The sequence below is a fragment of the Acipenser ruthenus genome, chromosome 22 (genome assembly GCF_902713425.1).
Source record: "Acipenser ruthenus chromosome 22, fAciRut3.2 maternal haplotype, whole genome shotgun sequence".
NCBI lineage: Eukaryota > Metazoa > Chordata > Actinopteri > Acipenseriformes > Acipenseridae > Acipenser > Acipenser ruthenus.
In genome coordinates this window covers 15,600,526-15,672,614 of record NC_081210.1, presented here as the reverse complement: position 1 = coordinate 15,672,614, position 72,089 = coordinate 15,600,526, and the positions used below count along the sequence as shown (strand labels likewise).

The following is a 72,089-nucleotide window of genomic DNA, read 5'->3' as shown; positions in this document are numbered from 1 at the left end:
ATACAGAATCAGTTGTTTATTAGCCTATTTCATGTTATTTCTATTAAGTATTTAGTGTAAGAGGTTTTTAATAACATAGGCTACTTTATTAATAGGTCACAGCTGCTGAGTTGGCTAATGTATACCACACAGTGAAGCACAACTTGAGCCACAACAGTACAGACTGTGCTTTGAAACCTGCCTCATTTTCATGTGACTTCCTGTCAGCAGAAATTTCATCGGGAACCACGGCAGGTTGCATGTCCACTGCTTAATTTGAAATGTGCAATAGCTTGTGGTATTTATTTTAAAGAGGACATTTATTTTAAAGGGAACTTGTAATTCCACATAGTTCTAGGTTTTTCATTGATATTTGTTTGTATTGAATGTGTGTGAAATCCTGACATTTGTTTGAATTGACAAGAATCTACAAAACTGCCCTGGAACTAACGTTATATATAATAAATGTTTTTGGCCAATAGAAAACATAAAAAGCCTATGATGCTTTCATTTGTCTACTGTATCTGTATTCATTTGTCTACTGTATCTGTCAGAGTAAAAAAAAAAAAAAAAAAAAATGTGTGGGAGGGTGGGGCGGGGGGGGGGGGGGGTACGGGTGTTGCGTGGCGTTGCGTTGCGTTAGGGTCTGTTCCTTATTTTTGAGGTCATGAGGTGGCAACCCTAGTATGAACACTCTTTATTACACCGTGTAACAATTTTTTTTTTTTTTTTGGTTCCTGGGTAGTAAGTGTTATTTCCTAATTGCTTATGCCTCAAAAGTATAGAAAATGGCTATTATTCCCCACAAACTTTGCTTTTGTGACCAGGACAGTGATATTTTGAAATTTACCTATTTTCCAGAACATTCCAGATAGATTCAGTGCTGAGTAAACTTGGAGTAACTTCTAGAACTTTCCAGTAATATAAATAGTGGTATAAATACAGGGGCCTTAAGCCCACCAGTTCAGTTTAGTTCCAGCTGCCTAAGTGGATACATATCTGCATTTTTCTGAGATGGCATCAAGGTCATAGGAGACTTCAAAATGGTGGCATTCCTGATGGGTCTCCAAGGCGCTTTTACCAAGTTTCCCTGCTATCTTTGCCTTTGGGACAGCAGGGACACCAAGGCGCACTACCACAGGCGGGACTGGCCACAGCGGACCGAGTTCTCTGTGGGGAGGAACAACGTCAAGTGGGAGCCACTGGTGGACCCCCGGAAGGTGCTGATGCCACCACTGCACATCAAATTGGGCCTTATGAAACAATTTGTCAGAGCTCTAGATAAGGAGTCGGCAGCCTTCAAGTACCTTCAAGACTTCTTCCCTAAGCTGTCTGAGGCAAAGGTCAAAGCCGGTGTCTTCGTCGGACCACAGATAAAGAAGATCCTGGAGTGCAATGAATTCCCCAAGAAGCTCACTAGTAAGGAGAAAGCGGCTTGGAACAGCTTTGTCACAGTGGTTCAGGGCTTCCTGGGCAATCATAAGGCCGAAAACTATGTGGAGCTGGTTGAGACTCTGGTGAAGAACTATGGCACAATGGGCTGTAGGATGTCCCTCAAAGTCCATATCCTTTGATGCTCATCTTGATAAATTCAAGGAGAACATGGGAGCGTACTCGGAGGAACAAGGCGAGCGCTTCCACCAGGATATACTGGACTTTGAACGCCGCTACCAAGGACAGTATAACGAGAACATGATAGGAGACTACATTTGGGGGCTGATTCGTGAAAGTGATTTACAGTATAATCGTAAATCTCGAAAAACTACTCACTTCTAAATCTTTTGTAGTCATTTTTGTATTACTTTAGTATAAATACATGTTAATTTGGATTCATATGTTGTTTTTTTCTGACTTTATGTGAACGAAAAGACACCAATTTGCCCATTTTCTCATTGGAAATAGGTAAATTTCAAAATATCACTGTCCTGGTCACAAAAGCAAAGTTTGTGGGGAATAATAGCCATTTTCTATACTTTTGAGGCATAAGCAATTAGGAAATAACACTTACTACCCAGGAACAAAAATTGTGTTACATAGTGTTATTAAGCACTAAGGGGAACATTGTTATCACTGGTATGCACGTTCCACAGTAAGACATACAACAAATGTAACGTGTACACACGTGCAACTTTTCTACATTTCTTTTGTCTAGAACAATAAATCATGAATCATTAAGTGATTGGGAATACAATTAAATAAATTTGTTATACAATAAGCATTGCTGTTTTCTCAAGTCGACAGTAAATTTGTCTTAACTCTTAATATCCAGGAATATAACTAGCAAACCGCTGATTATTAACAAAGCGCTTCACTTGCCACACATACTTTTACAGCTTGTTTTCTGTGAACATAACTTAATAATAAGTTAATAACAGTACCTGTTTATTTTGAGCGAATACAAGACTGATCACGTAACATGAATCCAGCATGAAACTGACCGCAAGGTGGAAGCCTGAACTGAAGGCAAATATAGTGCTATTTGATTCGCTGGCTGCTCTGAAAAAGCAAGCTAAATGTAATGCTGAATTTCATTAGCTGGCTGTAATGTAATGCTTTGTTGTTGACCACTGAGGTGTAAGACCGTGGGAAGAGCGCTTTCTTAAAATTATTGTGTGTTTGAAAACAATAGGAAGAGGGAGAGAGAACAGGCTGAAACGGAACAAAAAAAACTTTATTAACCGACAAACACAATCTTGAATATCGTTTCTGTTCCAGAACGTAATAAATTAATTTTGTTTAGTTTTTTTGTTTCTGTTCCATGAAAATGTGTTTTTTTTCCCCCCGTTTATCGTTCCGGTTCTGGTTCCGTTTGGAATCCCTAGTTGGAACTCTGCCCCCGCTGCATGGAAGAAATACCACATATGCTCCAGATGTCAAATATAAAACATAGAACACATGTGGTAATCCTTACATCCACTGGGGATGAGTGTTGCAGGGGGACAGGGTAATGGTCACACTGTGGTGCATATCCGATGTATATAAGAGTTAAGGGCAGGAGCAACGGCTGCGTGGAGGAAGAACCTCAGCAGTTGAAATAAGAGATAAGTGTGTGTGACTTTAGCAGAAGGACAGGGTTTCCCCTTGGCTCGCGAGAGCCGCCCTCGCGGAGGTGAGACCAAACCGATCAGCCTTCAAGGCTGGGAAGCAACCGTTACTTCCCCCAAAGGAAAGTGAAACGTAGCACAGCGAACAAATCGAAAAGATGAAGAGAAGTCTGAAGGTCTCCCCAGCTTACAAGGGTCGCCTGTGAGGGAGGCTGGCACAACCAAACTTCTGAGGCTGAGAAGTGAGCTTCACTTCCTTCACAGGGAGACTGGAGAGCTGGAAAAGAGAAAAAAGAAAAGAGAAAAAAACATTCAAAGAGGGCCAAGGTTGAACTGGGTTCTCAATGTTAAACCCCTAACTTTGCACTTTATAACTTTGGCAGGGTTTCTCAGAATTGCCCACAGATTTGCATGCTTCCATTTACTTGCAGTGCTGTGAAAGTGTGGAGGGTTTCATGAAGCCACCATGTGCAAACATTTTTTTTTTTTGTAAAAGTTCTCACATTTTGCCCTATACTTAACATGTTTTTTTGTGTTTTTTTGCTCTCATGTACAGGCTACATGTGGTCTGTGCTGAGGTTGGGCCTTTCGGAGGTTTGGTGAAAAAATATGAAACAATTCATGATTTATAATTAAAAAAAAAAAAAAAAGAGCATCCGGGACTTTATTAAATCCTCTTAGCAAGGAATATCCCGCCCTGCATATCAGGCCACTCTGGGATATGTAGTTCTGGGGTGCCGGTAAACAATGCAATTACGTAGACACACTCTCTAGTTTTAACTACAGCTCCCAGAATGCATATCAAACGGCTTGATAAGTGTTGGAAATACTTTCATAAGCACAGCAGAGCATCCAATTTTACTCATCAGTAAAAAATAATAATAAAAAACATGTCAGTCAGTAAGGTGAATTAATATTTAAATATATACTGTACACAGAGGCGGCGGAGCATGACAATGTGAGGGCAGACTTAGTGAACCGTTTACATAACGACAAGTATTTAAACCACAAATGAAACCCATTCCCAGGTGCCAGATTTTGAAAATAATGTTTTCAAACCTGTAATTGCTATAAAATGTTAACATAATTATGAATAAAACACAAATAAATGACCTAAACTGTGTTTTTCATTAACCCTTTATGCTCCTGTGTACTACATACCCATGTTCAATATAGAGATATAAACAAGGTTCCCTTTCAAGTTGAAAATAACCATCAAGGTATGGGACATTGCCGTCAGGCAGTAGGGATTGGCTGAGCTTTATGTCAAAGCTGCCGATAGGCCTCCGCACAAGCTGCCATGTAAGCCCGCCTCCTGGGAGCTTACTATACGCAACGCGCGGAGAGTCACTTCCTCTTTTGCCTTCAGCCTCAGTAGCGGTAGGACTTAGAGCTGTACACTGATTGTACTCCATAAGCTTAGGCTTGAGAAGCTGGTTTATCCCCTTCTCTGAGTTTATTTCAGTGATTATTGTTATTATTATTATTGTTAGGGTATATATTGTTTGGTAATTCCCCAGCACCATCAGGTAGGTATTGCACGGCATCAGACACTGTACCAGCACTTAGCGTCTCCGCTTGGCGGGTCAGCTGACGCATAGGCGTCTGTGCTAGCATTCCACGCTCAGTACTCACGCTTCGGCGCTCGCGCTCTGGCGCTTTTGGTGTCAGCGCTTGTGCGCTTGGTGCAGCGCTTCGGCGCTTTGTGCAGCGCTTCGGCGCGTGGTGCTTAGTGCTTCTGCACTTGGGGCTCAGTGCTCGACGCTCGACGCTTCGGCGCTCGGTGCTCGACGCTCGGTGCACGTTCCATCAGTGCTCGACGCTCGGTGCTCGACGCTTCAGCACTCAACGCTCGACGCTTCGGCGCTCGACACACGCACCCTCGACGCTCGACGCACGCACCTCGGTGCTCGACACTTCGGCGCTCGACGCACACACCCTCGACGCTCGACGCACGCACCCTCGACGCTCGACGCACGCACCTCGGCGCTTGATGCGGCGGCGCTCGACGCACGCACTTCAGGTGCTCGACGCTTGGTGCTCGACGCTTGGTGCCCGACGCTTCGGCGTTCGATGCACGCACCTCGGCGTTTGACGCGGCGGTGCTTGACGCACGCACTTCGGTGCTCGACGTCAGTGCTAGATGCTTCGGCGTTCTGGGGAGCTCAGCTGAATGCGCGAGCACAGGGCAGGAGCATTGCTTCTCTTGTGGTGGCGAGAAGGCAGCTCTGGCTGGCCAGGGTACAGGAGATTGATAAGGCCCCATTGCTAGATGCTCCTATATCCCCGGGGCACACGTTTGGCCCAGCGGTTGAGGAGATGCTGCAACACTCTGTCAAGGCGCGTGAGGAGTCGCAGCAGTTGGCAAACCCTTCCAGCCAAGGCGGCCACAGGAGCACCAGTGGCACAGGGCACCGCCGCAGCAGCAAGCGCACCCACAGGGCAGTAAAACCGGCCCTTTTGGGGTTTCAGCATGCAGCCAACCCGCGTTTGCAAGACCGCAGCGCGGAGGGTGACGCCCTAGAGGAGGTGGCAGAACGCGTCCTCGTGGCTCTGGCCAGGCCCCTTGTGAGCGAGCGCAGCCTAAGCAGCCCTGAGAAACCCCGGCAGCCGTTAACCCACCCCTACACTGTTCCACAGCTCCTGTTCTAGCAACAATGCACCAACGACATCTGGGTGCGCAAAACTATACTCACCGGGTACACCCTTCAGTTCCGGTTAAACCCCCCACCCCCCTTCAGGGGAGTGATGGTAACTGCAGTGAAGGACTCGGTTCAGTCCTCAGCTCTAAATGCGGAAATACAGGCATTGCTCAAGAAGTACTTCCTAGTGCCAAAAAAGGGCGGCGGGCTCCGCCCTATTTTAGATCTGCGACTACTGAACAAATACCTACGGGTGTTGTCGCTCAAGATGCTTACGCACAGGCACATTGTCCAGTCTGTCCGGCAGGGCGACAGGTTTACCACCGTAGACCTCACAGATGCATACTTTCACGTTCCCATCTGTCCGGGTCACAGGAAGTACCTATGATTCGCATTTCAGAGCAGGGTCTACGAGTTTTGTGTCCTGCCATTCGGCCTGTCTCTAGCTCCTCGAACCTTTTCAAAGTGTATGGATGCCATTTTAGCTCCCTTGCGGGCTCAAGGCATCTGATTGCTGAATTATCTGGACGTGCAGTCGAAGGAGCAGGCAGCACAGCACACAGTGATGGTTACAGACCATCTTCATCGGCTAGGTCTGAAGGTCAATTCAGAAAAGAGCTGCCTCGTGCCAAGCCAACAGACCGAATTCTTGGGTCTGCATCTGGACTCAGTGTCCATGGAAGCGACCCTGTCGACACAAAGAGTTGCCTCGCTGGAGCGGTGTCTCTCCCTATTCAGGTTGAGAGAAACAGTCAGCATGGAGCTGTGTCAGCGCATGCTGGGATTGATGGCTGCCGCCTCGCAAGCCCTTCCTTTGGGCTTACTACACCAGAGACCTCTGCAGGCCTGGTTCAATGCCGTCGCGTTGCATCTGCGGAGAGACAAATACCGCAGGTTGAGGGTATCCCGAACCTGCTGGGAAGCACTGCGCTGGTGGAAAGTTCCGTCGAACATCCACCAGGGCGTACGCTTGGGTCCCATCTTCCGAAGGGAGGTTATTATGACCGACGCTTCCAACCAGGGTTGGGGAGCAGTCTGGAATGGGTCGGGGACTCGCGGAGTGTGGTCAGGACCCTGGAGGTCGGCCCACATCAATGCTCTGGAACTCAGAGCGGTGGACCTCGCCCTTCGGCACTTCTTGCCAGTGCTTCTAGGCAAGCACGTGTTAGTGCGGTCAGACAACACCACGGTAGTGGCGTATATCAACCGCCAGGGCGGCTTGCGGTCCCCCGGTCTTCACCGGATGGTAACACGGATGTTGCTTTGGGCACAACCGCGTTTAGCCTCTCTGCGTGCGGTTCACCTACCGGGCAGAGTCAATTACGCAGCGGATCTCCTGTCCAGAGGAGGTCCTCTTGCAGGCGAATGGCGTCTTCACCCTCGGGTGGAAGAGCGCATTTGGGACTGGTTCGGCACAGCGAAATTCGATCTCTTCGCTTCGCGAGAGACCACGCACTGTCCCCTATGGTTCTCAGTGAAGGACCTCGACAGCCCCCTAGGAGTCGATGCACTGGCTTACGTATGGCTGCCAGGACTCCTGTATGCATTTCCACCGATTCCGATGCTCCCCGCCTTCTTGGAGAAGGTCAGGGTAGAGCAAGCGACAGTGATTCTGATCGCTCCTCGGTGGCCTCGGAGGATATGGTTCCCGAGTCTGGTGCAGTTGTTGCACGGTCGCCCGAGGGAGCTCCCTCTGTGAGCGGACCTGTTGTCCCAAGCCCAAGGAGGGCTATGGCACCCAAACCCCAAACTCATGCAGTTATGGGCTTGGCCCCTGAACGGGAGCGCCTGTCAGCCTTAGGGCTTTCGACGGCGGTTATATCGACCATTCAGAGTGCGAGAGCGCCCTCTACTCGTTCGCAGTATGTGTATAAGTGGCAGTTGTTTCAGAGTTGGTGTCTGGCTGAGGGCCATGACCCGGTCTCCTGCCCTATGGCAGTGATATTACAGTTTCTGCAGAAGCTGCTAGATGAGGGGAAATCTCCCTCTACACTTAAAGTGTATTTAGCTGCTATTTCGGCTTGCCATGTACGCATTGACGGGTTATCACCTGGTTGCCATTTTCTGGCATCTCAGTTCCTGAAGGGCGCAAGACGCTTGCGGCCTCCAAGGTCGACCAGTTTACCGTCATGGTGCTAGAAGCCCTTACCAAGGCACCGTTTGAGCCTCTCCACAGTGTGGATATGAAGTTCATGTCTATAAAGACTGCGTTTTTGCTATCAGTGGTATCAGCAAAACGCGTGGGCGAGTTACATGCACTTTCGGTGCATTCATCATGTACTCATTTCGCAGGAGACTGTTCTAAGGTCTCCATGCGTCCAAATCCGGCCTTTTTACCCAAGGTCATATCCCCGTTTCACATGAACCAACCAGTCGAGTTGATGGCGTTCCATCCTCCTCCTTTTTCTTCCCCAGAGGAAGAGCGGTTACACATGCTCTGCCCTGTGCGGGCATTGAGGTGTTATATTGACCGCACAAGGACTGTGAGGCAAACAGAACAGCTGTTCATATGCCATGGTTCTAAGACTTTGGGTCAGCCGTTGTCTAAGCAACACCTTTCTCATTGGATAGTGGATGCTATTCAGTTAGCATATGATTCTATGGGCTTTCCGCCACCAGGGCAGTTGAAGGCACATTCCACTAGGGGTATGGCAACACCCTGGACCCTCTTTAGAGGGGTGCCGATGTCTGACATTTGCGCTGCAGCCAGTTGGGTTACACCGCATACATTTACGAGGTTCTACCGGTTAAATGTACTGGAATCCTCTGCTCCGTCATTTGGAGCATCTGTGTTACACTCTATGACGCCTCAGGTTGCGGACGTGTAGAGTGGTTGACCATATGGTGTGACTATTCCACCTTAGGACAGGTGTCATTGCGAGCATAGACGCTGAGGCGCAGCTCATATGCGTAGATGTACTGCCTACACAGTTGCGTTATGACGTAAGTCTGTCCTACTGCCGAGAATCCTCCCTCGCGACGGCTTGGGTACACTGTTCCCATACCTCAACCATCAAGCCGCGAGGTCGCTCTGGAAACCTTCACGGCCTGAAGGGCAAAAGAGGAAGTGACTCTCCGCGCGTTGCGTATAGTAAGCTCCCAGGGGGGCGGGCTTACACGGCAGCTTGCACGGAGGCCTATCGGCAGCTTTGACATAAAGCTCAGCCAATCCCTACTGCCTGATGGCAATGTCCCATACCTTGATGGTTATTTTCTCTTTCAGGGAACCGGGGTTGCATCCGCAACCTATTGTTTTTTTATTTTACTTTTGTTTGAACAATGAAAACAAAAACGCTGCTAATAACGCTAACAACAATAGCAATCAGTAAACAGTAATTATCAAATAAAAATCAAAAATCATCAAAATGTGTGCCATTATCGACTTGATCTGTGCCATTTATTGAAATGTTCAATACAACAGAACCCGGGGTTGCCTTCGCAACCACTGCACATTTTCTTGTGTCATTCCTTTTGTTTTCATTTTCGTAGCAGACCCTGCACCTTTTTTACAGTCTCTGCTTCCCTTGTGTTGGAGTGATAGTCACAAATGCGTATACACAGCTACACACTGTGATGGATCTGGCCATGCCCCCTATTTATACCCTCGCCCATGACCCCGAGGTTAACGAGCGCATCCGCTCCTCCAGTCCTCGGATGCCACGCCGCTTACCGTCTGGGTCACTGAGCTCGGGTGCCATGGCTCCGCCCCCTTCCGAACTGACCGACTTCCATCTACCCTACGGAATAAATTGTCGTGCCATTTCATTAAGGGTACTCTGTTCCTCGTATACCGTGCTCTCACAGGTCGAGAGGGAGATCTAACACTAAGACTCATTCGATCTTTGTCACATATCCCACCGCTCAGAATGGAGCCGAAGGAACACTCGGCTAAACCTACCTTTCCCATTACTCCCCCCTCCCGGGAAAAATAATCCGCATTTTGGTGGTCTTTCCCTGCACGGTGTACCATATGGTACATGAAGGGCTGCAATGCCAGATACCACAGAGTTATCCGGGCATTGCTGTCCTTCATTGTGCTTAACCACTTGAGTGGGGCGTGGTCAGTGACAAGATCAAATGAGTGTCCCAGCAGGTAGTATCTTAAAGAGTGAGTAGCCCATTTAATGGCCAAACACTCTTTTTCGACAACGGAGTAGTTGCGCTCCCGAGGGAGCATTTTTTTACTTATATACAGAACAGGGTGTTCTACTCCGCCTACCATTTGAGACAGGACTGCACCCAAACGACATCCGAAGCATCGGTGTGGAGGATGAATCTCTTAGTGAAGTCTGGAGTGATGAGAGCAGGGGCCTGGCAAAGTCTCTGCTTAACAGTATTAAACGCCCCCTGACATTCTTCTGACCATTTAATTAAATTTGGTGCGCTCTTTTTGGTGAGGTCAACTAAGGGATTAACCACTGTGGCATACTCGGGGATAAAGCGGCGGTAATAACCGGCTAACCCCAGTAGCGACCGCACTTGAGCCTTGGTTTTGGGGATTGCCGCGTCTACCAAGGCCTGGACCTTGGAGACAACGGGTTTCACCCTGCCATTCCCCATTACAAATCCCAAATATTGTGTTTCTCTTTTGGCAAACGCACATTTTCGCAAGTTAGCTGTCAGCCGGGCTGCCCTTAGAGACTGAAGGACGGCTGTGATCCTAGCCAAATGCTCTCGCCAGGTGGAGCTGTAAATGACCACATCATCAATATACGCTGCCGCATATTCACGATGTGGGTGTAAAACCTGGTCCATCAGTCTCTGGAAGGCAGCAGGCGCACCATGTAACTCAAACGGCATGGTTGTAAAATGAAACAGCCTCTCTGGTGTTGAAAATGCGGTTTTCTCTCTAGAACTACGAGTTAACGGGATCTGCCAATATCCCTTCGTCAGATCCAGAGTGGAGATGAACCTCGCCGTCCCCAGTCTATCTAGGAGTTCGTCGACCCGAGGCATGGGATACGCATCAAACTTGGCAATAGCGTTTACCTTGCAGAAATCAACGCAGAAGCGGTTGGTGCCGTCCTTTTTGGCCACTATCACAATTGGACTGCACCACTCGCTCCTGGAAGGCTCAATCACCCCAAGTTCGAGCATGTCCCATACCTCTTTGCGAACGCCACTCCGTCGACTTTCCGGGATCCAGTAAGGTCTCTCTCACACTGTGACACCTGGGGGAGAGATAATGTCATATTCAGCAAGGTTAGTTCTACCGGGCATGTTAGAAAAAACATCGCTAAATTCCTCAATTAACCTACGTAGTTCACGTTGCTGATCAGGAAGTAACTGTTCCCCCATCTAAATGTTCTTTGTGCTAGAGGGTTCTAGCTCAGGCCCTAAATCATCCTCTATATTGCCTGGGGCTATAAATAACACCTCTCTTGCCTGCCAGGGCTTTAATAAATTTATGTGATAAATTTATTTTTTGTTACGGCAATCGGGCTGTTTAATTTCGTAATTCACCTTTCCTATAGCCCGAATCACCTCATATGGCCCTTGCCATTTAGCACATAGTTTGGATTCCGCTGAGGGAAGTAGCAGCATTACCTTGTCTCCAGGTCGAAAAGTTCGGATTAATGCATTTTGATTGTAATGCTGCTGTTGTCGATGCTGAGCCGATCTGAGATTGTCTTGGGCCAAACGACCGACCAAATCTAGGCGATCTCTCAGTAGGAGCACATGCTGCACTACATTTTTGGACGAGCCTTTGTGCTCCTCCCACCCCTCTCTCAACAGATCGAGAATGCCGCGAGGCTGTCGGCCGTACAAGAGCTCGAAGGGGGAGAACCCTGTCGAACTCTGCGGCACCTCTCTCACTGCAAAAAGAAGCGATGCCCAGTGTTTTTGCTCCTGATTCACAAATCGTCTCAGCATCGCCTTTAGAGTCTGATTAAAACGTTCCACCAAACCGTCCGTCTGTGGATGGTAAACCGACATTCTGATGGGATGTATTTTTAGTAATTTATATACCTGCTGTAGCGTATTTGACAAGAAATTAGTTCCATGATCAGTCAATATCTCGTTGGGGATCCCTACTCTTGCCATAATCTGCACTAGTTCTTTGGCTATCGCAGCAGCACTAGTGGACCTCAATGGAACTGCCTCTGGGTATCGCGTTGCGTAATCTACCACCACTAATATATGCGTATACCCGGAGTCAGAAGGTAGCAAAGGGCCGACTATGTCCACTGCGATGCGTTCAAAGGGGGTGGAAATAATCGGCAGTGGGACCAAAGGGGCGGGGCGCACTCGACCCGGCGCTACTCTCTGGCAGTCTGGGCATGTGGCTACATATTTCGACACTTCTTTATAAACACCTGGCCAAAAGAATCGAGCCAATATCCGTTCCCTTGTCTTGTCAACTCCGAGGTGCCCCGCAAAAGGGATATCATGCGCCAGCCTCATGACCTCCAGCCGACAAGACGGGGGGACCAATAATTGTGTTACAGGATGTCCTGTGCCCGCGGCCAGGTTTACCCTATATAGTAATTGCCCCTTGATAATGAAGTGTGGAAATACTAGTGCCCCAGCGCCTTCAACATCCTTACCTTCAATGGACCGGACCTGTCCCCGAATGTGCACCAGTGATGGGTCATTGTCCTGCTCCCACACTAGGTTCACATTCGAGTGCCACATGTCCGGTATATTGAGCGGGGCGGGAGTAACATCTGCCCTTGATGGCCCAGTAACCTCGCCCTCTCGGTCACACTGCGTTCCGACCCCCTTCGACTGACGTTTTTCACCGTTATAACAGGCTCCCACCAGCCCCCAGCCTTGTCTCATTAACGCTCCCTCCCATTTCCGCAGCCTTCTCTCTTTGTTTGTTTTTTTCGGCCGGAACAGGGAAGAGAACATTTCCGCTTGAAAGGGAAAAACATTACCAATTATTTCCCCTTCTACTTTTTCTGCCACATTTGCGTGTATGGCCGGGACTGCCCTTAATTTCAATAAATCTTTATAGTTGGGCCAGTCCCGACCCAGAATAATGGGATGTGGTAACCTTTCCGCTACCCCAACTACCAGGGAACGTTTCATCGGACCGACCGATAAATATGCTTTTACTGTGGGGTATGTTGCCGTGTCTCCATGGATACAGGAGATCGCCACCTGACCTTGTGGCTGCCACACCATACCGCCCAAGAGAGATGCTCTAATTAAGGTCTGACCACACGCTGTGTCCACTAATGCATGGGTCTTCACATTTCCAAAAATCACCTTAACAATACAAGGCCCCTCCCGACCATTTTTCCCTTGCTTACCCGCTTCAGATGCCAGATTACAGACGGCCACGTCACACTCCATCGCAGATGGGCATGACCTAGCTTGATGTCCCGGCTGGCGGCACCTAAAACAGGTAGGGGGAAAGGAGGGCACAGTATTAAATGGTCTGTCCCGCTGCTGGTATGGCAACGGGGCAGGGGCAGCACCTCTACCCCAGCTGGGGGCCAACCTTGGTCTCCATGAAGAGGAGGCAAGGTCGCCCATTGGGGTTGGTGCTCTCGGAGGTCGTTGACCCGGTCCTGGTGGTGGCGCTGATGGAGCAGAGAGAGGAGGTGGGGCTTGGCTGCTCCGTTGAGGTAGCGGGGTGAGTAGCCCGGTTTGGGCGGATACCAGGGAGTCCTCGAAGTCCTCAGCGAGCTTGACTGCCTGTTCCAGGGTGTCGGGGTTGTGGCGCCGTATCCATCCTTGGGTCTCGGCGCCGACCACATGACAAAACTGCTCAATAACGATGGCCTCCCCCATCTGGGCAGTTGTTTTTAGCGCCGGGGTGAGCCAGTGTATCATGTGGTCACAGAGCTTCTGCGCGACCACCCTGGGGCGTACGTTCGGGGACCTCCTGTACTCCCTGAACCTCACTCTGTGCGTTTCCTCCGTAATATTCAGACGGCGGAGAATAGCCAGCTTTACCAGGTCATATTGAGCGGCGTCGTCATCCCCCATTGCCTGGTATGCTGCCTGCGCTTCCCCAATCAGGCAGGGTCCCAGCTGGCTTACCCAGAACTGTCGGGGCCATGACGCGGTGGTAGCCAGCCGCTCAAATGCCACCAGGTATGCCTCTGGATCATCATCCGCCGTCATTTTATGCGTCCTGGCTTTGGGCGCTATGAAGCTGCGTTCTGCTGATGCTGTGGGAGATATTGCCAGCCCGACCCTCTCGATCAGCGCGGTGTACCTCTCCTCTCTCCGTCTTTCCTCCCCCTCCCGTCTGCTGTCCAGCTGCTCCAGCAGCGCCGACAGTGTTGCGTAGTCCATCTCCTACTTCTGACGACCACGTGTGGCAAAGTGGTAATGACGTGCAGGTGCGTGCAGTGCAGAATAATTACACAGACAGACGTTGGTACAGGTGCAAGGGTGTTTATTTATTTTAGTAAATGTCCAGAGCCTCAAGGCAAAACCTGTAAATAATAATAGTGATGGAAGTGATACAGCGGCGTGTATCACTTCTAATTTATAATCCCGCGGGTTTGACCCGCAACCCCAAAGTCCCGTTCCGACACCCACACTAAACACGAACACAAAGACAGTGCGTGATTCAAGTGCTAAAAGGTGCAAACACAAAGACAGTTGGTAGTGAAAGGTGAGTGGTGAAGTCCGGGTTTTTCGCTGGCCTGCGGCTGCAGCTCCGGATCGTGCTCAGTAATCTTCTGTGACAAATAACACACAAGACACACAGTGTTAATACACAGACACAGAACACTCACGGTCTCCTTCTTGGTTAGTTAACTTAACCATATGCAAAGGAACAGATCACTCAAGCCATACCCCCTATTTATACCCTCGCCCATGACCCCGAGGTTAACGAGCGCATCCGCTCCTCCAGTCCTCGGATGCCACGCCGCTTACCGTCTGGGTCACTGAGCTCGGGTGCCATGGCTCCGCCCCCTTCCGAACTGACCGACTTCCATCTACCCTACGGAATAAATTGTCGTGCCATTTCATTAAGGGTACTCTGTTCCTCATATACCGTGCTCTCACAGGTCGAGAGGGAGATCTAACACTAAGACTCATTCGATCTTTGTCACAATCATACATAACATTTTCAGAGTAGAAACACCATATTTACATTTTCAGAAAGAGCACATATACATAAACATGAAAAACTGTAATAAAATAAACTTTACGCAATAAATTTCTGTGTAAACAGGTGTAGAAAGCTCTATGCACATATAAAATTATAAAACATAAATAACTAGTTATAAAAAATAGCATAAAACTAAAATATAACATAACTTATGCAATGTGAAAGCGCTTTGAGTGAAACAGAGTTCAAAGGCTCTGTCTGTCTGTTCAGAGTTCTATTACAGCTTTCTAAGTACAATCTACGCAGAAAACACGCTTTTCAACTGTACCAGTGCATTTGCCAAACATTGCCTTTTCACAACGGGTGCAGACATAAAAGTTCTGTTTTTATTGCATTTAGAAACCTGGCATTGTCTTTTATTCCATGTGCCAGTGGGCACAGCTTGGCTGAAGGTTGAAGGGCATTTGCCAGCCGGCTTTCATGTCTCTTATCAAAATGTTTCTGCTGTAGCTCCAGGGCTAGCTGCAAAATGAAGTCCCTCCGAGTGATTGTGTTGCTGGTGCACTCCTTGTACAAAACCAAAGCATTGATGGCTGCCAGGTCCAAAACATTATAAAAAACAGTCACAGGTCACCTGCTAGTACCACCTTTGACAGAATACAGCTGTGCCATTTGATCCAGTATATCCACACTATACTTCGTTGCGTTGTAAAATGCAACAGTCTCTGGCTTTCGTTTAGCATCAGTCCCGATGATCACTGATCTGTGCAGAGAGTTTAGAATAAGCTTTTTTTTTTTTTTTTACACCTGTAAGTAGTGTACTTATATCACACTCTATTGTGATTCAATGTGTATATTTTGTGACAACTGCTTATAATAATAATAATAATAATAATAATAATAATAATAATAATAATAATAATAATATATGATGTGTAGAATGACTTTCATTAGTGTTTCAGCACTCAACAGGAGTATATAATACGTTCTTTCACAATGACATTGATTTTATTACAAAGCCCTTACTAAATTGTCGGCTATATTGTATTGATTTCAATATGCCGCATAAACTGCGGGTCTGGCGGTTGAAGAAGCAAGTGCTTCTAACTTATTCATTTTTACGATTCTGCAGCTGAAGCACCGTATGGGTATTTAATTCAAGTATTTAGTAACACTTAAGAACGGACATGCAGTCTGTCTAGTACCACAGTGTGCATAGCGCCCTCAGTGCTCAGCACACTCGGCACGGTGCTCAGTGCACACGGTGAATACGGTGCCTGGTGCTGACGGTGTTCAGTGCTGCAAGGTACTCGGTGCACACAGTATCTAGTACCTCTGTGTGCATAGCGCCCTCAGTGCTCAGCACACTCTGCACGGTGCTCGGTGCACACAGTACTCGGGGCACACAGTGCACACAATACTCAGTGCACACAATTCTCAGTAAGCACAGTGTCTAGTAACCCGGTGCGCTGCCCTGGTTGTGTGACTGCACGTAGTCCTGGCTAGACATCCTTGTCCAGTTGTTGATATCGAGCCTGTGTGAAACAGCTCTCTCTCGAGTTTTCTGGAGTTCCCCTGCAATTTCATTGCTGGAAACTGTCATGCCACTTTCCTGGAATCAGAAACTCTGCTTCTGTGAACTCAGCTATAAACGCTGCACAACTGCGCTGTGTTTACTCTTTTTCTTTTCAACAGCCTACATCGCTTTGCGATTGTAGTCTACTTTTCTAAACTAACAGCTCTTTCTTTTTTGTTTTCCTCTGCTATTGCAGCTTAAAAAAAAAAAAAAAAGACACGTGATCCTCCACCGGATCCCGGCTCTGCCATGCTCTGCTGTGGAGTTGCATTCACTGGCTTGTTTCAGCCTGCCTACTCAGCGTGCTTGGTAATAATAATAATAATAATATAAATTTACAGCTCACCTGCCTGCCGTGGTGACTGTGTTTCGCTGATAGCTGAATTGCTGTGTATGTAAGCCTATATCTTTTTTTCCTATTACTGCCTTTGCAAAAAAAAAAAAAAAAAAAAAAAAGAAAGCAGTACACTTTTTCTTCCTGTCTGACACACCGCAGCTCCTTGAGCCTGTATTCCACTCCGGTATATGCTATGCACTGCCCCGTTGCCCGTTGTGTGACTGCATGTGGTCCAGAACCAGGTTAACTCTACACTGCATCCTAGTGCAGCACCGTGTGCTTCCCTGTACTGCTCTCCTGATTGCCTACCGCAGCCACTCGAGCCTGTGTATCCAGCCCGGTATGCTATGTGCTACCCCAGGTTGTGTTGACTGCACGGTGCTAGCGCCCCAGCATGTCAATAACACCTGCAATCAGTGCCCTGATTCTTCGGTGCAGCAGTACTGCATTCTGCCTCACTCAGTGTCCTCGGTGCTTCCGCACTGTGACAGGATGACTGAGTCAGTGACGTCAGACAGAAGCAGGAACGTAAAAACACTGACACCAGGGAAGTACTGCAGGTAAAAAGAATCAGCTGGCTGCCGTTTTTATTTATACAAAAATAAATAAAATATTTAAACAAAAAAACACACACGCTCACAGAGCAAAAAAAAAGGTAAACACAAAACAAATCTCACACACTAAATAATAAATAAACCATATAGGTCAGGCTGGTCTGTAGCCTTCACTGTTCCTGTAATCTTTTCTAACTCGTTTTAAACTCTCTCGTTCCTCTCCACTCTCGCTCTCCGCTCCTAAAACCCCCACCTCGAACTGAGAGTGCTGCAGGCTTTTTATATCGTGGCCGAGGGGTTTAACTAGCATGCAATTAATTATTCTATTACCCCTCGGCCACAATCTGCACAAGTTTATTAATTACAATGTGGATGGGGCTTCCTCAGCCAGGCACAAGGCACCCTCTGGCACCCAGAACCGGGCAGACTAACTGTGGGTCTGGCCCCTGAATGGGACCGACTGTCTGCCTTAGGGCTCTCAGACACAGTTGTCAGTACGCTGCAGAACGCTAGGGCCTCCTCCACAGGAGCGTTGTACGCCTGTAAGTGGAAGTATTTTCAAAATTGGTGCATGACCAGAGGTCATGACCCTAATTATTGCCCTATAGCAACTATTTTGCATTTTTTGCAAGATCTGTTAGAGGGTCGATCCCCCTCTACATTGAAAGTGTACCTAGCAGCCATATCTGCATGCCATGTACTAGCGACCTGTTTTCCAAAGGGTGCTCGGCAGTTACGTACTCCTAAGAAGAAGGTTCTCCCCGAATGGAGCCTAGATGTGGTACTGGAGGCTCTCACTAAGGCCCCGTTTGAGCCTATACACTCCATAGAAGACAGGCTTCCTCTTGGCTATCACCTCCGCAAAGTGTGTCAGTGAGCTACAGGCTATTTTCCAGTGTAACTATTTCAGATGAACAAGTTAACATGCAAAACCATACACAGTATAAATAATGGTAGGAGAAATAGACAAAGACAATCTTACCATGAAATGTTTTCTTTTGAAAATCCCCCATTCACAATGTAAAAAAATCAGTGTTGTGGAACGTGTACCAATGTCTCTGCGGGGAGCTGTCAACATTAGAACTATTTACAGTTTTGCTGTTTAAAAGTTCTTTACATTTTCCTTTTATCACCCAAGGCAAAAATGACTGTTGCTCTTTCCAAATCAAAGTCTTAATAAATCTCTGGAGCTTCCACTGAAATTGTGTAAGAATTGTTATGGGAAATGTTTGGGGTATTGGTTCAGCGATGTTTGATTTGCCATGCCTGTGTGATTGACGCAGGGATTGTTTAGATAAGTCTGGGGAGAGCTCCAAAGTCAGTTAATTCTGTTTCTGACACAGAGAACAAAACCTTCCAGTAGCAACCAACATAGTCACGGCTACATGTTCTCCATCATGCTCTGACAGTTCACCTTCCAGATTAGTGAATAAAGAGATTTTCACTCCTTATATTACTGCTATTGTTGAGGGACATGAAATTAGCACATTATTAGACACTGGCTCCAGTATTTCTATTATCAGTGAATCAGTGCACATGTCAATTCCTGCATTATACAGGCAGCCTCTTAAGAAGAATGTTATACTGGCTAAATCAGTTAATGGTCACTGTTTGGACACGCTTGGTACAATCAACCTTACCATTCGCCTGGGGACGAACTTGCAGCATGAAGTACAGGTCATTCGTAACATTAGTCATGCTGTTTTACTTGGCTGGGATTTCATTTGTCAGCATCATGCTGTAATAGACACAGCAAATGGACTTTGTGAACATACAACCAAGACTTGCTGCTATTGCATTCTAGCCAGCTCATCCCAGTATGTTGTGCTGCCCAGTATTTGTAAAGACAGACATTCCTCCTCAAAGTGAAATGCATTGCATTGCCACCTCAGTACCACCTGCTGACAGCACTGTTGTTCCTGATTCATACATTGGGTTCATGGAACCGTATCACCTAGATGCACAAGGAATAGCTGTTGCACGAACTCTCACTGCAGGTTGCATTGTACTACATCCTTGGACTGTGTGACGTTTCTAAAAACTGCTTTGGTGCTTTGTTGATTAGTACAAAGTGGTACTATATTTCAACTTGCCCCCCTACAGAAATGTCATGTGTCAACGTCCCGGTCTGGTGTAACTCTGCCTCCGAAACCAAAATCATTTTATGTTGCAACAAAGCTGGAAACTATCGTTTTGAAAAAAAGGGGTAACACAGGCATATATCTCTGTCGTGAAAGCTCAGTTTGGGATTCTTGCATGTTGCATTAAGATTTAGTGCAGTTTGAAACGATTCATGTCAGATTGATTTAGCTTCACTTCAGTATTTTTGCTTTTTTGTACTACTTTTTAATTTTTTAACGAATAATCCATATATGAAATGAACAGGTACATGTAATTCTACTTTTATTCACAGTCTCATCTCATTAATTTACTCCAACAGTTTATCATTCATTTTGATTGCCCTTTCGCTATAACGAACCCCTCTCTAACAAACAAAAGGCTTGGACCCCAACAGGTTTGCTATAAAGAGGGTGTACTGTATATAGAAGTAGTAATAGTACTATAGCTTATGTCAAAAGTCTAATTTATGACCCTTTTGACCTTTTTTTTGACCTTATAGGTATGAATTTAAGAATATATAATGAGGGGGCGTGGATTTATGAATTTATGAATATATAATGAGGGGCGGGGATTTTATATAAACATTTGGAATATGGGTAATGATATATATATATATATATATATATATATATAAAACAGCCCTGTGTATTTAATAAGTGCTTATAAACATTAAATATTTATAAATGTAAAAGAGTATGAAAATAAAATAATTACTGTTGGGAGGATTCGAACCCACACGGACAATTAAGTCCATTGCCTTAACCACTCGGCCACAACAGTTTTTTCTTAAAATATTAATAAATAAAAATAAGTATTAAGCTTACCATGGGTTTCAGAGAATCAAGGTGGTTAGGTGTTTGAGCAAAAGGTTGAAATGATCGAGACTATGAAGGGTTTTTGTTTTTTTGTTTTTTTTTAAAGGGGCATGTCTGGGCATGTATTTCAGACCTTATAAAAAGGAGGAAAATATTTTGCCAACTTATTAGAGTGGTACACCAGATGGCTCATACCTTTGTTAGTGGCTGCTCAGAGAAAGTGGATCTTGAGGATCGGGAAATGTCTGAACTTATAAAAGCTTTTAAAAAAATGCACATTAGCCCCTCCACAGATACAAAAGAAACCACGGCTTGTAAAAAAGTTTCAAGAGAGAGTCCAAGCATGGGGCCTTCAAGCATTCTTCCCAAGGATCGTCTGTGTACTGTACAATCTCCTCTGTGGCCTGAACTGAAAACAAACATCAATGAGAGAGAGAGGGGCGGATGTAATAGGGTAACTCTGAAAACGCCCACAGGGGCGGCGCCTCTAGGACCACCCATTCAAGGATCTCTGATAGGTCATCTCAAAGGATCCCCCGCGGTGCCTGAGGCGTCAACACCCTCATAGGCCGAAAACTAATCTTGGGGAGCATACTAAAGGGGCTCCCCACATGTCCTTTTGATTGAAGGAGTCTGACACCATGGCTTCTGCAAACTTTAGATACTTCTCTGAAAATGCCGTTCTTGAACCGTGCGATCTTGAGATGGATTGGACCAGTGAAGAAATGACACAGCTTATAAAAGACTTTGAAAATGTCCCGCTCCTCAATCCTGCAGAGTCTGACGACGTTGACGGGGGCCTAGGCATCTCTTTTGAAAAAGTATTAAAGATCTCTATGGGTCTCGTGGCTTCTCTATTGGAAGTGATCATTGACCGTGATATGGTAAAAAATTGCCGTGGTTGTGAAATTGACCACCCGAGCCAACTGAGACACAGCTGCCTTTTTGAAGCGGCCCCCAATTATTTTGATCAACATTTTGAAGAAATACTAGAAAAAATACACGTCCCGTGGCTGAAGCTTCTGATAGCTAAAGCTCTAGCGTGTTTCAATTTTCATCCGTCTTTAACAAAACTTCAGAAACTGGTGGAAGATATTTTAACAGAGCTAAGACCAGAACACAGCATTAGACGTAAACTGATTCATCTACAAGAAACCCTGGATGACAAGACCCGAGACATTGTTAACAAAATTACCAAAGCTTTCTACCATCGCAGTTTTACTAACCCGCGCGCGCCATTAGCATATTACGGGGCCTGTGACTTTGAAAATGGGGAACGTCCAGACTCCAGCAAAACTGAGGAAAACCATGGAGGGGCTGTTGTTTGAGTTATTAGCTGAGAAAGTGGCTTGCAAGAGACTCTTTCAAAACCTGATCCCCGTAAATGTAAAAATGTTTAGCAATTTAAAAAGTGTAACTGATTTAATCCGTAAAGATATTGATACTAAAGAATGGTCAGAGTTGGTAATTACCCATATAAAACACTGTAAACCCTTAAATGCATTTTTAATGAATATATTACCTATAATGTTTGATGAAATAGAAGATTGCAAATGTACACATATCCTTGTTTTGTATGCTTATGTGACTGATGTATGTTTTTATAACATGGCCAGGTTTTTAAGAGATGAAGATATATCAATAGTTGTGCAAAATGTCGTGGATTATTTAGTGACTAATCATGAATGTTTGTGTAAAAACTTTATAGCTCTTCTAAAATGTCCTAATCTTCTTGATAAACTGTGAATAAAACTTTTGAACGTCCCACATGTCTCTGAAGTGTTATGATAACCTTTGAATAAAAACTTTTTGAAAGTCATATTGTTCTCAGTTGTGTTATTTTGGTTAAAGATGACACACCAGCGTATGAAAAAAATATACTACGATCCCTCAAATCCTGGAGGTTTAGGGGGTTTACAGACTCTTCAAAGAGCTCTGAGGTCTGATGGACCTAAAGTCTCTGAGAGGGTCGTAACTGCCTTTTTATCAGAGCAAGACTCATATACGTTGCATAAGCCCTCTAAAATAACCTTTAAAAGAAACACGGTATTTGTATCTAATATCGACACACAGTGGCAAGCTGATTTAGTGGATATGTCTAGCTTGTCAAAAGAAAATGGAGGTTATAAGTACATGTTAACATGTATAGATATCTTATCCAAATATGCATGGGTCTTACCATTGAAAAATAAGTCATCTAAGGCGGTGACAGAGGCGTTCAAGAGGATCATCGGCGCTGGTAGGAAACCTAAAAAACTACAAACTGATAAAGGGGCAGAATTTCTAAACAAAGCATTTCAGAACATGCTAAAAAAACATAATATTCTACACTTTACCACGGGGAATGAACTAAAAGCATCTATTGTTGAGAGATACAACAGGACTCTTAAAACAAGAATGTGGAAATATTTCACCGCTTTTAACACGCATAAGTATATGGATAAACTACAAGAAATGGTACATGCATATAACAACTCCTTCCACCGTAGTATTCAAATGAAACCTTCAGAAGTTAATGAAGATAATTCATTTAAAGTGTTTAAAACTTTATACTCTAAGAAGAAAAGCCCTAAACATATAAAGTTTAAGTTTGCCGTCGGTGACAGCGTAAGAATTTCAAAGTTAAGAGCTCCCTTTATAAAAGGCTATGAACAGACGTTTACATCAGAGATTTTTACTATAACAGAATGTATACCAAGATTTCCACCGGTGTATAAACTATGTGATTATGATGGAGAGCCTATAATGGGCACATTTTATGAACCAGAATTACAGAAAATAAATGTTAAGACTGATAGGCTGTTTAGGATAGAGAAGATAGTTGCCGAGAAAAAGGAAAATGGTAAAAAGTCTTATCTCATAAAATGGGCCGGTTGGCCTGAAAAATTTAACAGTTGGGTCGCAGAGCAGCAGGTGGTGGATCTAAAGAGTTAACAAGTACAGAGTGTATTTAATTACACTTAAAACATTATTCAAGATGTCTCAAGACTCTTTTTATGTAACTCTGCCTAGTAATGCTTCACAGGAGGTTTTCCCTAAAAATGCAATATCAAATTTTACTATCAAATTAAAACATTGAATCTACCGGGAAAATGGGAAGTTTGCTTAGCAGAGATTCAATATCCCCATACCTGGGATAATATTAGCCTTAAAGACAGCACTTTTATTACCAATGATATAGAAAATGCAATAAAACGTGAATATACTATACCAGAAGGATATTATGAGACCCTTCAGGATGTAATAGCGACCATGAACGATGTCCTGCTCGGAAAAGGACTAGATCAGAAAGGTGACAAGGCTCCCGATGAACAAAATAATAATGATTTGAAATTATTCTATAAACCTATAGAAAGACGAATTTATATAAAAAGTACTAAACCGTATATGCTTTTTACCAAAGAACACCTCGGACAAATGTTGGGATTTCGTGAGACTATAAAGGGTGAAACTATTAGCCTATTAGGTCCTATTGAGGCTAAAGTGTATTCTGCTTATTTGAGGACCAACTACCCAGCTGACATCAGAGTGGGCTTTTATACCCTGTATGTCTATACTGATATCATTACACATCAAGCCGTTGGAGATAGTTACGTGCCTCTTCTAAGATGTGTTCCTATTAAAGGCAAAAACAACGATATAATCACGGTAACTTACGACAGACCTCATTATGTGCCACTCAGCAAGACCACCTTTGACACATTAACTATACAAATTAAGACGGACCAAAACAAGTTAGTGCCATTCCGTTTTGGGAAGGTTGTAGTGAAGTTGCATTTCCGACCTGTAAAGCCTCTTTTTTACACATAATTGAAAATGGGCCCTAATGGATATGTCAATCCTTATATTAATTATTACAAAAATCAGGCTGGTAATGGATTGCCAGGATTTTCTGGAGCTCCAGTAATGTATGGGGCGGGTATAGGGGGTATTTTTAGAAGTCTTTTCAGAAAAGCTTTACCGTTACTTAGAAGGGGTTTTGAAATAGTTAAACCTCATTTTAAATCAGCAGCTAAAAATATTGTTAGTGACGTGGTGTCAAATGTCCTAACAAGTCATAACCCTCATAGCCATAACAAGAGCCAGTCAGGTGAGGGCTTGATGGTGATGTCCCGAGGATACAAGAGAAAACGTAGCAAACCCCCAGGATCTCGCTATCATCCACACAAAAAGGCTAAACCAGCTACATTGAGGTCATTTAGTACCGGTAAACGGAGAAGGAGTAAGAAACCAAAGACTCCCAGAACAGCGAAAAAGAGAAACATCTTTTAAATCATGACGCTGGTACATCATATGTCTCAAGAATGTGTGAAATCAGAATTGGATCTGTTTACTATACCTTATACCCAGACAAGTATTGAAAAAAACCTTTATGTGGAAATTCCCCCCCTGTCTGCCTTGTCTGACACGGGCCCCCTCGAATTTTACATAGCGGGAAATGGGGAAGATTATCTTGATTTGAATAATACTCTTTTAAGACTTTCATGCAAAATTACTAGGGCTGATGGCTCAGATTTAGTTGGAGGTAGTATAGTCGGTATTATCAATTACCCTGTAGCTACCATGTTTTCACAAGTGGATGTAACTTTAGGAAATCGCTTAATCAGTCAAAGCAGTAATACTTATCCTTACAGAAGCATTATAGAAGCAATGCTAAACTTTAGTAAGGACACTCTAGAATCACAGTTCACTGCCGGCTTGTTTTACAAAGATACCCCAGGACATATGGATGAGACTGATCCTGCAGGGGCTAATGAAGGTTTAGTTAAACGGCATGCGTTTACCAGAATGAGTCATACTGTTGAACTTTTAGGACCTCTGCATGCGGATATATTTTTTCAAGAGAAACTCATGCTGAATGGGATTGACCTGAAAATTAAAATGGTGAGGGCCAATGACACTTTCTGTTTAATGTCTGATGCTGCAGAAGAGTTCAAACTTAAAATTTTAGAAGCATCTCTCTATATTAAAAAAGTAAAAGTGTCCCCTGAGGTCAGAATTGCCCAAGCTCAGGCCTTGATGACCTCTAAACGAAAGCTTTGGTAATTTTGTTAACAATGTCTCGGGTCTTGTCATCCAGGGTTTCTTGTAGATGAATCAGTTTACGTCTAATGCTGTGTTCTGGTCTTAGCTCTGTTAAAATATCTTCCACCAGTTTCTGAAGTTTTGTTAAAGACGGATGAAAATTGAAACACGCTAGAGCTTTAGCTATCAGAAGCTTCAGCCACGGGACGTGTATTTTTTCTAGTATTTCTTCAAAATGTTGATCAAAATAATTGGGGGCCGCTTCAAAAAGGCAGCTGTGTCTCAGTTGGCTCGGGTGGTCAATTTCACAACCACGGCAATTTTTTACCATATCACGGTCAATGATCACTTCCAATAGAGAAGCCACGAGACCCATAGAGATCTTTAATACTTTTTCAAAAGAGATGCCTAGGCCCCCGTCAACGTCGTCAGACTCTGCAGGATTGAGGAGCGGGACATTTTCAAAGTCTTTTATAAGCTGTGTCATTTCTTCACTGGTCCAATCCATCTCAAGATCGCACGGTTCAAGAACGGCATTTTCAGAGAAGTATCTAAAGTTTGCAGAAGCCATGGTGTCAGACTCCTTCAATCAAAAGGACATGTGGGGAGCCCCTTTAGTATGCTCCCCAAGATTAGTTTTCGGCCTATGAGGTGTGTTGACGCCTCAGGCACCGCGGGGGATCCTTTGAGATGACCTATCAGAGATCCTTGAATGGGTGGTCCTAGAGGCGCCGCCCCTGTGGGCGTTTTCAGAGTTACCCTATTACATCCGCCCCTCTCTCTCTCATTGATGTTTGTTTTCAGTTCAGGCCACAGAGGAGATTGTACAGTACACAGACGATCCTTGGGAAGAATGCTTGAAGGCCCCATGCTTGGACTCTCTCTTGAAACTTTTTTACAAGCCGTGGTTTCTTTTGTATCTGTGGAGGGGCTAATGTGCATTTTTTTAAAAGCTTTTATAAGTTCAGACATTTCCCGATCCTCAAGATCCACTTTCTCTGAGCAGCCACTAACAAAGGTATGAGCCATCTGGTGTACCACTCTAATAAGTTGGCAAAATATTTTCCTCCTTTTTATAAGGTCTGAAATACATGCCCAGACATGCCCCTTTAAAAAAAAAACAAAAAAACAAAAACCCTTCATAGTCTCGATCATTTCAACCTTTTGCTCAAACACCTAACCACCTTGATTCTCTGAAACCCATGGTAAGCTTAATACTTATTTTTATTTATTAATATTTTAAGAAAAAACTGTTGTGGCCGAGTGGTTAAGGCAATGGACTTAATTGTCCGTGTGGGTTCGAATCCTCCCAACAGTAATTATTTTATTTTCATACTCTTTTACATTTATAAATATTTAATGTTTATAAGCACTTATTAAATACACAGGGCTGTTTTATATATATATATATATATATATATATATATCATTACCCATATTCCAAATGTTTATATAAAATCCCCGCCCCTCATTATATATTCATAAATTCATAAATCCACGCCCCCTCATTATATATTCTTAAATTCATACCTATAAGGTCAAAAAAAAGGTCAAAAGGGTCATAAATTAGACTTTTGACATAAGCTATAGTACTATTACTACTTATATAGTGTAGTGGCGGGGGCAGCCTGTGTATCAGAGACTGGGGAGAGGGATGGGATTGTGCTGTGTGTGAGTGTGTGTCTGTACCAGAATGTGTGGGGAGTGCGTGCTGCTCTCTCTCTCTTTTACGTGGGTGCCGCCTCGATTGGCCCACTCGGCCTATCTACTTTTGTGAATGGGGGCAGAGCGGCACATCAGCGAATGGGAGAAGGAACCAATCACCAGAGGTCATTTGCATATTGTGTGTTGAATGGACCAATGGTGTGAGACATGGGGGGGAAGCGGGAGATATAAAAATGGGCACTGAGGAGGAGTATGAGTAGTCGGAATGAGAACGAAGGGCAAGAATTAAAAAGAATAGGAGAGAGCACTGAAAGAGCATCAGATCTTTAAATAAGAATAACAGTTCTAACTGCTTTGGATTACACGCTGTCTCCGATGTTTCATTTATTCCCACTACGAACCTGCATAAGGCATAATGCTACTATATACAATATATATATATAGCGGCAGAATGTATGGTAGTGTGAGAGGAGGGAGGTACGTGGGTCCAAGAATCACACGTAGTTTATATCCTGTGAAGGTTGACAAGGTGATGATAAGGGGTTAAGAATCCCTACAAAAAGCTTCATTGGTTTGTGTTTAATTGTATCAGTGTTTCATGGAACCAGGATTAGGGTCACCTGTGTCACACCTAGCTTTGACATTGATCTTTTGTGCTATAAATCACTGGGACCCTGTGGCAAAGTGGTTGCTGATTATGTACAGGTGCAGAGGTGATGCAGTGCAGGAATAAACAGACAGAGATTTGTAATCCGGTATGGAAAAATATAAGTTTTATTTTCGTTATAATCCAGGTCTGGTGACCAAATAATAAACTCTGGTTATACACAGCTATGCGTAAAACGCGGAGAACAGTAACAGGGATTGCAGCCCTAAACAATAAACACAGTATCTCTCCCACAATATCCAACCACGGTCACCAGTCCTGGGTGCGTGCTGTAGTGCTCGTGGTGGGTGATACAGTTTAAAGAGTGACAAATAGTGCAGTGCTGTTCCGGGTTCAGTGCTGGCTCTTAGCGACAGCTCCGGAACATGTTAGCCGTCTATAAACACACAAGTAACAATTATACACAAGACGAACAAAACAAACACTCACGATACTCTCAATACACAGTGCATGGGTCCTTCCGGGTCTATTTCAAAACCAAAAGCGAAGGAAAAGATTTACAATTCTCCGGCCCCTTTTATGCGATTATGCATGACCCCTTGGTAAACGATTTCAGCTGACTCTATTGCCTGCAGCTGCTACCTCGTTTACCTTCCAGGTCAATACATTCCTGCACCGGAGTCTCGTCTTTTTCCAGGCTGACCCAGGGAATGAACTGTCAGGCCAACCTGTCCAAAGTCTTTCCCTTTTGCTACTTAGTACCCTCACAGGTTGAGAGGGAGATTTACAACCAGAACTCATTATATTTCCGTCACAGACCCTTTGCATGGCAGGCCTCAGTTGCCTGGGTAAACGGTTCTTTTATGGACCCAGGTTCAGTTAAAATGAGTCTGCCCACTGATGATGTGCAAGAGAAACTAGGTTGGAAACCAAATGATATGAAAAATAGTGAATTCTGGCCCACTCCTGTATTTTGGATGGAGGGCGTGCCTCCTAAAATTACCCTCTGTGAACAACATGAAATGTATCAAGAGAACAGTTATTGAGCCAGGACCATTGTTCATGGTACAGAACTGACTCTGAGCAGAGCAGTTGAACACAATCCTTTTTTAAAGTGTGGATGTGACCAGTGCAGATGTGATAAGGGCCAAGGTGAATTACCCCTGACAAGGTCCAAACCCTGCCCAGCCTGTAGTCACTTAATCAGACACTGTCGAATTCTGTTTGAATGTGATAGGCCTGAAGGGATGTCATTTTCACACTTGAATGTAGACCCACAGGATGTAAAGAGAATTGAATGTGTGGGTTGTGGAGGTGGTCATCCAGTGACATGGGCTCATTAGGGTAAGCTAGAATGTGAAGAGGGTGTTCCTGCCAAATGTGTACAAGTGTCTTGCAGGTATCAAGTAAAGGCCCTGGTTGCCCACACCTCTGATGTAAAACGCTGGATGCACAGTCCTGTCGTGGTGTTTGCAGAACCAGTCTGAGCTGAGCCTGGTGCACAGTTCGAATCCTGTTGGGAACGTGCTGAGTTATTAGACATGAATTGGATGATTTCAACTAACCTGTATTGATTGAAGTAATATAATATACTCTTTGTCAATAATTATAATAATACTGTATATGTTCCTTTCAAAAAGATCTGCATACTCAGTAGAAAACAATGGATAGATGTTGGGTGCAGTCTATGAAAGCACCAGCTGGAAGGAGTCAAACTCAGCAGGCTCTTATCATAAGGCCTTGTTAGCACATTCCAGAAAAAATAGTCAATTTCTTTCATCACTTTAATTTCATTACTTTCGGAGAACAGAAGGTAGGAGTATTAGAAAATGCTTACGGTAGTGTCTCATGCTAATCAATACCAAAAATTAGCAAAAGGCTAGGATGTCTTAAAACCTACTTCAACTGGATTTTGTATGAACAGAGAAAGGGGTCAGACTTAATTCAGTAAAATAATATTAGCAACTGTTATACTGAAGTAACTGAATTAGAAATACATGTTATAAAATAATTTAAAGTTAAACTGTTATACAAATAACTATTACAGTTAAAAACTAAAGAAGTTCAGTACTAACTGACATTGTCAGAATATTGTAATAATTGTACTGTGTTTTAAAGGAACTGTTAGGTTGGAATATTAGACAAATAAAGTGTAAACTGTATTCAATAATTTTAAATAGCCTTGCCCCTACCTGCTTGCAAGCAGAGCAGTGCTAGATATGGAAGATTCTTTTTGGCAGTCAAAGTGAGATTTACTTGTAGTCTGCGGTTTTGATTCCAAGGTCTTTCTATAATCAGAAAACCTTGTAGAAGGGAGCATTCCTCGAATTAGGGGAGTTGTGTCCAGTCACAGTTCTTATCAAATAAGTAACGACTTTCTTTAGGAGAAGACTGATTTCATGCAATGAATTTGGAGAAGTGTATACAACGGTGTTTCATAATAATCAAAACAATAGTCTTGGCAAGAAAACAGGGTGTCTGAATCCTGCTTGTGCAGGCAACTTTTAGAAACACAGAGAGAAAGAGGTCAGGCATAGTCTGAGAATGGTACAAGTTAATATAAGGCTATTGTACTTAACATGTTTATTATAGCTTAAATTTAAATGAAACTAATTGAACTGACCACTGTATGCTTATTTACAGGCAGTCTTTGTCAAATGCTTTGTTAACACACATTTGTATATGAAGTTAAACTGGCCCATTGATAACACACTGAAAAGGTAATATGTAGCTACGAGGGACATATCATTTTTTACTAAATAATAATATAATTTTAGCTAAATATAATCAAATAGAGCTGGTGTTACATGTTAAAAACATCTCTCATATAAACACATATACTTGTATTATATTATAGCAAGGATTCTGTGAACTTTGGTCCACCTGACTTTTTTAGAAAAAGGAGCAGTTGGAAAAAGAGTGCGATGAAATCATGTTTCAGTGTTTTTTGGCAAGAATTATATTGAATCAGTTTTGAAAAAGGAGTTGAACAGATCCTTCTAGAATGTATCATTAACTTAAAGATAAGAAATGTCAAGGCCGAGTAATGATTAGATTTACTTGGGACTTTTTATGTAGTCAATGGAGGGAAAATCCTATATAAGCCCAGATCAAGACCCCATTCGATACTTGATCTTGCAAACTGATGTGGTCCATGCTCTGAGGGTCTCTGAAAAACTGACTGCTGTTCAGAAGCCTCTGCCTTTTGAAGACACTTCTTATTTTTCATATATCTTACACTACTCTTCCATATACTGGAAGGTAAGCATATATTTGAATTTCATATCTCTTTTGTATTGGATGCATTGCTATAAGATTTATATTTTAGTTGTAGAAAGTGATTTACTGAATGTAGCTGTGGGTGTTCTAGCTTGTTGCATGGCTAGCCTAAGTGCTAAGCATATAATTAACTATACCTGTGTTGCTGTATTGAAGTAGTAATGCTGTTAAACCTGTAAAAGCACCAGATCGCCTGGACTGCTTATTACTTGGGATTTACGGTGGTCTGTACAACTAACCAATCCAATCGTTAACACAAGCATTTAATAAACCAAAGGAGCACTACTACTGCCCTGATTCTTTAAAACTTCAAATTAAATGAGTCTGTGTGATTTTCTTGAATATTAAAAAGTTGTCTGGACATATAGCACACCCAGTGCACAGACAAAACCACTTGCAGGAGTTTTGAACATCTCTGTCCTCCTTAAACGTCTCCCCTGGGTTTAAGAGTGTGCTCAGAGCATATATATCAATAAAAAGAATATGTGTGAGAATTCTGACACCTGGCTCAATTTAATTAGGTACACCTGGTTGCAATTAGCAGGCAGGAACATAAGCAGGTGAAAAGGGTTGTTCTGGTGACTGTGGGATAAGACCTGAGAGGAGGAAGCCTGTAGGACAAAACCTAGAAAAGGTATTTAATACAAAAAGTTTGTGTTTAAAAACCCTGGTAAACAGCTTAGCTGTCCGGCTCACAGTTAAGGATTAAAAAGTTTAGTTAGTACTCCTAGAAGTAGTTAGGTTTTTGTTTGTTCATTTGTTTTGGTTTTTTTTTTGTAAATGAAAATAAACTCACAGTATTTTTTTTACCCAAGAAGACAGTGTGAAGGTCCCGCATGGTGACAAGACACCCCCACCTTGCTACAAGTGGTGGAGAATGCGGGCAACCAGATTGGAACTGCCAGGAATTAGAAAAAAATTGTGCAACAAGAAAAAAACAAATGACAAATGACACAGCCTGTTCGGGCTAGCCACTACCAAAATGACAGCTGATGATGATGTTAGGCATACTTAAAAGCCTTTGAGCAAACTGCAGAGAGGGAAGGCTGGCCAAAAGCCCAGTAGGCTGGGTTAATTGCTCCTTTTTTGGGTGGAGAGGCTCAAAAAGCATACATCGACCTTGAGCCAGGCCAGGCAGCCGACTACACCCAGCTAAAGGCTGAAAGCAGCGCGGTCACAGATGTTTGACCTCATTCATCTTGCCCGGAAATGGCTTCAGCCGGAGACTTTGACTGCAGTGCAGGTCACCGAAAGGGTCGTCATGGATCGGTTCCTGAGAGGACTGTCACCGGGACTGCACTGATGGGTCGGGCAAGATGATCCAGCTGACGTGAAGCAAGAATGTGGAACACTACGTGGCAACTAATAATCTACTGCGACTCACACAACCGGAGGCAACCCAGAGCCCGAAGGCCCGGTCCAGCACCAAAACCGCTGGGTCAGGGGTTGCTGAAGAACAGCCGGGGGCTGAGAAGGGACTGGGGAACTCTGGATTTGTAAAGAAAGGGAGGGAAAGGGCTGCTGTAGAATGGCCTTTCGAAGTAAAAGGGAATAAACTACAGGCTTTACATGATTCGGGGAGCATGATGACATTGGTTTCTGCGGATTTAGTAGAGTCGAACAGTTTAGATCAGTCCCAGAAAAGCAGTATCAACACCAACACCCTACAGCTTATATATGTATTAAGATCGTTGCTGGGGCTGTAAACTGTAGTGGGTGTGGTTACTAATTTTCTGTATAAGGTAATACTGGGGCAGGACTACCCTCATTTTTCGGAACTATGGGAAATACAGGCCACAATTGGCACAGGTGTTGAAAATAGAAAGGCTGAAATTGAGCCAGAGAGTGTGGAGCAAGGGGTTGTATTCCCTTTTACAGACACAGAGTTGTTTGGTGGTTCACAAGAGCACATTACACCATACGTTGCAGTAATAGTGGGGAACGGTGAAAGGCAGGGTCCTGCAGCGCTAATAGGATCTGACGACCCAAATATGGAGATAACATGGCCTGAATTAGGTGTGAACAGAGAATAGAGAACACTGTATAGGAAAGACAGGCAGGACAGAAGAGGCGGAGGGGTAGCGCTATGCATAAGAAATGGTCTTGAAGCCCAGGTGTTAAATATGGACGAAGAAAACAACGCCAAATCAATATGGGTCAGAATAATGGACAAAAATTCAAAGGGCATAATAATAGGGGCATGCTATAGACCGCCAAATTCAGACGCCGAGCAAAATAATCTGTTATACAATGACATTAGAAATGTGTGTAGCAAAGGAGAAGCCATACTAATGGGGGATTTCAACTTCTCCCATATAAAATGGGAAAACCCGGTGGGGAACACTATGGACGAAATTGAAATGGTGGAAATGACAAATGACTGCTTCCTAACGCAATTTGTCAAGGCACCGACTAGAGGGGAGGCATGCCTTGATTTTGTCTTTTCAAATAACAAAGACAGAATAACTAAAACAAAGATCAGAGAGCCACTGGCAAGCTCAGACCACAACATGGCTTCATTTGAAGTGATTTTTAAAACCCAAAAAGTAATGACTAAAGCTAAGGTTTATAATTTTAGAAAAGCAAACTCTGAAGGTATGAAACAGAGGTAACAGAAGTAGATTGGAGTAAAATAGAGAAAACATCCCCAGAAAAAGGATGGCTGTTTTTTTAAAAATATAGTACTAGAGGCACAAAACAATTACATCCCAAAAGTAGACAAATCTAAATCTAAAACAAAATGGCCAAAGGTTTAATAGATCAATGAAAAAAAATATTCAGCGAAAAAAGGCACTTTATAGAGTAATAAGCCTGACTTCTATTATATGTAAACTTAAGATCTAAAATGGAAAATTATCTATATGGTATCAGTATCCTGGGAGACAGTCAGCATGGTTTTAGGAAAGGGAAATCGTGTCTAACTAACCTGCTTGATTTTTTTGAGGATACAACATCGACAATGGATAATTGCAAAGTATACGACATGGTTTATTTAGATTTCCAGAAAGCTTTTGACAAAGTCCCGCATAAAAGATTAATTCTCAAACTGAACGCAGTAGGGATTCAAGGAAATGCATGCACATGGATTAGGGAGTGGTTAACATGTAGAAAACAGAAAGTACTAATTAGAGGAGAAACCTCAAAATGGAGCGAGGTAACCAGTGGTGTACCACAGGGATCAGTATTAGGTCCTCTACTATTCCTAATCTACATTAATGATTTAGATTCTGGTATAGTAAGCAAATAAATTTGCAGATGACACAAAAATAGGAGGAGTGGCAAACACCCTTGCAGCTGCAAAGGTCATTCAAAATGATCTAGACAGCATTCAGAACTGGGCAGACACATGGCAAATGACATTTAATAGAGAAAAATGTAAGGTACTGCACGCAGGCAATACAAATGTGCATTATAAATATCATATGGGAGATACTGAAATTGAAGAAGAAATCTATGAAAAAGACCTAGGAGTTTTTGTTGACTCGGAAATGTCTTCATCTAGACAATGTGGGAAAGCTATAAAGAGGCCAACAAGATGTTCGGATATATTGTGAAAAGTGTTTAATTTATATCAAGGGAAGTAATGTTAAAACTTTACAATGCATTAGTAAGACCTCATCTAGAATATTGTGTTCAGTTCTGGTCACCTCGTTACAAAAAGGTTATTGCTGCTCTAGAAAGAGTGCAAAGAAGAGCAACCAGAATTATTCTGGGTTTAAAAGGCATGTCGTATGCAGACAGGCTAAAAGAATTGAATCTATTCAGTCTTGAACAAAGAAGACTACGTGGTGATCTGATTCAAGCATTCAAAATTCTAAAAGGTACTGACAATGTCGACCCAGGGGACTTTTTCGACCTCAAAAAAGAAACAAGCACCAGGGGTCACAAATGGAGATTAGATAAAGGGGCATTCAGAACAGAAAATAGGAGGCACTTTTTACACAGAGAATTGTGAGGGTCTGGAACCAACTCCCCAGTAATGTTGTTGAAGCTGACACCCTGGGATCCTTCAAGAAGCTGCTTGATGAGATTCTGGGATCAATAAGCTACTAACAACCAAACGAGCAAGATGGGCTGAATGGCCTCCTCTCGTTTGTAAACTTTCTTATGTTCTTATGTTCTTATGTACTACCTTTGCACAGTACAATGGTGACATTTATGCCCATTCTTCACAGGAAAATTGCTCCAGTTCTGATAAGTTTGTTGAGGATCATCGATGGACTGCAATCTTCAAGTCTCGTCATACATTTTCGATTGGATTCAAGTCAGGACTTTGACTGAGCCACTCAAGAACATTAATTCTCTTCTTTTTCAGCTACTCCAGTGTGGCTTTGGCTTTGTGCTTCGGATCATTGTCCTGCTGAAATGTGAATTTCCTCCCCAGTTTCAGTCTTGGCTGACTCAAACAGGTTTTCCTCAAGGATTCACCTGTACTTTGCACCATCCATTCTCCCCTCTATCCTGACAAGCTTCCCAGTCCCTGCTGTAGAGAAGCATCCTCATAACATGATGCTGCCACCACCATGCTTGACAGTTGGGATGGTGTTGACTGGGTGATGTGCAGTGTTGGGCTTGCACCAGACGTAACGCTTGGAATTTAGACCGAAAAGTTCAATTTTTGTCTCGTCTGACCACAAAACCTTTTTCCACATGGATCACTATGTGAGTTGCAGCTTGAAAGTCTTTATATACCTGAGGGAAATTATCTACAAGTTAAACCACTTTGAGTACACACAGGCTGAAACCATTTCACTAATTTTGTGACCTTTCAAACAAATAATTTGCACCCAAGCTGATTTAGAGCTGCAGTAGCAAAAGGGTTGAATACTTATGCAACTTAGATTTATCCTTTTTTGCCAAGACGATCTGTTATTCTGATTAGAGGCGACAAAATGGACTTAAATCCTCGTCTGAGTGGTCTGCTTCTAATGGCAACTGGAAAAGCATTGGTAAATAAACTTGATTTTGATGTCCTTGTTGATATCTTTGCAAAAATTAAGCCTAGACGATATCCGCTGCTTCACTAGGTTTATTCATGCAATGCCAGGGTTTTTTTTTAAGTTTGTTGCAGTTTTATTCACTAGGTTAAAGAAATCTCTGTTTGCATGCCTTGCATTCAGATAGTCCTGCACTTTCGTGGTCAGTTCAGCTGGAGAATGAAATTGCCTCCACCTCGTCAGGTCCTTCTTTCCAGTCAGACACCAGTCAGCTGCTTCCCCTAATCATTGACATGCTTTGCAGCCCATAAGATGCTTGACCCTGAAGACATTGCTGAGTTGAAATGACCCAGGAGGTGCAATTGTAACACATTTCCTGGAAGCCAAGGCAAGCACACTGAGAACTTTCTTTGACATGGAGTAGGTCAGGGCAGTCAAGAGACAGATGCAGCAACAAGACAGCAAGAAGACAGACAATTGAAAAAGAGACAGTAGTTATGCAAAAAATTGATTCCTAAAACTCCTTTAAATGTAGGGAAGAACTCTAAAAGCAGCGACACGTTGTAACTGTATTTGTGCAGCTCTGTGTGTGTTTGTGGGTATGGGGACATGAACTGTATTTGTGCAGCTCTGTGTGTGTTTGTGGGTATGGGGATAGCAGTCAGTGTGAAAATGTTGCTCCGGACCTCGGCCCACTGTAATTAAGAACCTTCACATAAAATAATTTACCCCTGGCGTAGGTTTTAAAATAAAAATGAGAACCTTCACATTTGGAAATGCATGACAGGTAAGTATTGAGTTTGTTACAACTACATAAAAGCTAACAAGAAACGCATTACCTTACCTTCACTGCTGCATTACTGCTCATGTTGTCTGTATCGCAGCGCAATATATATTTAACATATTACAGACTCTTAAAATGTTTAATCACACATCATGGGTCATAAATCTAAGGAACCCCTAAAGGAGCATGGTGCACATACTATCTCGTGAGCACCACTTCCTCTCTCTTTGATACGCTGCTGTCTTGTTTATAATATACTACCTTCTTTAGAAATGGTATTTGAGGGGTTATGATTTTATATTGTAGCGATCCATGCATTGTGTTTGTGTGCTGTCATTCCCGCTGTCTTTATTATTTATTTCTTAGCAGCACGTAAACACAGATATGTCTATCTGTGTTTACGTGTTGTGTGTTTATTCCCTCCCCGCTGTGTTCCATCGCTGCTTTGTTTACCTTGTGTGTGTATTCCCATGTATAATGTAGCCCGCCTGCCTGTTTGTCTTCTATGGTCTGTCCCCATTGGCTGTTGTTTGTCTGTGCCCATTGGTTCTAGTGTGCTTCTGATGGCCAATGGGGTATGCCAGAGACTCGGTACCCTATTTGCATAAGGGGGCGGGGAAAAGGTTATAAAAAGGCACTGCAACACCATTTTGTGTTGTTATTGAAATAAAGTGGTTGAATGCGAAGAAGCGGACACAGCAGTGGACTGGCGGTGCAAGATAGCATCCAAAAATAAAGAAGCATTGAACCAGAACAAAGCGTGTCTCGCCTATTTTCTGCATCCTGTGAAACGCTACAATATTGTTCTTGAAAGCATCCACTAAGGTCGTGGCTGCTGACAGTTTCAGAATGGATGTTTGGAGCATTTTATAAATAAACGAAGGCATGGTTTATATTAGCACAGTCCTGTACCTGTTGAATAATTGCATTAGGAGTGATGGGTCATGTCTTTCAATTATTACATAATTATGACGGGTGTGAAGTACAAAGATAATATCAAAGTTTTACAAAGTAAAACTCAATCAATTGGTTAGCCATACCTTTGTGCTCTGTTACCACAATCTCTTGTTCTCATTGATATTATGTTGTGCTCATGAGATATTATGTTATACTCATGGATATTATGTTGTGCTCATTGATATTATGTTATACTCATGGATATTATGTTGTGCTCATTGATATTATGTTATACTCATGGATATTATGTTGTGCTCATTGATATTATGTTGTGCTCATTGATATTATGTTGTGCTCATGGATATTATGTTGTGCTCATGAGATATTATGTTGTGCTCATGGATATTATGTTGTGCTCATGGATATTATGTTGTGCTCATTGATATTATGTTGTGCTCATTGATATTATGTTGTGCTCATGAGATATTATGTTGTGCTCATGGATATTATGTTGTGCTCATTGATATTATGTTGTGCTCATGGATATTATGTTGTGCTCATGAGATATTATGTTATCCTCATGGATATTATGTTGTGCTCATGGATATTATGTTGTGCTCATGGATATTATGTTGTGCTCATGGATATTATGTTGTGCTCATTGATATTATGTTGTGCTCATTGATATTATGTTGTGCTCATGGATATTATGTTATACTCATGGATATTATGTTGTGCTCATTGATATTATGTTGTGCTCATGGATATTATGTTGTGCTCATGGATATTATGTTGTGCTCATGGATATTATGTTGTGCTCATGGATATTATGTTGTGCTCATTGATATTATGTTGTGCTCATTGATATTATGTTGTGCTCATTGATATTATGTTGTGCTCATGAGATATTATGTTATACTCATGGATATTATGTTGTGCTCATGGATATTATGTTGTGCTCATGGATATTATGTTGTGCTCATTGATATTATGTTGTGCTCATTGATATTATGTTGTGCTCATGAGATATTATGTTGTGCTCATGGATATTATGTTGTGCTCATTGATATTATGTTGTGCTCATGGATATTATGTTGTGCTCATGAGATATTATGTTATACTCATGGATATTATGTTGTGCTCATTGATATTATGTTATACTCATGGATATTATGTTGTGCTCATTGATATTATGTTATACTCATGGATATTATGTTGTGCTCATTGATATTATGTTGTGCTCATTGATATTATGTTGTGCTCATGGATATTATGTTGTGCTCATGAGATATTATGTTGTGCTCATGGATATTATGTTGTGCTCATTGATATTATGTTGTGCTCATGGATATTATGTTGTGCTCATGAGATATTATGTTGTGCTCATGGATTTGCTGTTGCAAACCCCCCATAATGCGGCCTTCAATCATGTTTAACTGCTGTAAAGTCTGATTTTAGCGTATGTAAAGAACGGTGTTTACCTGGCACCCGCTATTAAATTTGCACTTTGCCATCATAAATCGATTAAAATGATATTGAAATGCATTCAAATGAAGAAAAGAGCATGGAATTGGGCGGGATCTGGATACTAAGCAGGAGCAAATATTATAATGTGATTGCCTTGCACTTAGGCAATTGCTAACCCTCCAAAAACCTTACACCTTACAAGGTGCAAACCGTTGTAGAAGCGAGTAACTAAGAGCTGTATAAAAGCACACACCTGCAGAGACCTGTCATTGGCCTCAGGATGGCTGCTGTGGTACACTTCCTGATTCAGCAACACTTGGCTCTTGTTGAGAGGCAGGAACACGTCCAGAGGAGAAGGGCAAGACGAAGAAGACCCTGCATATTCAATCCCAGGGTCACTTTGTTTGGGATGCCGGAGGATGCAGTGCTAAAGCGTTATCGTCTCACTCCGCAGGTCATCCTTCTCCTCATAGCTGAATTGGGGGATGAGCTAGACCCCAGCGTCAATCTAGGGGCCACTATCCCTGTACATGTGTCCTGTGTTCTCTGCACTACTTTGCCTCTAGTTCCTTTCAGACCAGTTGGAATGTCTGGAGGGATAGCCCAACCCACCTTTTCCAGAGTGCTCGGCACATTTCTGGATGTCATGCTAAAAAGGGCGGGCCAATACTTATGATTTCCTAAGGATACTCACATAACTGATGTTGGCTGAGGCTTTTCCAAATAACTCTGTTTCATGCTGAGTGACCTCAGCCTTAAGGACTCTCAGCTCCTTCTCAGAAAACGTTTATTTTCTTTTCCGTGTTCCAGGAGGACTTTGCTGCCCTTCCTCTGACATACGGGTTTTTTCTGGTTTGTATTTTCTTGCTCCATAAATGTCATACAGCACCTACTGCTCTCTGTACTCCTGAGTCACGTGGGCTGCAAGTGTGGCCGCTAAATAGACTGATGCTCTCATTATCATAATTGTGCATCATTGTTTGTGCGTGTTGAGTAATTTGCATTTGCTCTTAAGCTTACTTAGGGCACAGTGCAAAATAATTGAATTTTGCATCTGCAATTATTTGCACTGCGCCTATACTTACATCTGCCCCATTATGTTGTTCCCACGAGATAATATGTTGTGCTCACAAGATAATATGTTGTGTTCTCGAGATAGTGACCTTTTTTAATTCACACCATGTCCCTCAGGGGTTCCGTATAAATCAACTGGGCTTCAACAGTGCTGATTTTCTGTGCCCACAATCTGCCCTTCATTTCAGTCAGAGCACCAGCGTTGTTGCAGGAGGGAGCGTGATCTGGATACACTGCCATGTGCAGAAGACAAATTCTCTTTCTCCTGGCAAACGTTCCCCAGTAAACGTTGAAAGAAAGTTGATTTATCTGTGATGTGCTAACAAAAATATCAAAGCAATTGCTGTGTTATGGACAACACAGGATCCAGCAAACGTAAAGCAAGGTGTTTCTTGTAAAGACTGCAGGGGGTTGTGTAACACGATTTTGTCAGGTTCATCTATTCAACACTCAAATCATATATATACTTGGACTCAAAAGTCTTTAGTACAGTTTTAAAGTCACTTTAAACATGATACAGGGTAATCAAAATGTACAGTTAACTGCAACTTTTTGCAACAAATTTTATTTTATAGATATGAAATTGCAATCACTCACTCACATTATGGTTTTTAAAACATCCTATCTATTTTCACATTTCTTATATTATTAAAATATAAAATTATAGTAAGCACCCAAAGGAATATTTTCAGTATTACATATGTTAATAGTGTATTTACTGTACCACCTTAAATCACCAAAGTAAAGTCGAACCAGATCCTCAAAGCAAAAAACAAAAAAAAACAAACCCAACGTTTTCATGACTGTTTTCATACTGCGTTGTTTTTATCAAAATGATGCACAGTATTTTAAAAATACAGCATGCAAAAGGAGACGTACACTTTAAACTGTAAATCTTGAACAAATACATGCATTCATTTAATTCACAAAACAGTCCAAACTGCTAAAATATTACAAACATGACTGTTTAAAGATGTAGATTACTGTATGAACGAGAGGACTGGGGTCCCAGCTGCTGTGGGTATAGCAGAGCTGGGTGTGGGCATGACTGTTTAAAGATGTAGATTACTGTATGAAGAGAGGACTGGGGTCCCAGCTGCTGTGGGTATAGCAGAGCTGGGTGTGGGCATGACTGTTTAAAGATGTAGATTACTGTATGAACGAGAGGACTGGGGTCCCAGCTGCTGTGGGTATAGCAGAGCTGGGTGTGGGCATGACTGTTTAAAGATGTAGTTTACTGTATGAACGAGAGGACTGGGGTCCCAGCTGCTGTGGGTATAGCAGAGCTGGGTGTGGGCATGACTGTTTAAAGATGTAGATTACTGTATGAACGAGAGGACTGGGGTCCCAGCTGCTGTGGGTATAGCAGAGCTGGGTGTGGGCATGACTGTTTAAAGATGTAGTTTACTGTATGAACGAGAGGACTGGGGTCCCAGCTGCTGTGGGTATAGCAGAGCTGGGTGTGGGCATGACTGTTTAAAGATGTAGATTACTGTATGAACGAGAGGACTGGGGTCCCAGCTGCTGTGGGTATAGCAGAGCTGGGTGTGGGCATGACTGTTTAAAGATGTAGTTTACTGTATGAACGAGAGGACTGGGGTCCCAGCTGCTGTGGGTATAGCAAAGCTGGGTCTGGTTTTTAATGCATCTTTATCAATATTTATAAAAGTTCTGTCTACAGATACAACTGAACATTCTTCTTGGTGATGCAATACACTTTAAAAAAGGACTTGTCAATTTCACAAAATAAAATAAAAAAAACATTTGAGTAATAAAAGTTTCCAGCAACCCCTTCAAAACAGATACCTCTGGCTGTGTGAACACAAGAGTAAAGAAGTGAAACTAACATTTCTTTTTTATATCAGAAAAAGGGATACTACATCTTTTTCGTTTTTCTTTTAATTACAAACATTTGAGCCATTTAAAAACTAGAGATTTATGACAAAAAAAGGACAATTCAGAAATACAGAACATGTGGTAAGTAGTAACAATGGTGCTAAATTACAATAGTGCTTGTCATTAGCCACTAGTTTTAAAATATAGCTGTAAATGTACATTCTCTAAACAAGTACAGTTTTATTTCCACACAAACAACATTAACACCAAACACAGAAATGATTTGATTGTCCATACTCAGTCTGGTATTTCTCAGTTTGGCAATGTATTTATCAATGTAAGAATCACCTAAATCTGCTGAAAAAGGACAAAAGGTACCAAACAGAACATATAAAAAAGGAATGAAAGTTGCCATAGACTTTTGTTTATTTTTGGTTCAGGAAAAGTAGGTGCATCCATTAGTTTCTCAGCCAAATATCCTTTGCTTGAGACAATACAAGCAAGCGGTGGCAATGCACTTGATGACAAAGCTTTGGGATTGATCCTTCTACTGGAACCAGCGGAACGCTGCTCCTGTCGGCAGCATCACCTTCTGGAACAGAGAGAGAGGAGGGAGAGGGTTCAGCCTGGCAGAGGAAACAGCATCACACTGTGCTGAGCCCTTCAGTCTGTGAAACAGCATCACTGTACTGGTCCCTTTAGAGTCTGTGAAACAGCATCACTGTACTGAGCCCTTTAGAGTCTGTGAAACAGCATCACACTGTGCTGAGCCCTTTAGAGTCTGTGAAACAGCATCACACTGTGCTGAGCCCTTTAGAGTCTGTGAAACAGCATCACACTGTACTGAGCCCTTTAGAGTCTGTGAAACAGCATCATACTGTACTGAGCCCTTTAGAGTCTGTGAAACAGCATCATACTGTACTGAGCCCTTTAGAGTCTGTGAAACAGCATCACTGTACTGAGCCCTTTAGAGTCTGTGAAACAGCATCACACTGTGCTGAGCCCTTTAGAGTCTGTGAAACAACACCACACTGTACTGAGCCCTTTAGAGTCTGTGAAACAGCATCATACTGTACTGAGCCCTTTAGAGTCTGTGAAACAGCATCATACTGTACTGAGCCCTTTAGTGTCTGTGAAACAGCATCACTGTACTGAGCCCTTTAGAGTCTGTGAAACTGCATCACTGTACTGAGCCCTTTAGAGTCTGTGAAACAGCATCACACTGTGCTGAGCCCTTTAGAGTCTGTGAAACAGCATCACACTGTACTGAGCCCTTTAGAGTCTGTGAAACAACATCACTGTACTGATACCTTTAGAGTATGTGAAACAACACCACACTGTACTGAGCCCTTTAGAGTCTGTGAAACAGCATCATACTGTACTGAGCCCTTTAGAGTCTGTGAAACAGCATCATACTGTACTGAGCCCTTTAGTGTCTGTGAAACAGCATCACTGTACTGAGCCCTTTAGAGTCTGTGAAACTGCATCACTGTACTGAGCCCTTTAGAGTCTGTGAAACAGCATCACACTGTGCTGAGCCCTTTAGAGTCTGTGAAACAGCATCACACTGTACTGAGCCCTTTAGTGTCTGTGAAACAGCATCACTGTACTGAGCCCTTTAGAGTCTGTGAAACAGCATCACACTGTGCTGAGCCCTTTAGAGTCTGTGAAACAGCATCACACTGTACTGAGCCCTTTAGAGTCTGTAAACCAGCATCACACTGTACTGAGCCCTTTAGAGTCTGTGAAACAGCATCACTGTACTGAGCCCCTTAGTCTGTGAAACAGCATCATACTGTACTGAGCCCTTTCGAGTCTGTGAAACAGCATCATACTGTACTGAGCCCTTTCGAGTCTGTGAAACAGCATCACTGTACTGAGCCCTTTAGAGTCTGTGAAACAGCATCACACTGTACTGATCCCTTTAGAGTCTGTGAAACAGCATCACACTGTACTGAGCCCTTTAGAGTCTGTGAAACAGCATCATACTGTACTGAGCCCTTTAGTGTCTGTGAAACAGCATCACTGTACTGAGCCCTTTAGAGTCTGTGAAACAGCATCACACTGTGCTGAGCCCTTTAGAGTCTGTGAAACAACACCACACTGTACTGAGCCCTTTCGAGTCTGTGAAACAGCATCACTGTACTGAGCCCTTTAGAGTCTGTGAAACAGCATCACACTGTACTGATCCCTTTAGAGTCTGTGAAACAGCATCACACTGTACTGAGCCCTTTAGAGTCTGTGAAACAGCATCACTGTACTGAGCCCTTTCGAGTCTGTGAAACAGCATCACACTGTACTGAGCCCTTTAGAGTCTGTGAAACAGCATCACACTGTGCTGAGCCCTTTAGAGTCTGTGAAACAACACCACACTGTACTGAGCCCTTTAGAGTCTGTGAAACAGCATCATACTGTACTGAGCCCTTTAGAGTCTGTGAAACAGCATCATACTGTACTGAGCCCTTTAGTGTCTGTGAAACAGCATCACTGTACTGAGCCCTTTAGAGTCTGTGAAACTGCATCACTGTACTGAGCCCTTTAGAGTCTGTGAAACAGCATCACACTGTGCTGAGCCCTTTAGAGTCTGTGAAACAGCATCACACTGTACTGAGCCCTTTAGAGTCTGTGAAACAACATCACTGTACTGATACCTTTAGAGTATGTGAAACAACACCACACTGTACTGAGCCCTTTAGAGTCTGTGAAACAGCATCATACTGTACTGAGCCCTTTAGAGTCTGTGAAACAGCATCATACTGTACTGAGCCCTTTAGTGTCTGTGAAACAGCATCACTGTACTGAGCCCTTTAGAGTCTGTGAAACTGCATCACTGTACTGAGCCCTTTAGAGTCTGTGAAACAGCATCACACTGTGCTGAGCCCTTTAGAGTCTGTGAAACAGCATCACACTGTACTGAGCCCTTTAGTGTCTGTGAAACAGCATCACTGTACTGAGCCCTTTAGAGTCTGTGAAACAGCATCACACTGTGCTGAGCCCTTTAGAGTCTGTGAAACAGCATCACACTGTACTGAGCCCTTTAGAGTCTGTAAACCAGCATCACACTGTACTGAGCCCTTTAGAGTCTGTGAAACAGCATCACTGTACTGAGCCCCTTAGTCTGTGAAACAGCATCATACTGTACTGAGCCCTTTCGAGTCTGTGAAACAGCATCATACTGTACTGAGCCCTTTCGAGTCTGTGAAACAGCATCACTGTACTGAGCCCTTTAGAGTCTGTGAAACAGCATCACACTGTACTGAGCCCTTTAGTCTGTGAAACAGCATCACACTGTACTGATCCCTTTAGAGTTTGTGAAACAGCATCACTGTACTGAGCCCTTTAGAGTCTGTGAAACAGCATCATACTGTACTGATCCCTTTAGAGTCTGTGAAACCGCATCATTGTACTGAGCCCTTGAGAGTCTGTGAAACAGCATCATACTGTACTGAGCCCTTTAGAGTCTGTGAAACAACATCACACTGTGCTGAGCCCTTTAGAGTCTGTGAAACAGCATCACTTTACTGATCCCTTTAGAGTCTGTGAAACAGCATCATACTGTACTGATCCCTTTAGAGTCTGTGAAACAGCATCACTGTACTGATCCCTTTAGTCTGTGAAACAGCATCACTGTACTGAGCCCTTCAGAGTCTGTGAAACAGCATCACACTGTACTGATCCCTTTAGAGTCTGTGAAACAGCATCACTGTACTGATCCCTTTAGAGTCTGTGAAACAGCATCACACTGTACTGAGCCCGTTAAGAGTCTGTGAAACAGCATCACTGTACTGAGCCCTTTACAGTATGTACAGCTAACTAGATCATTCCAGATCTTACCTGATATGTATTACAATTTAAACAATCATGTTAAACGTGTATCTGAGTTTTAATGGTATTGTTTCGAAAGCATTTATAAACAATACATTTTTTTTTTTTAAAAACAGGACCAGAGGACAGTTCGAAATGAGGTGAAGATAAACTTAGGACAGAGGGAAGGAGACACATCTTCACACAGAGTGTGATACACATTGTATTGTGATCTGCATATCGTGATACACATTGTATTGTGATCTGCATATCGTGATACACATTGTTTTGTGATCTGCATATCGTGATACACATTGTATTGTGAGTACGGTAAAACACAAAAAAAGCATGGCATGGTAAATGCATAGTATGAGGGATAAACAACGAGAAGTGTTGAATCGGGGGAAATAGTTCACTGTTTAGACTGCTGTTGGCATGAGAAACTGTGGATTATTTTCTTCCTATTTGATACTTGTTCGATAATGAGATTCAATGGATTGTTAATTTGGTAATTGGATTTGTTTTTGCTCTTTTGTTACACTCAGTTCAAACAGTTAAAATGTTTGTCTCATATTATGGGAATGTTGTCATGAGTTCCTTTAAGTTTGAAATCCCACTAAGAGACAAAAGTGTCTGTTGTAAGTGAAGATAGTAGCGAGGACTATGTTTAAGATGTAGAACATGCAAGTGGCATTAGAAAAATAAACAAAGGGATGTGAACCAGGAACGGAGAGTAAAGTTATTGATCGTTTTGCCAAACCTAAAACAGACAAAGACCTAAATATCATTGCCAGCTACCTTATTTTAGAGAAGTACTCGTCAAAATGTAAGTGGGCTGTATGCTTGTTTGAACAATGGTTTAACAAAAGAAATGAAAAAGGTATATGAAATGCTCAAATGAAATCGCAATCCCTATTGTAAGTGTTGCGTTTGAAATGTGTAATACTATAATTAACTGACTGCTGAAGTGATTGTGAGTAACAACACGCTTTTCATTGTTCAACTGTTCTGACTGGTTTCGTAGCACAAACTGTGGCTTTGTTTAGCAACAATATATCTGCCCCGCACTGGCCTTCTCTTCAAACCCACACAGCCACATTTACTTAGAAGAGTCATAGAATGAGTCAATCAAAAGATCAAAGGGTGATGTCACAGAAGTATTGTAACCATGGGAACAGCAGTATAACCATCAGGTGTTCCACTGGATTCTAATCCACCCTGTGCTCCATGCCGGAGGAAGGGGGTTCCCTTACCAGGCGCATCCTGCTTTAACAGTGTACACACTATTCAAAGGCATAAAAACAAGTACAAGCCTTGGGTTCATTTATTTTGTACAATAACGATATTCAAACCTGACCAACAGAATCACAGAATACTGCTATGCACTAAATCTGTACTCAGTATCCATGGCCTCTATGATCCAGAAGCCATATTAGGTTGAAGGTGAAGTTCAGGGCCAGATCTGACAAACTTTCAACACTGAAGACCGCTAAAGAAGGCTGGGAAACGTAACACCACTCAAAAGGCAGACTGCTAGTGCAGTCCTGGAAGCATTCTGTGTATCACACTGAAATAGTTACAGTAGGGCTGTGTTAATGCAGAGTAAGTTAGTGCTGAAAGAGTTCATACACAGTTCTGCAGCACAAGTATATGGGGAGCTGTGATGAGCTGTGAACCTTAAAGGGGTGCACTTATGAAGGAAACATATGTTATAACAAACAAAAGTTTGCATTTAGGAATGCCTTATTTTCAAGGGTCATACCACTGGTTGCAAAGTTTTAAATAACTTTAGCATAACAGAGACAGAAGTGTTAAAGGGACTAGGAGCTCTTAAAATAAACAAATCCCCTGGGCCGGATGAGATCCTCCCAATAGTACTCAACAGCAGGTTAAATGTCTAAGAGACACAAATGGCAAAATCATAGATGAAGAAAAAAAAATAGCAAATATATTAAATGATTACTTTTCACAGGTTTTTACAAAGGAGGATACGGACAACATGCCCCACATGTCGACCTGTTCCTATCCAGTTTTAAATAACTTTAGCATAACAGAGGCAGAAGTGTTAAAGGGACTAGGAGGGCTTAAAATAAACAAATCCCCTGGGCCAGATGAGATCCTCCCAATAGTACTCAAAGAAATGAAAGAAGTTATTTACACACCGCTAACCAAGATCATGCAACAGTCTCTTGACACAGTGGTTGTACCGACAGACTGGAAAATTGCAAACGTAATACCGTTCCACAAAAAGGAAGACAAAACCGAATCAGGTAACTACAGACCAATAAGCCTGACTTCTATTATATGTAAACTTATGGAAACTATAATAAGATCCAAAATGGAAAATTACCTATATGGTAACAATATCCTGGGAGACAGTCAACATGGTTTTAGGAAAGGGAGATCATGTCTAACTAACCTGCTTGATTTTTTTGAGGATGCAACATCGACAATGGATAATTGCAAAGCATACGACATGGTTTATTTAGATTTCCAGAAAGCTTTTGACAAAGTCCCGCATAAAAGATTAATTCTCAAACAGAACGCAGTAGGGATTCAAGGAAATGCATGCACATGGATTAGGGAGTGGTTAACAGGTAGAAAACAGAAAGTACTGATTAGAGGAGAAACCTCAAAATGGAGTGAGGTAACCAGTGGTGTACCACAGGGATCAGTATTAGGTCCTCTGCTATTCCTAATCTACATTAATGATTTAGATTCTGGTATAGTAAGCAAACTTGTTAAATTTGCAGACGACACAAAAATAGGAGGAGTGGCAAACACCCTTGCAGCTGCAAAGATCATTCAAAATGATCTAGACAGCATTCAGAACTGGGCAGACACATGGCAAATTACATTTAATAGAGAAAAGTGTAAGGTACTGCACGCAGGTAATAAAAATGTGCATTATAAATATCATATGCGAGATACTGAAATTGAAGAAGGAATCTATGAAAAAGACCTAGGAGTTTATGTTGATTTGAAAATGTCTTCATCTAGACAATGTGGGGAAGCTATAAAAAAAAGGCCAACAAGGTGCTCGGATATATTGTGAAAAGTGTTGAATTTAAATCAAGGGAAGTAATGTTAAAACTTTACAATGCATTAGTAAGACCTCACCTAGAATATTGTGTTCAGTTCTGGTCACCTTGTTACAAAAAGGATATTGCTGCTGTAGAAAAAGTGCAAAGAAGAACGACCAGAATTATCCTGGGTTTAAAAGGCATGTCATATAAAGACAGGCTAAAAGAACTGAATCTATTCAGTCTTGAACAAAGAAGACTACGCAGTGATCTGATTCAAACATTCAAAATTCTAAAAGGTATTGACAATGTCGATCCAGGGGACTTTCTCGACCTCAAAAAAGAAACAAGGACCAGGGGTCACAAATGGAGATTAGATAAAAGGGAACAGAAAATAGGAGGCACTTTTTTACACAGAGAATTGTGTGGGTCTGGAGTAACTCCCCAGTAATGTGGTTGAAGCTGACACCCTGGGATCCTTCAAGAAGCTACTTGATGAGATTCTGGGATCAATAAGCTACTAACAACCAAACGAGCAAGATGGGCTGAATGGCCTCCTCTCGTTTGTAAACTTTCTTATGTTCTTATGTTCAAAGCTTGTCATTCAATAGGGGAAGCAGCTGGTTGGATAACGGCTGGAAAAAATGTGCGAAGAGGCAGAGAGAATGTCACTTTCTTTTACTAAGTAAAATGAAAATACAACATGGGCTTCATTCAAAACTGCACTTAAGAGACATACAGTGCATGGAAGAGAACAGGCAGGCAGGCAGGGAGGTGTGACAGCCAGACCACTCAGGCTGTAGTGTGTGAACACACTGAGACAGTTCCAGTGCTAACAGGCAGTAGTGTGAGAATACACCGAGACAGTTCAAGTGCTAACAGGCTGTAGTGTGAGAACACACCGATACAGTTCCAGTGCTAAAAGGCTGTAGTGTGAGAACACACCGAGCCAGTTCCAGTGCTAACAGGCTGTAGTGTGAGAACACACCGATACAGTTCCAGTGCTAAAAGGCTGTAGTGTGAGAACACACCAAGCCAGTTCCAGTGCTAACAGGCTGTAGTGTGAGAACACACCGAGCCAGTTCCAGTGCTAAAAGGCTGTAGTGTGAGAACACCGAGCCAGTTCCAGTGCTAACAGGCTGTAGTTGTGCCTCCAGGCAGAAAGGAATGTTTCAAATGTAAGTTAACTGGTTAATGATTTGTGGACCGGAGGTACATTTCTAGCTGCTTCTAATTCGGTCTTGTTCCTCCCCCTCTCAAACACAGCAGTCTCAGCTGGAGGGCTGGCAGGTCGGGTCGTGTGACGAACACTCTTTCATCCCTCTGAGCTGCAGCAGCTCTGCTTTCCAGCTCACCAACCATATCAAGGTCCTTAACAACGCTGCTGAATTCACATTTAAAGGAAGTCTCTTAAAACAGGCCAAATTATTGTCAAACATTTTAACATTTAACAAAAAACTGGTTTTAGTTTTTACTGTGAATAACTTCATGTACCCACTGCAAGAACCTTCTCTTCCCAGCTCGGATTGCACACACAATATATTAAAGCTTTCTCATTGAATACACAATATATTAAAGCTTTCTCATTGGATACACAATATATTAAAGCTTTCTCATTGGATACACAATATATTAAAGCTTTCTCATTGAATACACAATATATTAAAGCTTTCTCATTGGATACACAATATACTAAAGCTTTCTCATTGGATACACAATATACTAAAGCTTTCTCATTGGATACACAATATATTAAAGCTTTCTCATTGGATACACAATATACTAAAGCTTTCTCATTGGCTCAGTGGGCACTTGTCGATCAATCACATTTAAATGCAGAAGAATTAATGAAGAAGCCTACATGATGAACAATGTATAATGCATCACTAAGCTATAACACTGTTTGCATTTTTATTTTTTAACTCTAACTGATAAAACTATTCTAACTCATAAATTACTAGCAACAAGGACAAAGAAAATATCCGTTCTGAGGTATATGCCTTCAGAGGTTTGAAACAGGGACAGACTCTGCCATCTGACAGAATGCAGCAGGGAGTGTAAGAGACTTGGAGCATGACAACAACCCTGCCCCCGCCCCTCAGCCATCCCAGGGTCACAAGAACACCACGTGTGGGCATCTCAGTGTGCCCTCCTTCAAAGGGATCTACAACCCTGCCCCCGCCCCTCAGCCATCCCAGGGTCACAAGAACACCACGTGTGGGCATCTCAGTGTGCCCTCCTTCAAAGGGATCTACAACCCTGCCCCCGCCCCTCAGCCATCCCAGGGTCACAAGAACACCATGTGTGGGCATCTCAGAGTGCCCTCCTTCAAAGGGATCTAGCTAATTCCTTTACCCTTACCTGTCACCCCCTTTCCACTCACCTGCTCTTTGGAAATACACAAACTATAGAAAACTAGCATTTTCATTTCAAACAAAACAACTGGGACATGAGATGTGGTTGTTAGGTGAAGCAGTGTGTATATCAGGGTTGTTTAGTGGCCCGATACTCAAAGGTGACTGAGAATCATTGAATACAGCTGTGTACCAAATATGAAGACCCTTGCTCAAAGCATGGTCTCCTTCAGTCCCCTGTAAAAGTTTGCCACGGTATTTTTGCAGTTTTACCATGTTTAATATCCTTGTTACATACAGTGTATTTATTAGCATGTAATGGTATTGTGCAAAATACAAACCCAGGAACCATTACTAAATAAGTGAGAATTCCTTGCAAATGAAATATGAAAATGCTGTGTATATGTCAGCAAGGAACGTAATTCCCAAACAGTATCACCATCAATAATCCCGCACTTCCTCCTTTGTACCGGCATTTCTATATTGTGATTTTAGTATTTTTGTGGGAACTAAAAAAAACTATAACTTAGCAAAAATAATAATTTAAGAAATCATCTCGTCTGTGTAGTTTTTTATACTTGCTGTCTGGCTAGGGGTCGCTGTCAGTCAAATCAATGGTCCCTTAAAAGGCTAGTGTAGTTTCACCGTCAGTCATTTCATCCTGTCCTGACAGATCTCATTGGCTGAAGCAGCGCTAGAATGCTCTCATTCGTTTAAATGACTGTAAATCATCAGACTGTGCACTTTCATTTGCCAGCTATAGCCTGTCATTCAAAGCGGCTACTTTGAAATTAGTGGGTTAAGGTGTAGGTAAGCGTTTGCTATTATAGGTATATACAGTGACAGTTACTAGTTTGATTTGAAAATGGGGCACAAGAGGAAAACACTTAATGAGTATTGTGCACAATACCCTGATCGACGGCAGAAGAATCCGCGGCAGTACAAAGCGGGCCAGTATGCCTTGCCTCCAGTGAGTCTGGCTGTGCTTAAGGAGATGGGTGGAGCTCGGAATAAGTTAGTTCTGTTAAACTCTCTAATGTTATGTTCTGTCTGTGCATATTGTTTTTACTTGTACATGTATTCTCTATAAGTCTTTGTAATACACTTTATATGCTGCGTTTTCTACGGTTTATTTGAGACATTTTTTAAAATTTTTGTAGGATCTATATCTACAAGGTATAGCTTCGCTGTGACCAAACGTTATTTCAATTAGAATGTTGGTAACCATGGTTTTGTTGCATGTAGAATATAATAAGGGGGTTTCTCCAAATGAGACGTTTCTCAATGGCATAAAAAGTCTTTTTTTAAAGCATAAAAGTCGATTTCTCCCATGCTCTGCTTGAATTGAAAAATAAAGATAGAAAAAAAACGGTAAATTCTTTGTCTGTGGAGAATCTGAGACTGTGTGGGTCTCTAACTGCAGGTAGTAGGGGCCAATGGCAGCAGATGGTCATGCAGAATATAGGAATTGAGTAGCCCTGGAGAGGGAGTGTGGGTGGCTCTCTGAGTTAATAATGTCGTATAGAGATCATGCCTCTGGTCACTGGTGTTTCTGGTGCAGTTTTGTTAAATAGACCCTGCTGGTGTTTCTGGTGCAGTTTTGTTAAATAGACTCTGGGTTTTCTCATTCACTTATAGAGTAACTAGGTCCACATATCATTTGAATTGATTTGATTTCTTTTACTATTGCATGGTGTTTGCAATCTGTCTGAGTGGTTCTCGTTTTTTCAGCCTTTACCTGGTTTTGAAAATGTCTGTAGAAGTGCTAGGACTGAAAAACCTTCCTCACCCATACAAATCATGTGACAATGTGACCTTTCAACTCTGCAAAGACACCTGCTCTTTGTCTTTCTGAATGTAGAGGGGTGGGGCTTGTGGAGTTCTCACATGATTGGCATGGAATGCAGATTGTGGTCAGTCTCAGCATGTAGGATTCTCAAGACAAGCTAAAAGGAAGTTCAGAGCCAAGGTCAGCGAAACATGGTAACTCGAGCAACAGAACCCAGAATGACTGAAACATCATAGAACAGGAGAAACGAAACAATGGCATGCTCTTCAATCCTGTTTACTGATATACAATACTCTCAGACACAAACTTGCATATTCAAACAAATTTACTTTGTAATGTATTTACTTGGATCAAATGAACTCACAGTAGATACTAGTAGGAAATAATGCAATGTACTGACAGTGAAGCTCTTCAAGGTCCTGTTGATCTCAGGAATGAGCTGCTTCCCAACCCTGACACCACTTGCACTAAAACGGTTTCTAAGTTAGCAAGACTGAAGCTGAGTCACGCTGACGGAAGACGCCATTCCCCTTGTAGAATTTTTTTTTTTCATAGTAATACATTACTGTCACTAGTTACAATTTTGTTCAAGTAATGTGTATCTGTAACAGATTACTTTTTAAAAGTAACTTCCCCAACATTGCTCATTGACTGTAGTTGTGTAACCCACACAAAACCATCACGTACCTGTCTCCCTAACCCTAACCAAAAAAAAAACATCACGTACCTGTTTCCCTAACCCTGACCCTAACCACACAAAACCATCATGTACCTGTTTCCCTAACCCTGACCCTAACCACACAAAACCATCACGTACCTGTTTCCCTAACCCTGACCCTAACCACACAAAACCATCACGTACCTGTTTCCCTAACCCTGACCCTAACCACACAAAATGATCACGTACCTGTTTCCCTAACACTAACCACACAAAACCATCACGTACCTGTTTCCCTAACCCTGACCCTAACCACACAAAACCATCACGTACCTGTTGCCCTAACCCTGACCCTAACCACACAAAACCATCACGTACCTGTTTCCCTAACCCTGACCCTAACAACACAAAACCATCATGTACCTGTTTCCCTAACCCTGACCCTAACCACACAAAACCATCACGTACCTGTTGCCCTAACCCTGACCCTAACCACACAAAACAATCATGTACCTGTTTCCCTAACCCTGACCCTAACCACACAAAACCATCACGTACCTGTTTCCCTAACCCTGACTCTAACCACACAAAACCATCACATACCTGTTTCCCTAACCCTGACCCTAACCACACAAAACCATCACGTACCTGTTTCCCTAACCCTGACCCTAACCACACAAAACCATCACGTACCTGTTTCCCTAACCCTGACCCTAACCACACAAAACCATCACGTACCTGTTTCCCAGTTGTAACATTTGTAGCAGCAGGCGGGGGTGTGTAACGCTATATTTAAAAGTTGTAGCAGCAGACAGGGATGTGTAACGCTATATTTAAAAGTTGTAGCACACAGGGATGTGTAACGCTATATTTAAACAGTTGTAGCACACAGGGATGTGTAACGCTATATTTAAACAATTGTAGCACACAGGGATGTGTAACGCTATATTTAAGCAGTTGTATCTGCATGCGGGGATGTGTAACGCTATATTTAAACAGTTCTAGCTGCACGCTGGGATGTGTAACGCTATATTTAAACAGTTGTAGCTGCACGCGGGGATGTGTAAATCTATATTTAAACAGTTGTAGCTGCACGGGGTTGTGTAACGCTATATTTAAACAGTTGTAGCACACAGGGATGTGTAACGCTATATTTAAACAGTTGTAGCTGCACGCGGGGATGTGTAACACTATATTTAAACAGTTGTAGCTGCACGGGGTTGTGTAACGCTATATTTAAACAGTTGTAGCTGCACGGGGTTGTGTAACACTATATTTAAACAGTTGTAGCTGCACGGGGTTGTGTGACGCTATATTTAAACAGTTGTAGCTGCACAGGGTTGTGTAACGCTATATTTAAACAGTTGTAGCTGCATGCAGGGATGTGTAACGCTATATTTTTCGGAACCCCGTTGCTTATTCTTTAAGGGCATCATGACATTGTAAACAATTAAAAAGCAGCCATTGCAATAGCAGCTGCAGCCAAGGCGGTGTCCTGTTTTACAGTATGATTCTTTGGTGTCTTGGTATATCCCAAAGGTCTTGCAAGCTCTGTCATTAACATCCGCACCACACTGACCTTACCTTTTCAAAATACATTTCTATTTCAGACTTTGGATTAAAAAAGGAAATTCCCCCTGAATGCTACGTATTGAAAGGTGTACCGGGGCAGTATACATACTGTAGGGCTAAGTTTCAAAGCTTTTTACTGTAAAGTGTAGTTTACTCAATTTTTCAAAAGGCAAAATACCATTTCAATTGGCTTACCTGCTGTGATTGCCCTTTTGTAAAAAATAAATATTATTTTCTATGTGTTTTTGTAGCACAGGCTGTCATAGAGACCACCATTCAGCTGCATGAGGCTGACAGATTGATAAAGAAAGCAGCTTTCACGGGAGGAAGCTTGGGAATGTATAAAACTGGACGGCTAACAAGTTCTGTCCGGGAGCACTTTTAACGAATTTGACAAAGAATTTGAATAATGTGTTGTCTTTCGTTGACTATATCTAGTCGCTCTTTTTTTATGTTCTACGTTTTCTTTTTCATTACTGTTTTTTATTATGGTAAATTACCGTGCTTATTTATGCACTCTACGATTTGACTGGGGAAATGTAACGTAGGGTTAATGGAGTTCACAAAAAAAACAAAACAGGTAACCTTTTCACTTAATGCATGTCTATTTTTGTTTTCCGATGTTTGGGCGGATCGGGTTTTTTCAGCCTGGGTTGAACCCTGCATACGGATACTGTGCAGGCAGCTAAACAATGCTCAGAAGCACCACACTGGATCAGCCTCATTAAATGGCTTCTCTTGGTGCAGCTACCCTTGTCATGAGAGGCTCCACGGGTGCCTCCCACCTAATCATTATCCACTACTAGTAATTGAAGCCTCAGACTAATAGCATTATATCCTTGGAAATAGACAGCACTGTGCTGTTGAACCTGACTCACTGAACATGTACAGCATAGAGTTCATAACCATAAATAGTACTTACTGCTGCTGACTGCATAGCGTTTATAACAAACATAGTACTTACTGCTGCTGACTGCATAGCGTTTATAACAAACATATTACTTACTGCTGCTGACTGCATAGCATTTATAACAAACATATTACTTACTGCTGCTATCTGCATAGCGTTTATAACAAGCATATTACTTACTGCTGCTATCTGCATAGCGTTTATAACAAACATATTACTTAATGCTGTTGCTGTCTGCATATAGTTTATAACAAGCATATTACTTACTGTTGCTGGTGACTGCATAGTGTTTATAACAAACATATTACTTACTGCTGCTGCTGTGTTGTACACAGCTGTATCTTTTCAATGCAATTGTGATTCTTTGTATAGTTTTATTCATAATCGTTTGTCATGAATTGGAAGCCTGATGTAACTGTAGGTGCGAGGTGCAGTCTGCTACACTAACCAATCCAACCCCCCTCTTTCACTGTCTGTCTCCCCGCCTCCTTTGTCACTGTATCTCTCTTCTGAGATACAGACTGCTAAACTAACCAATCCTATACAGACAAGCCCCCCTTTCACTGTTCTGAGTCTGTCTCCCCGCCTCCTTTGTCACTGTATCTCTCTTCTGAGATACAGTCTGCTATACTAACCAATCCTATACAGACGAGCCCCCCCTTTCACTGTCCTGAGTGAAGAAGTGTCTCCTTCAGCAACATGACTAGGTAACCCATTCCATCCCGCACCACTCTCTGTGTGAAGATGAGTCTCCTTCAGCAACATGACTAGGTAACCCATTCCATCCCCTCACTCTCTGTGTGAAGAAGTGTCTCCTTCAGCAACATGACTAGGTAACCCATTCCATCCCCTCACTCTCTGTGTGAAGAAGTGTCTCCTTCAGCAACATGACTAGGTAACCCATTCCATCCCCTCACTCTCTGTGTGAAGAAGTGTCTCCTCCTCTCTGTCCTCAGTCTATCTCCACTTCATTTCCAGCTGTGTGCTCTGGTCCTGGTTTCTGTGCTCTGCTTAAATTGCACTGTACAGTTTTATGATAAAAGATTTGTAAATAAAAATATATAAATGATTATACTGAAAATTATTGAGTAGAAAAATATATTATTATAGCAATATGTGCAACACATCAGGTAAGTAATGTGTTTTGTTATAAACTCTAGAAATGTTCAGTAACACTTTAATATACTGCTCTTTCACATGAACAATTTGAGTGGACAAAAGGACCAGAAAACATGAGTTCAGCAGTAATGCCACCCAGGCAGAGGTGCCAAAGCTGGAGTTCCCAAATTGTGAACTAATCCCAGGTGTCCAGTGAAACTTCCCACATGAACTAATCCCAGGTGTCCAGTGAAACTTCCCACATGAACTAATCCCAGGTGTCCAGTGAAACTTCCCACATGAACTAATCCCAGGTGTCCAGTGAAACTTCCCACATGAACTAGTCCCAGGTGTCCAGTGAAACTTCCCACATGAACTAATCCCAGGTGTCCAGTGAAATTTCCCACATGAACTAATCCCAGGTGTCCAGTGAAACTTCCCACATGAACTAATCCCAGGTGTCCAGTGAAACTTCCCACATGAACTAATCCCAGGTGTCCAGTGAAACTTCCCACATGAACTAATCCCAGGTGTCCAGTGAAACTTCCCACATGAACTAATCCCAGGTGTCCAGTGAAACTTCCCACATGAGGTCATGCGCCTCCCCTCCCCCCACACCCAAACACACTCTGTTCTCCCAACATCCTGCTTGCTATTCCTCCATCTGTTCCCACAGCTGAAAAACGGTGACATATTTAATGTTAAAATGAATCAATCACTAATAAAAAGGAAAACACGTGTCATTTTTCTCAGTCATTTAAAAAAAATAAAAAGTATTTTTTAAGGGCATCTTAACAATCATTGGAGAACAAATTATGACATTTCAAAGTTGTCCCCATCTTGAAAAAGGTCAGGAGATGCAGGGTCTACAGTACAAATCATATTGAGGAACAGCAAGACATTTATATATGTTAAGACACAGGTATGAATCTGCAGCACATTTGTTGTCAATTGATGTAATGGAATGTTTGTGAATCAGGCTCTTTGATTGGCTGAGCCAGACTTCATTATTTATAGGCCTATTACTTAGTAAAGATTGTTAATTATAGTCAATACCTGGCAATACATCACAAAGCCAGAGTGAATGTATAAATCAGGGGTATGCAACCCTAGGCCCAAGGTTATCAGAGAGTACAAGGTGGGTACACTTTTATAAAATGGATCAAGTGCCATTGCGAGCTCAGAAGTGTTAGCACATTGGGGGCTGTCACTGACCCATTAACCCAGTATGACACATTGGATATTCAGCCTTCCCTATTGTGTTGAAAATGACCATTCATTTCACTTCTCACTCCCAGCTTACAGGAGTGCTAACCAGCTGTACTTTTTATTTGAAGTGTATTTTGGTTCTTTGCTGCTTTTTTATAATTTAATTATAATATAGATTTTTCAAATGCACCACTATAGATAAATAAAAGGGTTGCAGGACCCTTGGCATGAAGGTGAGTTACAACACTGGAAGCAGCATTATTCTTTCACTTTATTAAATAAGTCAAGCCTCAGGTTAAATGGGTTGCTTACTGCTAGTCTGAACTGTTTTGTGAAAAGCGTGGCATTGTTAATGTTTGAACATTAAACAAAAGTATGTGCTAGATTTGAAAATGAACTAGACAATCTTTTCAGCTTCTGCCCTCATTGGTTTGCTGGAACTGCCTGTGGCTTGAAGGTGATTATTACAAGACCTCTCATACACTGATTGTGGCTATGCTGAAATGTTTCTTCTCATAATCAAAACCAAGACATAAAAAAATAAAAAAATCTGAACTAGAGAATGACAGTACTTGGGAACAAATGGCTGGACAGCAAGGATAAGTGATGTGTCACAGAACAGGCTGGCAGTCCTGCTGTCTGCGTGTCTGTGGAATGGAACCCTTTCCTTGCTGGAGACTGCAGGAACACATGGGCTCCAGACAGCCTGACCACGGGCTGCACACACGCCTCTTCAGGGCTTTGTAACTGACACTGGTGAAATCCACAGCTTCGATAAAAGAAACCAGCAAACATAACATTTCAACTCTAACCCTGAAGCGTCTGTCCACTGCACTGGGTTTAGAATGACTCGTTCATTTCAACTCTAACCTTGAAGCGCCTGTCCACTGCGCTGGGTTTAGAATGACTCGTTCATTTCAACTCTAACCTTGAAGTGCCTGTCCACTGCGCTGGGTTTAGAATGACTCGTTCATTTCAACTCTAACCTTGAAGTGCCTGTCCACTGCGCTGGGTTTAGAATGACTTGTTCATTTCAACTCTAACCTTGAAGTGCCTGTCCACTGCGCTGGGTTTAGAATGACTCGTTCATTTGCGTAAGTGTCTCTTGTGTTCTATCCCTGCGTTATATATTTACTGAAATCATTCTGCTTGCATTGATATTTAACATGTACCCAAGGTTGCTAAACAACTGTGGGATGAAACCAAAGAGCTTCCCCTGCACAGATCTGGAGCTACAAGCATGAGGAGCAAGGCAGAAACAGGAGCAGCAGCAGGGCTGTGAAGTGGAGCTGCTATCTGAATGACACAAGGAGATGAAGCTCAGCTGAGGAGTTCAAACAACTTCTGCAGGGGAATCTGTTTCTTTTCATCCCACAATTAAACGACGACCATGTGTGAACAGAATATATAATAAATAGTAATCCAGTATGTTGAGAAATATATAGGGCCTAGTAGGGTAAGTGAAACCCAGGTGTTGTGTTTTAAATGCTACATGTTTTGGTAAAGCTAAAACTCAAGTTTGCACCACTGCACAGAAGTGCCCTTGTGAAGGTATTGAAATGAGCAGGGCCTGAACAAATCAAAATGTATGGCTCCACCGTTGCTATACTTTTTAATCCAGCTTCAGGTGCCACTGTTTGAGAAATCAGATTCCTGCAAAAATTTACTCTGAACTAACTGCACTCATCACAGCATGAATACAACTCACATAGTTCTTCATTAAGCTATAGGTGAGGGGCCTGATAGCTCAAACCTGGCTGCTGATAAAAATACACACTTAATCAAGATTAGTTCTAAAACCCAGGACTGGGTGCAACATTATTGCAGGTTTCGAACCTGCAGTCAGATGACAAATAGGGTTAATCTTAGCAACTCATTCTTGCTTCAAAGAAAAAGGGAAAAGCGGTTCAAAATGCCCACACTCTATTTCTTATACATATTCCTCCAGGACTCACTAGTCTCTTTCTATAAGCTCTCTTACCTCCAGGGCAGCTGAAGGCTTCTTTTTAAGTTCCTCGCATTTTCGGAATTTGCAAATCTGGTGGCCTGTTTTGCGATTCCGACAACTGCTGCACTGCTCGCAATTTATCCGCCTGCGACAGGGAGGGCACATCCCACATCTTTTCCTTTTCTTTTTCCCAGAATTAATGGCAGATGCCAATTCATTCTGCATGGGATACTCTGCCAAGCTCGCCATGTGCAGTGCACTGTCTGCCAGAAACACCCCGGCAGGGGTCATGATGAAAAGACCGGGGTTGAAGGGAAAGCCCCCCATGTAGGGGAAGTCGGCAGGGCTATTCATGGCTTCTGTGGCCGAGACGGCCTCGATGTCACTGATCCCAGGCCCCTGGTTGCTCGGAAGAAGCACATGTTCTGCCCCTGCCCGTTTCAGCAGCTCAGCTGCCTGGGAGAAGTGTAACCCATTCTGTCCTTCTGTGATTTCGGAAGCCCTTTCTAATTTGTTCAACACTTGCGCAATGTTTTTTTGTGTTGTGGAGGTAGTGTTGCTTTTCTCCACATTGCTTCCTTTGTGTAATTGTCCATTTACAGAGCTAGCACTGCTGACGGTGGAGTACTGTGACAAAGCACGAGACTTCTTCAGACTTTTACTGAGAGGCTCGCTGATGATGCCGCTCTTGTTTCTCCTCTCGGTGACAGTGGGCTGAGCGTCGTCACTGTTATCCAGGGCATCGGGTTTGCTGGTTCCTTCCTGATGGCCGCTAGACATGTTATTACACACAGGGCGAGGAATTCAGCTAGCAGGTAAAACAATGGCTCCAAAAGTCAGTCTTTTATCCCAACAGCCTTGGACTGCAGTTCAGATTGCTGACATAATCGGCGTCCTTTATGCTGAAAGAAAACGAAAGAGAAAAAACAAACAAAGTCGCCTTAATGTTTCTGTTTGGAAAGAGCATATCACTGCAAGAGTGTTTCAGGAAACGTAGCAACAAGCTGAGGATCATTATACTGTTACAGCAGACAGTCCAGCTATTTGTCATACAGCGTGTCAGTAAGTGAATGGAGCTCAACAGAAAATGTGACCGTGACTAAAGTTTGGCACCTAATCTTCAAATCAGCATCTGATATGGAATAACATCATGCTCTGGAGTGCACCAGATGGTAATGTGCTGATTCTTTTGTTGCGCTTGCTAGACTGCAGACTGCATGGGTGTCAAGCTCCCAGCCTTATACATTTTAAAGAAATTAATGATGAATTGTATGAAATAGTTCTTCTTAAATAACAACTTTACTCACAGTCACCATAGATTATATTTAAATGTATTATGTTAAAAAAAAAATTCTAATACCATGTTACCTTTTCACGTCTGTTTTGTAATTACTGTCCACTGAAAAACAATGAAGAACAGTGAAGCATCTCTATTAAAACAGTTCTTCAGATTTGTGAGTCAGACCCTTTGATTTGTGCTGATAACACTTTTATAGTAAAGCTACAGAAACAGTACCAACAGGAATAATCAGTCATGTATTTTTATTTAAAAATGTTCTTTATATTTCAACTTTAACAAACAGAGGCACTAAAAAGTATTCCTGTGAGTCTGTCAGTCGAGTTAATAATAGTTATGAATGATTCAGACAGCCCCCCCCCCCCCCCCCCCCAGTTTCCATAGTTTTACATTCTAGTTCTGTATTTCTCTTCTTCAATAGATATCAAGTGTTGTTATTTTTTGTTTTTAGGTTAGTTTGTGGTTCTTCACTGGGAATTGCCTATTATGCCAGGTAATACATTTCTGGATGTTGAAATGCATAGTAAATCGCCTTGCTACAATCCTGGTTATTTATCCAGTTATGGAACGCTGTGCATTATTGATTATTAGCTAGGTCCACATAAAGCACGCTCTTGTGGGTTTACAGAACACCTTGATAACACTGGGACCGTATTATGCACATCTGGGTGAACCTTCTTCCTTGTATAACGATCAGACTCATACAGAAAACAGAAACTGGGACTGATGTGTCTGAAATGCTCACCATTGTTGTTGAAAATAAACTCAATGTTACCATTAGGGAAGCACCTTTCGGTGTTAACACTGACCTTCAGGCTCACTTGATCCTAGTTTGGTAACATTAGTTTTACTTTCCTTTGGCAAAACAAACCCTTGAGAAGTGTGTCCCATTGGGTCCTACAGATCTCAGCAGTGCTGAATCAAAACGCTGCAATGCCAGACACTCTGTCCTCCAGTATGAAAACCAGCACCTCTTTACACTCAAGTCATTTCTTTGTGTAACAGTATTCAAACTGCCAGGGAGGACCCTGTTCTAAGCCAGCTGCATTGCTGTTTGCCAAGTTCACAAAATGACAGCCTCACGTCAAGTTAACGTGGGACACTGATGTCATGTTGGCATTACCTTTAACTGATCATCAAGCAAGGCAGGACCTGTTTGTGTGTGCATGTGCTCTGTGTGCAGTCTGACGTGCTTTAAGCTTTGGTAACAAAACAATGACCTGGGATGATGCCACTAAAACACACACCATGCAACCCTGCAGCTCGGCACACATTCTGAACTGGAATACTGTAGAGCACAGCTCAGTAAAGAAGGGTCTGCACACATTCTGAACTGGAATACTGTAGAGCACAGCTCAGTAAAGAAGGGTCTGCACACATTCTGAACTGGAATACTGTAGAGCACAGCTCAGTAAAGAAGGGTCTGCACACATTCTGAACTGGAATACTGTAGAGCACAGCTCAGTAAAGAAGGGTCTGCACACATTCTGAACTGGAATACTGTAGAGCACAGCTCAGTAAAGAAGGGTCTGCACACATTCTGAACTGGAATACTGTAGAGCACAGCTCAGTAAAGAAGGGTCTGCACACATTCTGAACTGGAATACTGTAGAGCACAGCTCAGTAAAGAAGGGTCGGCACACATTCTGAACTGGAATACTGTAGAGCACAGCTCAGTAAAGAAGGCTTCTTCCTCAGTATTCCTTTAGAACCAGAGGGTTTAGGGTAGGTGTAACGTTGCCTCTCTGTCGTCGGCTTGTTTGCCCTTTAAAAACATAGACCCAGACACAGAACTTTGATTTTTGAGCGCTTTTGCACACTTTTCATTTTCACAGCACAAACCAAACCAAACCAAACCAAACCAAATAAAAACCTAGCTCAACCGTAGCCAAACACTTCTTATCCCAGCTCCCTGGTGATCTCTCTCTAATGGAGCTGGAAGCTCTCTTTTATAGTTTATGGCTGCTCCCAATCAACACCAATTACCTCGATTGGGAACAGCCACATTCTCACATGTTTTTGGCAGGGAGCGGAATTAACCCTGTCCCTGCCAACCACCACCAAAACACACAACACCCAGACTTTATTTACATGCAGAGCCCTTTCACTGTTACACTAGGTTTTAGGTTTTAGGTTCTACAAAGATGCATTCTTAGGGGTTATTTGATTTACAGATTTAACTTGTTTGTCCACAAGAAAACAAAATGAACCAGGATATTTTTTAATGCCAAAAATGTATTCATTTGTCATTTGGTAAGTTGCTTCAAATACATTTTCCCTTACTTTATTACTATGTTTACTATCAACTGAGTGGGTCTTATTGCAACTGTTTCTTTATTTAAGTTTAATATCAAAAAACACTAAATATTGAAAAATGAGTGATGGGCCCTTATATAGTCAAATATAGTACCCAGGGCCCTATGAAATCCGCACTGCGGAGAACATGGGCGGAATCGCGGAATTCAGAGAAAAAAAACGGAATTAGGCACCCGAGGACATTACCATAAAATCAGTTTAAACAAATAAAGAGGCTTCAAGAAGTATGTCATGAGAACGCATGAAAAAACTATTTGTGCCCCTCTCAGCCACCGTACACGACCGTGATTTTAATTTAAAAAAGCCCTGCCTCTCGTGCCACTTCACTTGCTAGCTACCGTTATCACTTGGGCGGAAACGACTACCCATAAGTCATTCTGAGCAGATAGTGCTGTAATGAGTACTGCAGAATGTAATGAGTACTGCAGAATGTAATGAGTACTGCAGAATGTAATGAGTACTGCAGAATGTAGGGGCTAGTTGCTGCATTTTTTCTCCAAAGTGCTAAGTGTCTTTTTTATTAAATTAGAATACATCAAAATATTTAGGCTTTGATTTACATTGTTTGTCATTAATTATTAATGAAAACATTAAATATATTTTGAATTTTATAGTTCAGCTTGTGTTGAAAAGAAAAACTACAAAAAAAGTCTACAATTTGATTTTTTTTTTAAATTTACAATTTTCCTAGTTTGTTTCTATTACATTGTGCCAATTTGTACCCTTTTTTCTGAAAGCACTTTGATTAAAACCATTTAGAAAGGTTTTTTTTTTGTCATATTTTTTCATGCATTTCTAGCTTCATCACTGCTGTCAATCTATCAAACACTTGTGGTTATATAAAACAAACTAACTAACAAATTAATGATTTTTAAAACCAAGAAAAATCAAAAATCAGGAAAAAATAAATCAGAAAATTCAAAATAATAAAACAGATTTCATAGGGCCCTAAGTATCTGTACAATTTACAATCAACAAATTATATGAATTTGTGAATTATCAAATTGTGAAAAATCGCACTTTCTGAAATCTCTGACATAGTGCTTTCACCTCCGTTCAGGAGCTGCTCTTCAATTCCAGGTGCCTGCCATAGATATATGCAACATAGGCTAGATTATGAAGTAAAAGCCAGCGCCATCTAGTGATCAGCCACTTTGGATCTAGTCTCCTTTTGTTTTGCTGGCAATGCAGTGCTGTGCACTAGATGGCGCTGGTGCTTACTAATAAAGCCACTATGGCTGACCTAGCCTACATTACACATGTCTATGGCAGGCACCTCAGGTGAAAGCACCTAGAATTGCTGAAAGTCATTGCAATAAAGCACTCAGAACAATAAGGGATAAAGGAACAGAAAATTAAGAAAATGCATTTTGAAGCTACTGTACTCTTTTAATCAGAGAGCACACTTTCTGTGTCCACCGTCTAGCTTCTATCATGCTTTATTCACAATACCAGTATGGCTGCCCTACTAAGCCCCTCTCTGAAACTCCCTTCAACTTTAAAGCTACTTAAAAACAGTGTACGCACATACAGAGGACAGGGTCTTCATAACCACGTTTTGAACATGTTAACAATATTTCTATAAAACTGAGAGCTTATCGAAACGATAGCAGTGTGGTTAGGAGTGTGTAAGGAAAGTCTGGTGAAGACAGTTACCTTGTTCACCATGTAGAGTGTGACAGACAGAGTGAACGGACACAATCAGCCTACAAGGGCCCCATTGTTTGAACGCAGACCCTAAACAGTAACATTAGAAACGAGCCACTATGGAAAGCCCTTTAAAACACAAACAAAACAAGTATGATGCAATATAGCTATAGGGTGTGTACAGTATGTGTTAAAGGCATCAGACTCTTTCAATATTCCCCCCATACTGTACATAGATGTTCCTAGAGCCCTATATAGAATCATACAACAAATATAGTTTCCTAAACTGGACAGTGAAAGTGTACCCCGTGGTGATGAATCTTCTGCTGATTGTACAGATAGTGGTTTACATTTTGGTGCTATTATCTAATATTGATTCTACAATTATGTATAACCGCAGTCGCAAGTGTGGTATACGATTGCTTTGCTTTCCAGTTTAACAGCAGCAGTGAAGCCACTAGCACAGGATGCAAACCTGAGCTGTATCAACGCATTGCACCACACAAGATAGTACAAGCGATGACACCACACCTCTGTCATCGCTGGTACTATCTTTAATATTTTAAACAGAAAGCCTCCTATTCACAAAGCCTTAACACAGGAGTTATTCAAAGAATGTTTTTTTTATGAATACAATCAGGTTTGATATTCCTGAAACTGTTCTGTGCTTTTGGTGGTTTCTTTCACAACAGTAAAGACCTGTTTCATAAATATCAAACTTTATTCTTAAACAACTCATGAGTGAAAGCTGTGTGATTATAGCCCAGAGGTCTTCCTGAGCACTGAAAATGTGCACCATTTTCTGAGAAATTGTAGCTGATTGTGTTGCCTTTTTAATGTATGTATAAGTGGAATCACTCCCTCATAAGACACAAAGCAGCGGTAGAAAGGTGTACCACCACAGTTACAGTCCTGCCTTTTCAGTTTGTAGAAGGGCTCTGAAATGATTTCCACTCTGGCAAAGCCCTCCTCTGACGATCACCCATTGGCTACACATTGTAAAAGAGATTTCTCATTGCTCAGGCCCTTGCATTTCTGACTGGGTTGCTGTTGATAAAGTAAACATGCAAGCTCTACCGCAACACTATTTCTTTTAGCACTTTGAAATGAAATCTGTGTAAACTTGAGAAATTCTAATGGGATTCAAAGCTGTTGTTTTATAAACGTGTCTAAGGCATTTATAACATGTAATAAGCTACAGCACAGCCACACGGATAATACAGCACAATTGATCTTCTCTTTGTGTTTTCATTACTGAGGTTCTCGCTGATAAAGGAAGGGATACCTTGCATGGCATAACAATACCTGATAAAAGCAGCAGTATCTAGAGGCTGGAAGGCAGACATTGGTGGGAGGTAAAGCTTCAAAAGGAAAGCTCCCAGCTCTGAGTTCTTGCTGGCCAGCAGAGCTTGTACTGAAGTAATGAAGGAGGCTTAGTGCTCTGATGATTTTAACACAGGACTAACAAGTTTCACCACTCTAGCTTTTAATCAAAACTATAGTCTGGTTTTTCTCACCTAATTATCGACAACGGTCTGCACTGTCCTTATACAGTAGATCAATAGCAGACTAATGAGAAGGCCACAAAGTGTACTGTAAAAATTATATTACAGTTATATGGCAAAAAAACTGGACTTCAAATACATGACTTTCTGGAGTGATTCATAAAACAAATCTGGGCTAGACCTGGGCTCATAGTGGTAAATTAAAGGTTCCTGGGGAAGAACTATAGTTCCCTCCAGGGGGCAATGCTTTCAGCCTGCAGCTTCGGGCATTATAATCCCCCGTCGCTAACTATAGTTCTTCCTTCAGAGGCTATACTTTCCCACTACACGCCTCCTTTCCAGTCCATATTCACTATATGTAGTGTGTATGTGTATTTATGTTACTTTAGTAATTTTAATTATGGCTACTTATGACCACAGTAACTGTGATAACTACAAATGCAATTACGAAAGTAAAAGAATCCTAACATTTCCAAGGACATCAATTTTTGTTTGTTTTGGTATTTTGTACTTTAAGCCAATATTACTATTTAATTCTAAATGTGCAGTATTTCACATTTATAAACACTGTTAACCATCATTGCTTATTACTTTGCAATGTTTTAAAACACAATCGTTATTAATTAAAGAAATACATATGTTTTAGGGGAAAAACATAAAGCTGAACTTTTAAAGAAGCAAAATAATATAAATACCATATCTATTATGCTATATAGAATACAAAATTATATATATATATATATATATATATATATATATATATATATTACATTGCGTCCGTTGGGATTCAGGCACAGCGAGCTCAGGTGCACCGCAGGGTATATATGACACCGCAACAAACCAAGAAACTACATCTCCACCTGGATATAACTGCAACAGACTACCTGAGCGAGAAAGGTAAGCTTGACTCATGACCCACCCCCCACGGCACCCAAAACCCCCAAAAATGTCTTCCGGTGCGAATTATTACTAAATGTGTTCCAAGCCCAAATGTACTGTGATTGACAGCGTCTTTGCAGTTATTAAGTTATTATATAATTCTGAAAGTGAGGTGAGAAGAAAAATGAAACACAAAATATTTATTATTGATCTGTTTTTTTTTCTCTTATTCTGCCGGGGGAACAAAAGCCACTGAGAACCACAGCACGAGTCGTGAAGAGCAGTTGCTCGTCGTCATCTCGTGGGAGGTTTGCGAGACGAGAATGATATTCATTAGTTTAGCAATGCAGACTACACACACATTAGCTTCTTATGAACAGGAAAACAATCCGGTGGAGAAGAAACACGCTAATTAGTTAACAATAACAAAACTGTTAAACGTCATAATCCCATTTATCGATCACAAATTTAAAAAATCGTCTTGTCAGTTGTGTGCAATCATCACTCCTGCTTGTGTTCTAACCACGTCAATAGTGACAACCTCCACCATCGCCAGATTGCGGCAATAATATTAACGAAGGGTCGCAGCACATTCCTGTCTGCAATCAATCCCTGAGCTAGACTGCAGGTACACTGGGTGCTTCTTAATGCAGATAAATCATCAGCAGGTAAAACAACCACAGCGCAAGAAGTGAAACATACACAAGACGTTACCTTATGCACTGCAACGCGTGTATTGGCAAATTGCTTTATAAACATTTAAAATCGAGTCGTGCATTTGTTATCATCATTATTAGTATTGTCGTTATTAATGTATGGAATACAAATTGATATTTGCACTACAGCATGCATGTGCCAAAGAGGAGCAAGTTTGCAGCAGCGCGTGATATTAATGTAAAACTTACTCTCTCGCTGAATATTAATAATAAAAGGTAGCCAAGTTACTATACTAATATTCAAATATACACAGAGGAAAATAATTAGAACATGATTAGCTTTTCATTAAAGCGAAATGACGCGTTTTTCCAAGTACAAAACAGCATTCCCTACACAAGCGTGCACTGTTCCCAGTTTTATTTTAGTAAAACTCCCTTTTGTCTAGATTCAGTGGTCTGAAACCGTGCCTGCAGCGCCCTGATACTACATCTGCAGTGCCGCGGGTTTTGGGGGTTAAGAAAAAACATTAAACCGGCTTCCCTGAAAACTTGATCGTTAGGAAGATGACATCCCAACTTTCAGACTTGAACTAACTGTTTCCCCCTCTGTATCTGCATATTTGCAAACACAGGCCTTTCTTTCGCACCTACCAAAAGCAATGCAGCCGAAGGGGAGGGATCTGCCAGTCCAGCCAGCTTCACACAGCTGCAGCTACGGAGATTGATGTCAAAAAGAAAGGTAAAAAACACATTCTCACCCACCAGAAATATTGAAACTCTCGCCCAAAATAAAAGCGAGCACATCGGAATGATAAATGAATGTAAAACGCACTTCTTGTAGGCAAGCGAGTGGGTTCCAACCTTCCGAGTCCAGCAACCCTACCTCTACATCCCCGCTAGCTCGGGAAGTACATGCAAACACATTTCAGAGATTTCTGGAGCTTCACATAAAAACCGAACTGGACTTTCCACGAAGGGAAAAACGCACACACGCACAGCTTGACAACGGCTCCTTTGTAGTAACGTGTTGTTTACTGTCTCTGTGTACGTGTAGATGGAAGCAGGCGTCCTTTCATTCGGTTGTAATTCAATATTAAATGTAGCTCTGACTATTTCACTGGTGTCTTTACATTTGGAGCTGCAGCACCGTTCTCAATCTCAAGGTATGATTTCTTTTCAAGAGATCTGTGGTTTGACTAGCTTGTCATGCCTCCTTAAGAACAAGTTTTGTGTTAACACATTACTGTACTGGATATGAAAAAAACACATGTGCCTTTGAAATAATGTAAACAAACTAATGGGCACTGTGTTTGTGTGAGTAAGCATGTCCACCGTTCATCTATCAAAGAATACAGCCTACAAGGAAATACCGAGGCAGAAAGTATAAGCAATGCCGACCTCCGTGAAATACATCCTATAATTAATAATACATACCCCCCCCCCCCCCCGCGCCGTTATTTGCATATTTCAGAGTGACTGTATAAAATAGAAGTTACAGATAAAATAAGCCAATTATGTTTATTGGATTAAATAAACATATTGTATTTAAAATAACCCCTGTATTTAAAAAGAACCCGAAAAGAAACAATGGGAAATGCCTGATTTAAGGACAGCTCCGTTAAACAAACTATTTCTTTAAAATAAACGGTATATTATTTCCCTAATTAAAATTTTAATTATACGTTTAATTATAACACAAACATATTTCCTTTGCTATCTAAATGAGTTTACAAAGATTGCATGGCAAGGCCTGTTACGTTAATAAAACCTCACCGAATAACCTACATTCACCGGCGCACCGTTTCTTTACCGGAATACAATGGCAGAATACAATGTATGGATAAGGTAAAGCACATCATCTATCGAGTCCTGATTGCTGCGCTCCACTCGGCTTAGCACCGCACACAAACCCTTGTGGTGGAATAATGCGAGTTATCTGTTTATGCATTTTGGCATCAGAATTTGTCGTTTCTGTGGCCATATTATTATGAGTCGCTACAGGTTATAATATTGTTTTATTGTTAATAAGTGTGACAACAGCTTCTTGCAATTAAATGTGCAACATTTGGAATATATTTTTGAATGTTATGGAACTGTTTCATACTATTTTGTTCTTGAGCATCACCATCGGTACTCATGTTCTGTTATGGAACTGCGTGTGTATGTGTTATTACCCGCTGTATTGCTCGCTTTGAAGGGGTGATTTTGACATCTCCAGAAAGAAATCGTGTGTATTAAAGATGTATTAATCCATCATCCAATTAAAGGAATCGATGCGGATAAGCCTCGTTATTACGAATTGCTTGAACTGTAACGTGAGTGTTTCTTTTGTTTTCACCCCGGATGCTGGACGCAGACGCTGCTCAGTCGTGCTTGGAATGTGTATGGTACAGTGCTGGACTTGTCCATCAGGCTCCCCTCTCGCTCGTCTCTAAGTCCAGTCCACCTCTTGCCGCTGCCCTTGTCTGCTGGCAGACTGCCAGCTGAAGTGTGTGGAAATGACACCGCCAGGGCGGCAGAGATTTTCCTTCATTTCTCTCTTTCCCGATCGCAGACAGCTGACATTGGCTGGAAAGTGGAGCAGCTCGTCAGGGACAATCAATGGGAATCGATCGTGCTGCACAGGCTGGGGCTTCGAGCTGGAAAAATAACACACTGCTAGCTAGCACCCCGCCAGCCAGGCAGGCTACAGAATCACACACACAACACACTGACACAGAGACACACACACACACACACACACACAGAGACACACACTGACACAGAGAGACACACACATACACACACACTGACATAGAGACACACACACATACACACACACACTGACACACTGACACAGAGACACACACACATACACACACACACACACACTGACACAGAGACACATACACACACACACACACACTGACACAGAGACACACACACATACACACACTGACACAGAGACACACACACACACTGACACAGACTGACACAGACACACACACACACTAACAGACACACAGACACACACACTGACACAGAGACACACTGACACACACACATACACACACACACACACTGACACAGAGACACACACACACACACACACACACTGACACAGAGACACATACACACACACACACTGACACAGAGACACACACACATACACACACACTGACACAGAGACACACACACACTGACACAGAGACACAGAGACACACACACACACTGACAGACACACACACACTGACACAGAGACACACACACAGACACAGAGACACACACACACACTGACACAGACTGACACAGACACACACACACACTAACAGACACACAGACACACACACAGACACACACACACTGACACAGAGACACACACACACTGACACAGACACACACTGACACACACACACACACTGACACACACATACACACACACTGACACAGAGACACACACATACACACACACATACACACACACACAGATAATCTCTCCAAACGCAGGCTGGCTACAATAACGCACATTATTGCTCTGCTATTACTTGTTACTGTATTTTCTACCCTCAGTGTATTTTTTTTTTTTTTTAAAGTCACTTTATATATGCTTTTATTTAGAGTTGATATACTATTTTGTATTGGATGTTTCACAATTGATCTCAAACTGCGTATAACGCTTACAAATTCCAATTCCAGCCCTAATTGCCTTTACATTATATTGAGATATGACGTGGTGTACACGAGGGTAAACAAACGCTTCGGTGTGAATAGTTAACCCAAACAT

At 42.2% G+C, this 72,089-nt stretch overlaps 1 protein-coding gene across 5 annotated transcripts; it reads right to left on the bottom strand.

The window, feature by feature from the left end:
- Positions 1 to 40,307: 40,307 nt before the first annotated feature.
- On the bottom strand, positions 40,308 to 69,442 carry LOC131699412 (CXXC-type zinc finger protein 5-like). 5 transcript variants are annotated; one of them, XM_058996021.1, is made up of 4 exons: positions 69,159 to 69,432; positions 68,978 to 69,038; positions 60,060 to 60,928; positions 40,308 to 42,253 (listed from the first exon to the last, which is right to left on the bottom strand). In XM_058996021.1, the coding sequence occupies exons 3-4, from the start codon at positions 60,804 to 60,806 to the stop codon at positions 42,209 to 42,211; spliced, it is 792 nt and encodes a 263-aa protein (XP_058852004.1). In that variant the 5' UTR covers positions 60,807 to 60,928; positions 68,978 to 69,038; positions 69,159 to 69,432; the 3' UTR covers positions 40,308 to 42,208. The 5 variants fall into 5 exon arrangements, with proteins under 5 accessions (XP_058852004.1, XP_058852007.1, XP_058852005.1 ...); XM_058996024.1 differs by having other exon boundaries at positions 40,308 to 42,250; positions 68,978 to 69,442; XM_058996022.1 differs by lacking the exon at positions 68,978 to 69,038 and having other exon boundaries at positions 69,089 to 69,433.
- Positions 69,443 to 72,089: the final 2,647 nt, after the last annotated feature.

Coding starts and splice junctions, on each gene's coding strand:
- LOC131699412 (XM_058996022.1), bottom strand. CDS start 60,806: ATGTCTAGCGGCCATCAGGAAGGAACCAGCAAACCCGATGCCCTGGAT. Junction 42,254..60,059: donor AGCCTTCAGCTGCCCTGGAG/GTAAGAGAGCTT, acceptor TCTCTGTTCCAG/AAGGTGATGCTGCCGACAGG.